Genomic DNA, 72,089 nt, shown 5'->3' with positions numbered 1-72,089 from the left:
GACGAATTCGCAACGGGGTTGGTGCAGCCATCACTCCTAGTAGCCTTTGCTAACAAAGCTCGTTCAACTTGCAATAAAGTCGTTACTCAGATAGCCTGAGCTCTGATACCATGTAAGAAAATAGTACGCAGCGGAAGATAACAACAAAACGCAAGTACACGATGGAAAGCTGGAGAGAATACAAAAAATTCTGATATACCAAACTGCTGATACAACTGATGGTTGGCTGTCCACCCGTGCGCTCTACAAACAGAGCTTCGATGGTGATCTAGACAGATGCTGGACGGAGGACTATGAGCGTGAAGAACTGGTGATCTGATGATAGGGGGTGGCCACTTATATAGTGTAAGTGGTTGACGGTCGGCCCTGTAATAGGCAGTCGGCCTAATAGACAGTCGGCCTGGAAGACCAACCGACCCTTCAGAAAACATGCCGTCGGGCAGATGAAGGATCGCACATAGGTCATACCGTCGCGCCTGGGGCTACCGACAGCCCCCGGACCCTGCCGCTGGGGGCTTTGCCCCCAGACCCCCACCGGGGGCCTGCGCCCCCCGGACCCCCTGCTATCGGGGGGGCTATCGCCCCCCCGAACCCCCCCTTTGTGCAGACGGGTATCTACTCTTGGCTCCTAAGCCGTCTCATAACCATCTGGACCCCTTCCAGTGTCTAAACTAGGGATCCCTCCCAATATCTGATACCCATCATGGCTTCTCCTCATATGGGGGCCTTACAACATTGGGTACACAGAATATTGGTGGGTTACATGAGAGGTGGACATTTGAGCTAACTCTAACATGGTTATCTTTTTTTTTTTGGGCAAATAAGTATTTGATTATATTATAACCATATGATTTGTACAATGAAGTACCAGCTGAACAAAATAAACTCCTCTAAGGAGGAAGATCTAGCCTGAAGATAAAACTTCCACTGCTCATAGGAAGGAAAAAAATCCCAGATTAGATTAGTGAGACTAGTTATCTTTAACTGTCAGATTTCAACAACTGGGCTACTTAAAACATTTAAGCATTAATATGGAAGTACGTCAACACAAAATTAGGTATTACAAGCACCATAGATCATGGATGATGGTAGTTTGAGAAATTCCACATCGACTAAGTCTTAACCAATGCTTATTTGAAAATCTTGATATCTATATGACTTTTTGGAACTGTTAATATTTCTAGAAATTATTTGAAAATCCTAATATTTATATGGTTTTTGGAAATTTAGTAAGATATAAACTCGGTTAACATTAGGATTGCTTGGGTGCAAAAATGATTTTGCATGTAGGTTGACGTGTCTAGTTTCAATTGGCAGGTTATAACCATCATGGTGGTGGGCATGGCTAGTTTTTCCCATCATGGTTATTCTTTAGGATTGCCCTCAATTTAAAATATTTTGCATGTGGGTTGAAATGTCTTGTTTCAGTTGGCTAGTTATAACCATCATGGTGGTTGTCTTGGCTAGTTTTGACCATCATGGTTGAGATTTAGGATTTCCCTTAGTTTAAAATATTTTGCATGTGGCTTGAGGTGTTTGGTTTCATTTGGCTCGTTATAGCCACCATCATCTTGGTTTTAATCATTGTAGTGGTTGATTGGGCTTAATGCCATGTGTTTGCACTAGATGCATGGGTTAATGTGACCATGGCAGTAGTCCAACAAGTGAAGTGGTTGGCATGATCGTACGTCCTCCATGTCCATGGCTTAAAATATGTGCAAGTAGTGGCATGCACAGGTGACACTTTGTAGAAGTTTCCATGTGGTATGTCGTTTCTATGCATTTGAATGCAACATCTAATGGGATTCAAGCTCCAAAACCTATGTCTTTTGGTCCAAATGCTTTAACCATTACACTATTAGTGTTATAATCATACCACCAGTACAATTTCCTATAATGGTGGTATAGCCTTAATATCCCATTGGTATTCATGTCCACTTGGTATTTTTATTAATGGAGAGCATGTAAGTTTCTTGCAATGGATATGAAACAGAGTCAAAAATATATACATCTTCAAAAAGGTCATTTATAAGACTTCATATTCATATTAATATATATACAACTTCAAAAGGGTCTTTCATATTAATATAAACCCGCATTTTCCCAAAAAAAGTTTCTTGCAATGGTCTAGAGCTTCCATGATGGTGGCTACTTTACCCAATTGTTGGTTTGGCTGATGTAAGAAAGTGTCACTATGGTGGCTTCATAGATATTAACGTCTATGTGTTTTAAGTGCTTAGATGTGTTATTGTGGTGCCTTTCTCTATAAAATACTATCATGATTGTCACACTAGTTTGGGCCTCCCATGATGGTGTGGTTGTTCTGCCCAATCCTTAGTCTGGGTGGGGTAGGAAAGTGTCACTAGGGTGGAATCATAAATGTTAATGTATACACTCTTTTAGGTGCTTAGAAGTTAGAGGTGTGACCATGGTGCCATTGCTCTATCTCATCTTCAATTCGGGTGGGGTACAAAACCATCGTGATTGCACTTCTTTTTTTATTCATATCTGATTTGAAAATAGTTTAGGCAGACCTTAGAAGTACAAGCATATACACTTGAATATGATATAATCATTTATGAATCATATTATTGCATATAGTCTTTTCATGAAATTTTTCTTGGTTGAAGATTAGATGAATCTTACTAGTGAAGCAAGAGGAGGACCAAGATTTAGTATGTGTATATAGGGTTCTTTCTAAGGAAAGGATATGTTCCTAGGAGACTAGTGATTCCTATGCATATGGTCACTAGGACGGGATGCACTTGGGACTTGGAGTTCTACCTATAGGTTTGTGGATTCATGATGAGTATCTCAATAAGATCTAGTGATCTTGATAGTTTTGGGTCTATAGTAAAATTGGGTACGTGGGCCTTGGATCCAAAATTCACTATTGAAAGGATGATACCCTCTCATGCCTCAAAATCACTTGGCATTATCTCAACTGGGGCTTGGCATTTTGCAAGTAAGTTTTTGCAAGTTTTGCAAGTTTTTAATATAGCTCATGGCATGCCATTAAAGATCGTATAGTGTAGTACTCTTACAACCACCTTGATCTCTAGCTATAAGGATTGATTTGACTCAACCATAATGTTTTTTTTTAATGGGAAAATTTTAAGCAGAGCTATGGATTTAGCATTGGGAGAAATTTAAAATAATGTTATACTTGTATTCTTACATGCAGAGGACCCAATACAAACATGTAAGACCGAATACAAACAAACACATCTCCCACACTAGAAATTATTGATGTTCAAATATTTGACCTATGGATGACCATTGTTACTCTGCTTCATTGGTAAAAATTTCTTGGAACAAAACAAAACTTGAGATATGCTACCAGAGGGGTATAAATTCCTTGGAACTTTTGATACATGATAATCTAACCTTTTTAATCCAAGAAATGAGCTTAGAAGGCCCAAAAACCTTGAAAATGGCTGCAAACATGGGTACCTTTAGATGAGACCCCAAAAAGCCATCTAGGAAAAAAGTTTTTGGCAGCCTGTCTTTGTAGCTCGCTGGTGGGCTGTTGTTTCAGGCTAATTATGCTTGGCTCAATGAATGCACAAATGCAACGATCCTTAGCTAATGATTGCTTGCCTTGGTAGCTTAACGATGAGCTATTGATTCAAGGTAGTTATGATGAGATCTTGTCATGTAATAGAACTAGCTCTATGATTTCCAATATTGAGTGTTTCCTATGTTTAAGAAATAAATTTCCTGGTTTTATTATTATTTATACTTGCATGGTGATATGCAAGAATCATAACTAGCCACTAGCTATTAAATTCACACATAAAAATACTTGAAAAACTTGTAAACTCACAAAAAAAAATCTACTCACAAAATATCAAAACCCATCTCAACCCCCACACTCAATTCCCAATGCTCCATGCATGTTGAGGAATCCATATAAAAAATACATGTGTCCCACACACAGTGGCACTCTCCCCCATTTTTGTGGGCCAATGTAGACTTATAAATTTGGATTTGATCATCTAGCCTTTTCATGACATGCACCATGTAACAAGTTGCACCCTATGCCTCCTTGTTTTACCACTATCTATTGCCAAGCACATAATTGGTCACATGTGCTTGTAACTAAGGGAGAATTAGTTCTACTTCTTGTCGGTAACATCTTGAAATAGAACCATGAGATGATCCAAGAAGCAAGATTGGAGTTAGGGATTTGAATCAACAAAAAATTTAAATTACAAAATAGCATTATGATGAGCATGCACCATGTACCTTGCATCATATGCTTTGTTGCTCCACCACCAACTACACAAGCATCGCATCATAGGGGGCACCTTGCAATGGAGCTATGAGAGGATTTGAACAATATTTGCACAAAGGCAGTCATAGCTACAACAAAGATTTCATATTAGCCTAGGATAGAATAGGATCTGCAAAAGCAACATAACAAAATGATGAGAAGAAATTAGATTTTTGGGTTGAAAACAAATTATGGTGAGAAGAAGAAGGATTTAAGGGTTGGAAAGTGATTATTGGACAAGCAAAAGGATTTAGTAGTTGGGAATTGATTGGGTGCATAGGCATTGTTTGGGGGAAGATTTGGAAAGGTTTCAATCCATTTTTAGCACTTTCAAAATTTTTAAATTTTTGGCCAGAGTGGTATCTTCAACATACTTTTTGGGAATGGGGACCACCTTGGGGTGTATAAAGGCATCTTTCTACGATTAGGGGGGGGCTATTTTGGATAGCCTATCTAGCACTTTCCAATTACACCTCTAAGATTTCTCAAGATTGAATCAATTTCCAAATTTGTGGCACACTTCACTCTTTCCTCGTCGTTATTCAATATACTTTTACGATGGTTGATAAAAAATCTTTGCACCTTTGCACTACCACAAATACTTATTTGGAACATTCATTAAAGCTCCATGTTATGAAGTTTCACATTACCCCATGCAAATCCATGCTTGATCAAAGTGCGTCAATTTTTGCAATATATAAAGTAGAATATTGTCTTCATGTTTCATAGAATGAGATCTTTAAAATTGCATCCCACTTTGGATCAGGTTGTCTTAGTCAAGGGCAGCTTCTCGATCACAACTCATAATACCATGTGCCTATTGAAACTCTTCCCCATTTTCAAGATCATCATCTTCTCAATTTCTTTATCACTATCATTTTCAATGGTTATTTTCTTTTTCAAACACTTTTTTTTCCCTTTATCTTTTCCTTTTGGTTTTCCATTGCTTGTATCAAACTCATAAATGTTTTCTTCCTTTTTTTCCTTCAAGTATGTCAATCTTGTCACATTTTTCTTTAGCTTCTGCTCTTTGTTTTTCCTCACGAGTGTTAGTCTCATTGATTTTCCTTCTCCTCCATTTGATTTTGTTTCCAACAATAGTGTCATGAGTGCATGCAAAAACTGCATGGGTATATTGGCTATCTCATCCCCAAATATGCAAATCAAGGTTTTTGAGTCTCCTCGCAAAATGTCCCTCAATACTTGAAAACCTCAATCCTTCTCCATGGAGAAACTTCCCTTTAGCTTGGGAGTCCATGATGCTTGGGATAAGGTTTGTTATAATACCCATTTCAAGTTTGAGTGTGTCTTTTTCCATCTCTTCTAGGAGATCAAATGAAAAAAACCACCTGCAAATGTGTTTTTTTGAATGGATACGAAGTTCTTTCTCCATGTACTCATTATTTCCATGTTCTAAGGCCTTGTTCATAAGTGTAATGATCACTTTTTCAACTTGTGGCCCTTAACAACTTGACATTCATCCAACTTAATGACAAATTACCTTTGCAATATCAAAATCAAACCACTCTAGATGATAACATGCCTAGAGGTCATCAAAGTGACCAAGGAACTTCCTCACCTCTTACTTTCATCTTTTAGAATAGCAACATTGCAGCTTGCACCTTATATCCATCCAGAAACACATTATTAATAAATATAGTGTACTCAAAAGCAGTTGCTCGTCCCTTTGAATAAAATGTTTGTGTATGATCTTCCCTTTCTCTTTTTTCATTCATATTCTTTGTGGCTTTTCTATTTGGCCGAAATCCAAATGACATTTTGATTAACCTTTATTTTATGCACTAAAATTTTTGCATTTCACTTAAAAAATCAATAAATGCACATGTTAACATTTGTGTAAAAACTAGATCAGAAACTTAGTTAGCAAATAATTTGTTTTTCTCTAGAGTTGTACTTTACACCTGCATGTTGTAGTGCAACTTTGAGGAAGATTGTTCCAAGGTAGAAACCTATGATTACAAGTTGAAGGATGTGGGCTGTAAAGGTTTTCTCCATGCGAATGATGAGGCTATGCAAATCATGTGGCAAAAAGAATGACTAAATGTTGAATTAATCATATAGCTCGGGGAGGTCACCATGTATAAACACTATATATCATGTGCATTCAAGGCCTAGTTGTAAAACCCCTTATCTATGAAATTTAATTCATTTTAAAAATGCACCCATTTCCTATTTAATCTTTAGAAATTTTCCCAAAATCCTTCTTATGGCACCCTTCTTGTAAGTGAAAAGGTGACAAAAAATGAAAATTGAATTCAATCCTTCTGTTGAACACATGTGATAGTCACATATGCTATCGAGTGAAACCTCCAAGCCATATAGTGAGTATGGTGTGTCTCACCCCATCATCCACCAAGGCTTGAGTTAACAATTTATAGCATCCTTAAACGATTTAATAACCTCATCATCATTGATGGCAAGGTTTCTCAAAATCTTTGATCGCTTATCTAGCACTTTCCAAACACAGCTCTAAGATTTCTCAAGTTTGAATTATAGCTTCAACTTTTGAATTTGTGGTACACTCCTCGTACACTCACACAAGGATTTACCCCATTTCTCCCATGAGTTGTGCAACCTTTATGAAAGAGGCTCAATTTTTGAAGTATACAATGTAGTTTTTCTTCAAGTTTCATACAATGAAATGTTTGAAATTGTGTCCCACTATTGATATTGGTTGTCTTGTTGGTTAGGGACAGCTTCTTGATGATTCACAACTCATAACACCACATGCCCACATATTCACAAGTCTTTCTCATTGTCAAGATCATCATCATACCTTGTTTCTTTATCACTTTCATTTTATTTTTTGAATGTCCTTTTCTTTGCCCTTTCCTTTTGGTTTTCCTTTGCTTGTATGAATCTCATCATTTTCTTTTGTTTTGTTTTCCTTCACTTTTAACTCACTTTTAAATTGCATCTACTTCATCACATTTTTCCTTCCCTTTCCCTCTTTGGTTATCTTCATCGATGTTAGTCTAAGTGTTTTTTCCCTTCCCTTTGCTCTACTTGTGTTTCTAACAATCATCTCTACCTAGTGTCACGAGTGTATGCACAAAATGAAAAAAATCACTTGAACTTGTCTCTAACCCAAATTTGCAAATCAAGGTTTTTAAGTCTCTTTACATATGTCAAGCAATATTCAAAAACCCCAAGTCTTTCACGAGGCCTTTAAAATGCAACAACTTCCCTTTGGTTTGGGCATCTATGATGCTTGGGATAGAGTTTTCTGAAAGTTTGAGTGTGTCTTTTATCATCCCTTTGGGAGCTCAAATGAAGCACAACCACCAAATGTATTTTTCTATCGGTCTTACTACACCTTCTCATCCTTTGGATGTTCCAAGGGCTTATTCATAAGTATAATGATTACCCTTCTCTCACTTGTTTCCTTTAACAACTTGACAATCATCCAACTCAATGAAAAATATTAGCTCTTCTTTGCAATACCAAAAGCAAACCATTATGAATGATAACATGAAAAAAAATAGCCTAAAGGTCATGAGATCAACCAAGAAATTCCCTCACAACCAGACAATCATCCAACTCAATGAAAAATACTAGCTCTTCTTTGCAATACCAAAAGCAAACCATTATGAATGATAACATGAAAAAAATAGCCTAAAGGTCATGAGATCAACCAAGAAATTCCCTTATGGCCTTTTTCTTTCATCTTTTAGTAGGGCACCATTGGAGTTTGAACCTTATTTACATCCAAAAACTTAGACAATATTAAATAAACTGAACTCTAGTGGTTGCTCATTCCTTGATAAGTTACACATGCATTAGTATAGAGTTAACATAGGATAGGGTAGGAGTGGGGAATATGGCGAACAGCTCGAACAAGAAGAATTACTTGTTCAGCAAACCATTGTAATAACACTTTCCCATCCTTCTCTGATACGACACCATGCAAATGGTGCCACAATGCATTTATACCCGAGAGTTGTTTGTGTTATCTTTTCATTTTTTTCCCTTTCCACCTTCTTTGTGGATTTTCCATTTTCTTTTTTAAAAACCTTCAATGTATTCTTTATTGGCATTAATAATGACCAAAAACCAGCTAAGGCTTTTCTTGGCCTTTATTTTATGGACTTTATGCATTTTAGTTTAAATATAGAAAAATAATTATGCATTTTAACATGTTAAAAGTTATTGAGTAAACTTTGTTTTCTAATCAAGTTAGCAAATTTGTTTTGCTCTAGAACTTATCTACGTTACATCCTTCTCTCGTTTTTCCCTCCCTTAGACATACCAACTCAATTGTGAGTATACGTTTTTATTATGTCCACCTCTACACGTGATTGCAATTTATACGTTATTGAGTTAAACAGCATAAAAAACCTTTGTTCTCGAACACAAAATTCTATCAACGAAAGTCTACCACCAAAAGACCACGAAGAAAGGCTCTCAAGAAGCTTTGTACAAAGAATGGCAAATGCTTTTGCCATGTATGTGGCAGCCAGATTGCATGAAGTATAAACAGAAAACGTTCATTTTGTATATATGGGAGGTATCGAGAAAACGATCCTGAAACATAGAAATCTTCCACTCTCTCTCTCTCTCTATATATATATATATAAAATATGGCAGGTATTGCGGTAACGATCACTTGTGTTGATGCCAGGACCTTTCCCTTCTCCTAATGCAAAGCAGAAATCACTAGCTCGATCGGCAATGCGTGAAATGGACTATCCAATAATTAATTCGGAAGAATGAACACGCTGCACACTCATGACTCATAGTAAGTCTTCCGAGCTTGGAATGAAGCCTGAAGCGCCTGGCGCAAGCGGCTGTCGTGTCGTGCAGCACTCACAAAGCACGAAGTTCCAGCGCTCAAAGGATGTAGGTGAGCGATTAACCTTGTGGCCGGTGGCGAAACGCATTGATGCATAATCTCTCTGCGTAGGACTCGCACACAGCAGACCACGTTAATTGTTGAGTGAAAGACTTGTACAATGGCGGAAGCATTCGATTTCGTTCGATTGATCAGTATGCGCCAAGAGTGTTGAAAGCTCTCATCCTTGCAATGTGCATTAAAGTTCTTACACTGTGTACTTGTCAGCTCCATTTCTTGTTTCTGAGGTGCCACTGCCGTTATCTTTTGCTCCCATACACTTTTGACCATAGGACGCAGAAGCAAAGTAAGCGGTACATGCAAACAAACACGACCATCACCCCCACGTTCACCCACTTGTTTGTGTTGCTCAGCCCTTGATCTCGCAGCACATCGCCACCGGTAAGAAGGCACGCGTCGACGCTCATCGATTCCAGACACTTGTTTTGTAAGCTCGAGAACTCGTTGATCAGCATGGCCTCAAATGGGTATTTAAACAGTGATAGATAGTGCAGAAATGACCAGTATTTCGGGATGTTTTCCTTGGAGATGAAGTATCCCGAGAAGAGGAAGAAAGCACCCATGCAACCGGCAATGAGAGAGTTTCCCATGATGAAATTTGGAACGAGGGCGCTGAAGCATGCCACAAACGAATTGGCCATAAGGACGATGAGATAAACTACCAGGAAGAAGAAGAGGACGGTATCCCAGGAGCCACTGAGGCCGACAAGCCAGTACACGGGAATGGTGTAGAGAGCAGCCACAACGAGCAGGAAAGGAAGGAAAACAAGGGTGTTTGCAATAACATAAGACGAGACTCTGTAGGCTCCTCTGGATGTCTCCTTGAGCAAGATGTGGCGCTCCTGCAAGAAGATGGGAAGGCCTTCGGTGGTGGACGAGAGGAGGAATGTGAGGGTGAAAGCGAAGAAGCCAATGCGTTTCTGAACTCCCTGCAAGGTGTAGCTAACTTTGAGGAAGATCGTTCCCAGGCAAAAACCAGTGATCAGGGCTTGCAGGATGCGAGCTGCAAAGAGTTGCTTCGTGCGGATGATGTTCTTGGAGAATCGGGGCGCCAAGATCATCACCTCCTGAATGATCGAGTTCGCAAACTGAGGCCGCTTTTGATCTTTGATGTGCTCTTGTCTGATAAGATCCAGCTGAATATTGCAATTCTTCGAACCAGTGGCAGACTCCGCATCTCGTTGTGGCATTGGCCAAAGAAAGAATTTCTGTAAAGTGTCTGCTTGATAGATGTTCGCATTGCTGCCACCCTTCTCCTCGTCTAAGGGATCGATAGCATCGATGGCATACTCGAGGACGTTCACTTGCGCTGGGATGACATGCCCAAGCCCTTCCAGGCGGCATTGGAGCTCTTCGAGGGAGCCGTGATGCACCACAGACCCGTCGGCAAGGAGCAAAACCGAGTTGATGAGCTGAAGGATACGAAAGCTGGGCTGATGGATGCTGAGAACGATGGTTCTCGAGTGGATCTCCGCCATGCTGCGCAGCATACAGATCACGTGCAAAGCAGCTGCGCTGTCGAGACCTGATGTTGGTTCGTCGAGCAACAAAATGGCTGGATCGTGAATGACATCGACCCCAATCGAGACTCGCCTTTGCTCTCCCCCAGACAAGCCTCTCACTTCCTCGTTACCGATCCGAGAATGAGCTACATGCTCCAATCCTAGCTCGCTGATCAATGCCTTCACGAGGCCTTGCTTCTCTTCCTTCGACATGGTGGAAGGAAGGCGCAACCGAGCACTGTAATGCAAAGTCTCTGCAACAGTAAGCAGTGGAAACAGCGCATCATCTTGTGTGACGTATCCTGATATTCGCCGGAAAGAGCTTCTGTTCATGGGCGCATCGTTCACGAGGATGCTGTTGGCTGGACTGCTGGGACGGATCCGACCCGCCAGGAGCTCCAGAAGAGTAGACTTCCCGGCGCCGCTCGGTCCCGCAATGGCCAAGATTTCGCCCGCATGAGCCTCACAATTGATATTCTTGAGAACATAGTCTTTCGCATAAGGATGGGATACTTTCTTCTTTTGACAGAACGTCCATGGAAGTACGCTCTTGGATTGATCGATCTTATAGCACAAGCTGACGGCCTTGATTTGGTACGCTTTGCAGCGGCGAGGTGAGCGAGATGCACCGTTTGAGATATGGCTGGACTTGAGGTAGTCGAGCGGCCCAACATCTACGTTATCGTCTTGGGAGTCAGAGCTATGCAAGGCAGAGCCGCTAGAGCTAGAGGAATCAAGGCGATCAGAGAAGATGGAGTCGAGGTGGAGGTGAATATCGCGGTCAAGATCCATATCTGAAGGCGGAGAGGCAAGGGTAGGCGGCAGGGATGAGGTCAAGCTGAGGGAGAAGCCATGGGAGGTGGAAGAGGGAGGCCTTTTAGAGTAGAAAGAGAGAGGAAGCGATGAAGATGAAGGCGACGACGTAAATTATATGAAAGGATAGAAAAGAAGAAGAAGACCGCCAGTACCACCACCCGAGCCATGCACCAAGGAAAATTAAGGGTAATTTAGGGTTGGCGCCGTCGGCGGCGCAGTTGCAGAAGAACCCTAACAATTCTCACATAATCCTTGCCTCCCCTTTGATTTTGGCCCTACCCCCCAACTCCCTCCCTCGCCAACCCCACCCCTAATTCCCGCCGTCATCTATCCCCTCCTCAAATGTGGCTTCCCTCCCCTTACCCTTGCCTCCTTCACACTAAACACTGTCCCCTCAAACCACCACCTTCCTTAGAATACACCCTCTTCTTCCTTATACCCAGCTTGTTTACCATCGAAAGGCCAAAGCTTTGCCCAACCCACTTTGTTTGATTTCCATCGATGAAAAAGGCAATCCCTGTAGCCATGTTCTTTGCATGCTCTAATCTTCTTCCTTTGAGTATCTTTCCCAAAAAAAAAACCTCCACTTTTAACACCCCCCTTCCTTGCCTCCCCAATATCCATCTTATCATGTGGTGACAATAGGTCCCCCTAGTTGAAAAGATTTCAAACAATACCCAATGCTTCACACCAAGAAGACACTAGGAGTACCTCCATTTTTTCCATTCAAAGTTTGTGAGACCGCAAGCCTACATTTTTCTGCCCTGAAGATTCATTTCTATGTTAGTAAACTAAATATCATGCACCCCCCACCCAGAAAGCCAAGATGGCATGAATGCTTATATAAATTTCCGTATGATTAAATTGCAAGCACAACTTTTTTAAGATTGAGAAAGGCAATGAGATTCATAATGTATGTGTCCATGCATGCGCGTGTGGGTGTATGTATATGTGTGTGCATGCATGTGTTCACATGTTTGCATGTGTGCATGTGTGGGGGGGGGCAGGGGGGGGGGGATCACATGGTGAAATGAATCAACAAAATTTGTACCACCCCAAAGTGATGCCTATGAACAAACTATATAAACTCCAAGATTCTACCTTTTATACAAAGTTAAGTTTAGGAAGCTCATAACACGGAAACACACGAGGTAGCACACTCAATGTTTGTACAAATGGGCGGCTTATAAGATTGGTAGTTGTATAAGATTTGTGCCGTAAAAAGCTATTGTAATCACTTTTTTATATCATGCATTTGAACAACTTCCTACAAAATGGGGATATTTTAAAATGGGTGCACTGAATTATGCTCTATGGCTTTAATTTCTTTCTAAACAATGTACAATACCTTAAATTTTGCTTAGAAATACGGCACCAAAATATTTCGTTAAGGTTATAAGAGTATAGAAACATAGTTGATTCTCAACCAAAATCAAAACACTAGGGATAATGTTTCATTCGATAGTGCTAGGGTTGATAATATTTTCAACACAATGTGACATTGGTCATAAGTGAATACAACCCATCCTATTCAAAGATTAGTAATAAATTTAGGCCAAATCATGGTTACGTGTCCAATTTTCTATGAGATTTAGGGAATATAATGCATCTAGGAAACTTTCTTTTACCATAACCGAAATATGTTGCATTTAGGTAACTTGCTTCAGAGATTCAAAGGGCAAAGAAAACCTACTATAACTGCCACATGGGACTTTACAAATCCCTTGTGGAAAATGTACAAGATTTTGTGAGGGACCCTCGAACTCATATATGGGACTTCAAATCCCTTATGAGACATGGATAAAATCTAACATAAGAGTGCCAAACTCCTATGTGGGACTTCAAATCCCCAAAGGGACCCCAAACTCCTAATATGGGACTTCAAATATCTTGTTTAGTGAAATTCAATATTCCATGTTAAATTATATTGATCCTCTCTCACAGTGGACTTCTAAGCTAATATGCGAGACTTTAAATATCATGTCTAGAACATCAACGATTCCTTGTGGGATATTGTTTTACTCCTATATGGGAGTAGTAGATAACATTTTAAATAAATCCTCCTATGTGGCTAGCCATAATAGTTTTTTTCTTGAATGAGATTATTAGAGATTTATGAAGGGACAAATTGATGTGTGTGTGTGCCTATGGGATTGGAGTCCTATGCAAGAAGTGTGTGAATATAGGTGTGCTAGAAGGTTCTAGTTAGGTGTGTCAGGTTGGTGTGATGAGTGAGTGATCATAGGAAGTGATTGATTGAGATAATCAGGGAGATGATTGTGGATCTGAAATCTACCTACATGGAGGCAGTTGCCTATATATGTAACCACTCTATGAATAAACAACTACATTTGTGTCTCATTGCTTCTACATGGATTTACACTTGGTATTAGAGCCTCCATGAGCATCTTTGAGTCCTCTTGGATTCCACTAAGATTCTCCTAGATTCTTCATCTTCCCCAAATGAAGATTTTCTCTCCTTCCTTCCTTCCTCAATTTCCTTAGCTTGTTCTCCACCTACAGGCCACCATTTCCCTACCCCTTTCTACTCTAGCTTCCCCTCACTAGGGCACACGTCCCACTTGAAGGAATTGTGAAGTTAGTGCTCCTATAGCCCGTGCCGACAATATATACAGTCCACACAATTTCTTCAAATGTGGTCTGCTGGAGATACATTTTGGTAATTCCTCTTAGAGGAAGTTAGGTGACACCTAGAGCTATCCACAGCTCAAATCTGAATGAAAAAACCAGTCGACTTTGGAGCTTCTGGCTATGGTGACCTGACGCGAAATTTTACCCAAGCTTGGTCCTGGGTCTTCTCTAGCCCTATATCTTTCATTGTGCAACAAAAGTCCTCAAAGAGCTGCTCTCATCTGGTTGAATTTCATCCTCCAACTTTACATGTACTCTACAAGCATTTCTAGTGTATTTTTGGGAGTTTTTTATGCTACACTAAATGCTTGAGGAGCAAGACACTCAATTCAGAGATTATTCTTCCAAAAATCAGTTCAAAGTATGTCATTTCAGTTAAGAGAATGTTAATTTAGTTGGTGCTAATCTCTTGACAACATGCCAACCTCAAGTTCTCAAAGCTCTTCCAAAATCAAGAAGACTACAAAGACAAAGTACAAGGTGAAAAAGACTCTAGTTAAGAGGTTGTGGGAGAAGCCAACTGGTTATGATTATGCCAAACAACTAGGTTTTTCAGAATTCTTATCTTGCAATTTGCATCTATATGGTGAAGGTGATTTTTTTGTTCAAAAAGATTGACCTTTTGTAAAGGGATTAGAAACTGCCATTAATTTGGTAAGACCTTCCTAAATGGCTTCCAAACTAAAAATACATAAGTTTGAAGGAGAGGGGTTCCACACTTGGCAAACAAAACTGAAGTTTATTCTCGTGAAAAAGGGAATATGGAAGGTAGCAAATGGCAAAGAAACTAAACCTACAACTAGAGAAGGAGAAGCTTCATGCAGGCTTCCAAAAGATGAAAAAGCTCTTGCTATAATTGCTCTTGGTCTGAGTGATTCCTTTATTCATCACATTGATAGATGTGAGACTGCTCATGCTACATGGACTCATCCTAGGCATGTGTTTGGAGCACAGAGAAGATTCTCTAAGTATAGCTTGCTTATCAAGTTTTTTGACTTAAGATTGGATAAGAGGGAGACCATCTCTTCGCATCTAGATTCAATGAAGAGCATTTTCACATAGTTATCTGGCATCAAGTTTAATCTTGATGAAGATATTGTCATTGCCATCTTACTTAGAAGTCTCAATGAAAAATATGGCACTATTGTAACCACACTCACCAATATTCCAGAGATAAGTCTGGTAGAAATTGAAGCATCACTCTTGGAGGAGGAGAAAAAAATCAAACAAAGAAGGGGCATATTTGGCCAGAAGCAACTAAAGCAACTTCAAGGGAAAGAGCAAAATGAAATGTAACTTTTGTGGCAAACCTAAACACTTTGAAAAGGAATGTTATGCCAAAAAGAGATGTTCAACCAATCTTGTTGAGGAAGTAGAAACTAAAGAAGAAGAAGAACCAGAGAATGTCAAAACTCAAGCTCTCACTGCTTACAACACCCAAGTCAAATCTGACAAGGGTAAGGATCCATATGTTTTCTAAGTTGTGTGTATGAGGTCAACAATGGTTCTCTACCATGGATAGTCCATCCTTAAATGATTGTTAGTCTTATGAGATTTTTCCTTGTTGGACTCATTGGGCTTTACATACATAGTCTGTGTCCATCTGGTGTTGGCTTTGTCTCATCAAAGGAACCTGTTTGTGACAATAGTCTTCTAGCCATATAGCCTCACATGCATCTGTTTGAGTTCCCTATGTTTTTCTTCTATTGAAGAGAAAGAAATAGTTGGCTGTGTGTTTACAACCATGTTATAGCACCATGACCAATGAAAAATTCATATCCTTGGGTGGATCTCCTAGTTTCATGATCTTTTGCATAGTCTCACTGTTTACAATATCCATGCAACCTTGGATGACTTCCTTTGTATTCTATTCTAGTGATAATATTTTGAATTTTCTATAAATTGTGTAGTGAGCTTACTGAATAAAAAATATATGGCCTTGTGATGGTCAAATTATATAAGAGATCCGATGAGTTGTCAATAGTACTTATCATTGACTATATGCTTTTTTGGATCTTTGGTAAGCTTCAAACTCTACTCCATGGGAGTGGTTGTAATCAATGCAATCTACCATGTGAAACTTCTTTAGACACTATCCTAATATTTCTACTTGCTCATCAATATGAAGACCATAAATACATAAGTCCAAGATCTTCCATGTCAAACTCTACAAATAATTCTTGTTTCATCTTTTGATGAAGGTCATCTACGTACAAAAGTGCAATAGTAATGTCTTCCCCTTGAATTTGGTAGTGGAGATTATGACCTGCATTGGACTTGATGTATTCTAGATTAGCAAAATAAGTGTCAATTCTACTTTACCAACTTTTGGGTGCTTTCTTTAATCCATATAGACATTTCTTGAGATGGAGAACCTTATTCTCTCTTCCATGTTCAACATAGCTACTGGCTATTACATGTACACTTCCTCATCTAAGCCTTCCATTCAGAAAAGCATTCATGACATCTAGTTGGTACACATTCCATTTGTTGCTCGTGTGGATGGTGATATGGGAACTTTTAGGGAATCCCTTTTTTTTCACTCTAAGAGCATAAGTCTAGCTCATCATACTCATGTAAAACCTTTTAAAAATAGTGTGGATTTGTATCATTCAATGCTACCATTTGGATTGTACTTGACTTTGTAAATGCACTTGTTTGCAATGGCCTTCTTTCTTGGTGTAAGTTTGCATAAATCCCAGGTGTAGATTTGAACAAAATTGCCATTCTAGCTTGTGAAACGTGCATTGGCCCTTTTCTAGCCATGATGGTAATCATAAGAGCATAATTGGTGCTTCAAGCATGAAGTGCTTTGCCTTTTAGAGTATATGCCAACCTTGCTGGTAGTCTTATTTCTTTTGTAGACCATCTGAGTAGTTGCTCTTGAGGGGGACTCTCTAGAAATTCTTGCTCTTCTTCATCAACCATTCTTTATAGGCATGACTAAGTAGTTGGTGTCACTATATTTGCATGCATATGGATTGTGGCTCGAGATGATCATCTAGGAAAGTCTAGCAAAAATACACTCACATGGGCACTCCTTCCACCCCATTTGGAGGGCCAATCTCTCTCCAGTTCTACCCATGAGCATCCTACATCCAAGATCATGATAAGCATGGCATGCATGGCATCTTGAATATTCTGCTTGATAAAATGATACACATCCTTGTCTTTCTTGTCTCATTCTTTTTATGCTCAAGTTATGGCACGATCTGCTTTGCGGGGATGTCTGGACCATGTTGAGTTGTCCAAACATGGCATCTTGAACATTCTGCTTGATCAAATGATATGCATCTTTGTCTTTCTTGTTTCATTCTTCTTGTGCTCAAGTAATGGTAGGATCTTCTCTGCGAGGACATCAAATAGCCAAGTGTAGCCATCTACATAGTCCCACTTGTCTTGAAGTACGAGTATGGTCTCCATTTGGTAATTTTATGTACTGTAGTTTGATCAAATAGCCATTTTATTTTAAAAGAATATATAGCTTGAAATAGTATTGATTGCAAGACATCCCGACATCAAAAAATTACATCCCTTAAGATCCTATCATTATGAAATTGCAAGGGGGTATACAAAATAAAAAGCACTATAAGCACCTATGTTTAATACTTCCCCAAAAAAAATTCATTTACCTTCCTTTTAAACAACTCTATCCTTTTTCCTCCATATCCCCTATTTGTCCTTATTCTTTAATTTTCCCCCTCATTGAAAATACTCTTATAAATATTTATATGGAACACTAAAAAGAAACTTATAAGTTACACTTACACTTTACTTTACATCATAAAAAATGCATCCTCAATTGAACATCAGATATGCCGGGCATTACCCTTTCTCTTATATTTTTAAGGGAGTCTAAACACTGCGTGTTCCTAATATTAGATCAACATGGAGCATTCTCGACTATTTTTCTATTCAGTCAACACCTACCTTCTACACCTAAATCTTTTAGCTATATCCTACCATAAAGGAGAAGTCATGAATCATACCTTGGGTCCAAAATGCCTTTATGAGAGGGTAAAAAACCAAGAATTTAAAGTGAACCCTATAGAAAACTATTTTATGTAGATCTTGATCATTTTCTTCAGAGGTTGGTTTTAGCCGTGCTTTGGTCTTGAGCATGTTTATACCCACTCTATGAAGGAGGGTGTAGTGACATGAAAATTGACGCATGAATTGTGTGGTCAAAACGTGTAAAAAAGTGTATGGCTCACATAGCATGAAAGTGTGGATATACTACTTGTATCTTGTATCTTCTTGCTTGTTAAATAAGAAAAATGTAGGACTTGCTGTTTCTCCATGGACTTAGCCCACACTTGTGAACCATGTAAATCGTTGTCTCTCTTTCTCTTCCATTTTTTGCACTTTTTGTATGGCATATTTTGTGCATTCTTGTTCTGGCATTGTTGTTCCATTATCACAATGCTTCGAGAGTGCTTCTAACAACTGGTATTAGAGTGTTTGTATGAGCAATGGAGGAGCAACGTCTATTGACTCATTTGGCACGAGGTTCCTAGTTTTAGTGGGAGCAATGATAGAAGAATGCAAGTTCAAAATTTGAGAAGTTAATGGCAAGAACTACTAGCATTGGAAGATGCATATTGAGGATTATCCTTGTCTTGCCATTATGTGGGATAGCAAAGGAGCCTGCAAATATGTCAGTTATGAATGGGAGGTTCTTGACAAAAAGGCACTACGAATGATACGAGTGTGTTTAGCACCATCAATGGCTTTCAACATCCTTGATCAAAAGACAACAAAGGACTTGATGATAATGTTGGATACATTGTATGAACAACCATCAGCTTCTAACAAGGTATTTCTTATCAAGTTTTTATACAATTTGAAGATGTCAGAAGGTGGGTCAATGGCTGATCATTTGAATTAGTATAGTATAAGACAAATAAATCTTGTAGGAGTAAAATTTAATGATGAAGTTTGAGATCTCCTAATTTTGTGCTCATAGCAAGAAAGTTCGCGGGAACTGTAACTCTCTAACCGTAGGGAGTTTGCTCTTGCTGTAAAAAGCAAAAATACTTCATTTTATGTGCTCAACCCACATCTCTTGCTAGATCGCCGATTCAGAACTTCTCCAAGCTCACTTCACAGACACACGCCACACGAGGAGGGTGGACATTTATGTCACTTCTCGACGCGTTTAAGGAATTGGTGCCTGGTCCTCCGCACCTTATGGCTACCAATGCACGAGATGTCTTCCTTGATCTTCATGTCGACCTTCAACGACTGATTGTCCAGTGCATTGTTGAAGGAGATGACGGGTGGAATGATACACCATGGATGATTCATGGTAAAGAACTACTGATACGCTGGGAGAATTTTGATTTTAATTCTACTCATTGTGCGGTGATCGAACTACTTGTTGCTTCAGAGATAATTAAAACGGTGTCCTTCATCGAAGGGTGGGATGCTCCCCAAGATTGGGGGGAGATTTGGCGCATCTGCTTGTTGATTCCTGTGGATAAGCTCGTCCTGAATGGTTTATTCTCAATCTCACTACAAAGGTTTCTAGGCCTCGGCTATGGTTAGTAATGTTTCGACCAAGGAATCCATTTGTACCTAATCAACCTTTTGTGCCTCATTTCAAGCTTCAAGTTGTAAATCTTTTTGGACTTAAGATAAACTATCAACAAAGGATTGCAAGTTTATTTGGTGCTGAAAGTTTGGCTCAAGTGTTGAATTCTCCCCACCCTCTCCTCCTACCTATCTTGGACTACCGAGAAACTTGGGATGTCCGAATTTTAGTCTTGGTGTGATGACATCTTGGATTCTTCAATTTAATGGAGCTTACAAACCTTCAACCAAGGCTGCTGGCGTGGGTGTGAAGCTCACTTCACCGGGTGGTGAGGAGTATTGTTACAGCAAGTCTTCACTTGCAAGTACTTGCAATCAAGCTGAGTACTCGGCGCTCATTTTTGGGCTACAAAAGGCACAAGAACATCATGCCAAGCAACTAGGGGTGCAAGGAGATTCTCAACTAGTGTGTGAACAAGTTAGTGGAAGGTGGAAGGTGTGAAGCAAAGGCTTGGTTTCACGACATCAACAAGCATTGGAACTTTGCAACCAATTTGAAGAGGTAAAAATTCAGCATATCCCTCGAGCTGAAATCTAGTTGCTGATTTCTTGGCACGTGAAGCTTGTACTTCAATCACTCATGACGCGAGTGGAAGCACCACCCCAACAAAGCCGCAAGCCATAAAGGAGGGTGATCATTTGTAAGGAATGCAAAGGTTGTGGTCATCATGAGACTAAGTGTTGGGCATACTTAATACGAGTTCACCGACTTCAAAAGATCATCAGAAAGGTCCTCAAGGACATTGCTCAAAAGAAGGATGCCAGACCGCACACCCCTTGAAGAAATAGCATGGCGACTACAAGAATTGGAAGAAGCTGAAGGTGATGTGCAAGCTCTCCAACTGTTCACATTTCTCATGGCATTCTTGTTTGCCTTGATGAACAACCTCATGCAACGCCATGCCTCTAACCCTTGCTTGTAAAGATCGATGTGATATCATGAGGGTTGGTCCTTTTAAGATTGTCTAAGTGCTATTCTATGCTAAAGATTCTTCCCGTGTAGTATTTCACACTACACCAGTCACACCCTACCCTGCCTATGTGTGCTTTGTGGATGTATCTTCACCTGATTTTCAGTTCAAGCTTCCTCTCACTATTGTTTGTCCATAGATAAGCCTCTCTTTTCCATCTTCCAAGCATGGCTGACATTCCCGTGCTTTGTGGACGGGTGGAAGAAAATCCAAATGAGTATCTTGTGGCCTTCAAGCTCCGTTGTGTTTCTCTCAACTTTCTTACTGAAGACAGATGGCTGTTGGTTCTTCCCACATTTCTAGAGGGATTGGCTCAAGTGTGGTATGAGAAGCACGCCGAAGACGTTCGCCAAAGCTGGCCAAGGTTGATAGCAGCGATGATTGAGTATTTCGGCAAAGAAGAGGAGCCGGAGAATGTGTACCTGCAGGTGGCAAACTTGAAGCTGTCAGAAGGTGAGACAGCACGTCGATATGTGGATCGAGCAGCCGTGCTCTTGGACTGTTTAATTGCAACGCAAGAGGACAATGCCGGATTTCGAGCTGGAATGACTCAGCATGTGCTGGGCTACCTTGTAGCAGGAGCAAGTGATGAATTATGCCTCAAGCTTAAATGGGAGAATCTAGAAACTATGGTGCTAGCACATGAGATTGCTCAAAAGTTTGATAAAGGTCAGTCTGACCCCGCTTCAAAGAAGACGATCGTCCCTCCGCAACCCCCTCAATTCCTGCAACAACAACCTGGGGGGTCTAAATTAGGGGCATACCCCCACCCCTCATCAAGGATGTATCCACCGCCTCCACCTCAAATGTATGGTCCTCCCTTAGATGCTTACCCTCAACAAGGTGTATATCCTCACCCTCCGCCTTGAAGATTTCCCCAGCCTCACCCACGAGCCCCCCTCCTCTCTACTCCTATGGCCCCTCCAGCTAAAGAGGCCCCCCCTGCAACAGAACCTGGAGCCAATGACCTAGCCAAGCCCTGAATGATCTTTGGCTTGAGATGGTGGGCATCAGAAATCAAGCCAACCACCCTCCAAGAGACCGTGCTAATGTTGTATGCGACGAGTGCCACCAGAAGGGTCATTATCACACAGAATGCCCCAATATTCAAGGGTGAATCTTCTAAGTGAGTCGGGCACTAAGGAGAAATTGAATTTGAAATGTACAAGGCGTTCCTCCACTCGAATCAAGGTAGCAGATGGTCGACGACTCGCCACCATGGGAGTCATTGAGGATTTGCCCATCACTGTCAATGGGTTGACCACCACTGTCAATTTCTATGTAGTGGACATTGAAGATACAGGCAGAAGTTACCCAGCCATACTCGGGAGACCATGGTTGAGAAAGAGTGATGCAGTCAACTATTGGAAGACAGGACACATGTCTTTTGGTGCTTCTAAGGAGAAGATCCCGGTGCAACCTGGTGCCATGGAATCAGAAGAAGAAGAGGAGCATGATAGTGATACTCTCTCATCCTTAGTGTCTGAGTCCATGGAAGAATCAGGCAGGGGGGAGGAATTCTCAGAGGAGGAAGTTTACATGATGGGGGTGTCTCCGACCGTGCCACTTGCAGAAAAGATAACAACTAGTCCTCAACAGCTCGAATCAATGCTCTCTCCAGACCTCACTCCAAGTGAGAAAGATGAGTTTCTCGAAATGTTCAAAGATTTCCCTGACCTCTTTGCAACTAGCTACCACCACCTTCGCGATGTGACTACCATAGAGCACAAGATAGAGCTGAAGCCTGATGCGAAGCCTATGGCTCAGAAGTATTGGAGATAAGGGCCCCTGTAGACCGATGCTTTGCACTCAGAGTTGCAGAAGCTTGTAGAGGCTGGGTTTATTGTTCTGGTTCACAATACTGAATGGGTTTCACCAGTGGCAGTCACCCCAAAGAAAAACAACAAGTGGCGGGTCTGCATCGACTATAAGAAACTCAATGCCGCCACCAAGAGGGATCATCATCCTCTGCCCTTTCAAGACCTCATTCTTGAGAAGGTAAGTGGTCATGAGATGTATACTTTCTATGATGGTTACTCTGGGTTTTATCAAATCAGAATTGCTGAGGAAGATGTGCTTAAAACCACATTTGCCACACCCTGGGGGACATTTGCATTCAAAGTAATGCCATTTGGCCTCACCAATGCTCCTGCTACCTTTCAAAGATTTATGCAGATGGTGTTTGCTCCTTATTTAGGGGATTTCTTGGAGGTGTTTTTAGATGATTTCTGTATATTCTCGTCACGTAAGGAGCATGCCATGAAGGTTAGATTGGCCTTCCAAAGGGTCAATGATGCAAATGGCAGTCTCAACCCTGAGAAATGCACCATTGGAGCCACTCAAGGGAGGTTATTGATTAATCTAGCAGGATACTATCACCGCTTCATTGATTAATATGCTGCTTTGACACGACCCATGACTATGCTATTAAAAGATGGGGTTGATTTCTCTTGGGATAAGGATTGTGATCATGGGTTTGCACAAATCAAGAATGCTCTGGCTTTAGAACCCATTCTACGCAATCCAGACTGGTCAAAGACCTTCTATATCAATCCTAGGTTTGGTGAGCACACTCTGGCAGGTATTCTTCTCTAGCAAGGGGAGGATCGGTTCATGTATCCCATTCGATTTGCTTCTCGACAATTGCTCGACACTGAGCGATGCTATTCAGAGGCTGACAAGCATGCTTGTCTTTGGTGTTTTGCATTGAGAAATTTAAGCATTATGTGGCTGGAAATTCCTTCTTTATACTCACTGGCACTGGTCTTGCAAAGCAGGTTCTTCAATCACCAAATCCCATGGGCCGGTTGGCCAAATGGTGGGCAGTTCTACAAGAATATGATTTTTCTTTCAAAATAATAAAAGGGGGTTGTTCCAACTTGAAGAATGCTTTGATTGATTTAGAGGAGTGCCTTGATGTAACCCTGGTAGTAGCCATAGAAGTTGGGGATCCATGGTATGGTGGTATCTACAAGTTTTTGACTGCTTTCTCCTTTCCTTCAGAAAGTACTAGCTATGAGAGAAAGAAGATCCGCAGAGATAGTAGGCACTACACCCTCCTTGATGGGGTGTTGTACCGTCAAGGCATGGATGGGGTACTAAGACAGGCCATTGATGCAGATGATGTGCCTAAGGTATTGAAGCATTATCATGATGGATTTTGTGGAGGCCACTAAGCTAGTGATTATAAATCTAAGAAGATTTTACATGCTGGATACTATTGGCCGACCTTGTTCAAGGATGTCACTTTGTATTGCAAAACCTGTGAACCATGTCAATTCTTTGGTAGGAAGGATTTGCGTCCTGGGCAACATCACCTAGTGATGTCCATCCATCCGTTTCAGAAGTGGGGAATAGATTTTGTCGGACCCTTGCCCATGACTGCCCGCAAAAAGAAGTATCTTTTGGTAGCCACTCAGTATGTCACTAAGTGGGCTGAAGCTATCGCCCTCCCTACTGCAAATGGCAAGGCAGTTTCAAATTTCATATTTGAACGTATCTGCACAAGGTTTGGGACACCCATGGAGATAGTATCTGACCATGGGAGTCCATTCTTAAATGAAGCAGTGGAGTTACTCATGGATCGCATGGGTATTGATCATCACACTTCTAGCATCTATTATCCAGCATCCATGGGTCAAACAGAGCGGACCAATGGCCTTCTTTGTAAAACCATGGGAAAAATGGCCGCAGGGCACAGGAGCCAATGGGATCAGAAGGTCACTGAAGCCGTATGGGCTTACAACATCACTCATGAAACATCTACAGGTCACACTCCTTTTGAGTTGGTGTATGGTACTGAGGCAGTTTTACCACTAGAGATAGAGATTCTGGCCTTGAGATTGGCACAGGAACAGAGGATGACAGAAGATGAACATGTAGAGGCCAGATTGGTACAACTTGAGAAGTTAGATGAAACCCGATGCCTTGCACTACACCAAACAGAGATCCAAAAGAATCGACAAAAGGCCCGATCGGATGCTAAGATTCGCAAGGGATGGGAAAGACACTTTCCTGAGGGGGATGTTGTGCTATGCTTTGATAACAAATTGGACCACCAAATGGATAAGAAGTTTCTGCCACTGTGGACTGGTCCATACAAAGTCATCAAGGAACGTAGCAATGGGTCTGTACAAGTTCAGGAGCTCCATGAACCATATGGCAAGAAGGTGATCAACAAGTGTTACCTCAAGCCTTTCTTTGTGCATGATGGACCCAGGCATGGAAATGCTGTGCATTCCCTGCCTGGGGGGGGGAACTGTTATGGATAAAATTGTCTAAGGAAAAAGGCATTAATATGTATGTGTGTTTGTATATGTGGCAATAGTATAATAAAATATGGTGTGTATAGGGCCCAAGGTTGAGGTGGCAGGGCATGACCATGTGCCACCCTTCCATGTAAGAGGACCCATAAGGTGTGTTGTACATAATCCATGATAGTAATATTATAAAATGTAAGGTGGCATGGCTCCTCCATGTGCCACCCCTCCACCTAGGTTACATTTAGTGAGATATGACCCAAAGTCCATGGGAGAAGCAATATAAAATAGGTGGAGATGGATATTATATTGAGTTATTCCCTCCATATGGGATAGGCCCATGTGGGGCAGGTATAGAAGGTCCAAGAGAGCAAGTTAAATAATGGGAAAAGTAGGATGAGGTGGCAAGATTCCTTGTGCCAACCCTCCACTTGTCCTCCTAGAGGTTTGAACATATTATACAATTGGAAAGAGACCAAGGGAGTATCATAGACTTGAGATATGGGGCTTGATTTATGTGGAAAATTGAGGCAAAGTGTTGTCGCACACAATTGAGAGTGCGTAACTGCCTAGCCCACATGGGAGACTTTTCCACACACACCATGCATGTGGGAGGATACATTGATTGGGAGAGACCCCCTCTTTTTGCTATAAAAGGAGGGGGCTACTCCTTGATGAGACACGCTCATTCTTGTAAAGCCACCTAGCTAGTATTTTGATATTTCCCTCTCATCCCTTCTTTCAAATAAAGTATGGTTCTCTTCCCTTGATGTCTCCATCTCTTCCCTCCACTTCTAATTCCTTTTCCCCTCCTATGACAACGGTTCACCCTCACGATCTCCTTTTCTCTATGGCCCTCGACCGTCGCCATGCTTAGCCTCTAGCCTCTAGTCTCAATTTCTTTTCCAGCTAACAGTAGTAGGGAGTGTGTTATGTCAACCTGGCAAACACAACAAAGACTACCCCCAATATACTTTGCAAGTAGACAGCTAAATGATGCAGAGGTGAATTACACCATAACAGAAAGAGAAGCCTTGGCAATGATCTATAGCGTGAAGAAATTTTGACACTATCTATTGGCTATTGACTTTATCTTCTACACAGATCATCAACCCTTATTATATCTTGTGAATCGACCATGTACCACAGGCCGGATCACTTGATGTCTTCTACTACTACAAGAATTCAATTTCAAAATCGTGGTGAGAAAGGGAGCTCAACATTTCATTGCCGATCACATGTCACGATTGAGGACATGAGAAGAGCTAAAAGGAATAGAAGATGACCTACCAGATGCCGCATTATTTCAAATAGGCACTGTGCCTGATTAGTGTGCAAACATCATTGGGTATTTAATGGTAGGAATACCACCTCCTATAATGAAAGCAGTGGATGCTAGGAAACTAATTCTAAAAGCTACACCCTATCAACTCATTGCAAGACAACTGTACAAGATGGGCAAGAACCAGGTTTCAAGAAGATGTGTGATGCCACATGAGATCATCCCAATCCTCAGTGAAGCACATGAAGGCATTGCAAGTGGACATTTCCAAGGGGAAGCAATAGCAAGAAAAGTTCCTTCTCGTAGGATATTGGTGGCTAACACTTTGGCCAGATGCCTATGAATATGTCAAAATCTGTGATGTATGCCAACGAACTTCTAAACCACAACACAAAGACTTCAATCCCTTAACAACAATCGTTGTACAAAAACCCTTTGAGAAAGGGGGGATTGATTTTTTGGGTCCCATCCATCCAGTTGCAAAAGGAACATAGGCACGCTACATCATTGTGGCCACAAATTACTTTACTAAGTGGGCTGAAGCTATAAAGCCGTCAGAGAGGCAAATGCCAAAAGCACAGCAAGGTTCTTGTACAAGAATGTGATCACCCAATTTGGATGTCCCATTGAAATTGTGTCAGATAGAGGCACACATTAGTTCATCCATGAACTCTTGTCTGGCTTTATGGTGATCCATAGAAAGAGCACATCTTACTACCCCCAAGGGAATGGACAAGCTGAATCCACCGACAAAATTCTATGTATTGTCCTCACCAAGGTAATAGAACCAAAGCCTTCTGATTGGGCAGAGAAACTAAATGTAGCCTTATGGGCATATAGAACCACACTCAAGGTCAGTACAGGAAATACACCTTTTCAGTTGGTGTACGGCCTTGAAGCTATGATCCCACTTGAATTTGTAATACCTACTCTATGCATAGTAGTACAAGAACATATGGGAGATCATGAATTACTGAAAGAAAGACTCTACCAATTAGAGAAGCATATAGAGACCAAATAAGTTGCCTACCATGCCATGACAATAGAAAAACAAAGAAGGAAGGCATGGTTTGATAGAAACCTCAAAGACAAAGACATCAAGGAAGGTGACCTGGTTCTGCTGTACAATACCAAAGTCCATAAGGACAAGCTCAAATTTCTAGGTCAAGGACCCTATAGAGTCAAAAAAATGAATCCCATCGAAGTTGTGCTGCTACAAACACTAGATGGAGTCCGACCAACAAAGAGCTAGCAACAGATGGAACAATACAACTTGTATGGCCACGAGTCTCAACGTTCGCCATGTCACCGAATGCTTTCAACTTCTTGCAGTCAAAGGGACTAAGTAGTCTTTTTAAGAAGCTAAAATCCTTCTCACCAACACCTTCTGTGACAGAATACATTTGTCAATTCATAACATCATATAAAAGCAGAGAGTTGGAGAAAGATAAGTATGAAATAGTAACATATAAAGAAAAGACCTTACAAATCTACCTTAGTAGATCCACTATGCAGGAGTCTTTCTCATTTCCAAATGCACAAGAAGAATATCCAAAGAAACATTTGGATGCAAGATTCTCTAAAATTCATGATTTATTCCCATCTAACACAAAGTCACAAAGCAGGGGAATACGCCATGATATGATCCTGGACCCCATATGCAAAGAGGTAGCTAAGTTTTTGGCTGACATTTTCAATCATTCAGGAGTGAAACAAAAATATATGTCAATAAAAACTCTTACACTCCTTGGTAGAGCAAAACTACAAGATTAGGCTCAACACATATCCTTGATGCTAACCAATTATGTATCCACTACCCATAATGGCAAAAGCTACATTGGCCATAATAATTGGGTTTGCAATAGAGCAAGAGGATGACTCTACACCCCTCTCAACACAAGATACAAAGGACTTTGAAGCATTGATATTATCACCAGAATGGGAATTAGACCCTCCACCTACTCTCAATGAGGATAGCATGGAAGGGCAACAATCTGAACAGACTCCAGAGAATGACAATGTCGAACTCTGCCAAAGAATACTGCAACTCAGTTCAATCTTGCTCTCGCAACGGAAGGACTCGAGCATGGAAATCCAAGAGGATACCATTCCACATAATGACTTTGCAACAGAGCCAAATAGCATACCTCTCTAGGAATCACAAGTCACCAATGTTGACGACTCCACGACTCTAGAGTCACAACCCCCAAATGTCTCTAATGGCACCATACAACAGACTGTTGTTCAAGACATAGATCAAAATTCCACATGGGCACATGGGAATCAACTGTATGTCCAATACAAGCAAGGCCATAGCACATTCCAGATCATACAACATCATAGCCAACAGTTACAACAATGGTCTCAATTATTTACTACCATGGTATCAGATGAGTAGGAAAGAGAAATGGAAAGACAGATGCTCCCATCACTCCAATCCAAGTTGCGAAGTGCTGAGACTGAAATTATGAAGCTCAAGGAAAGCATGGCAGAACAAATGCAGCAACAACTCCTTGCACACAATGCTCTAGCAGAAAGTAGAGAGTATGCCCTACAAGCCACGGTTTCTCTCCAAGATAACACCTACAACTATCTAAGGCCTTAAACCAAAAGGAAAAGGTCGAGTTATCCCTCTCTCATATGCAAGCCACTTGTGATGATATCAAAAAGGAATTGGTGCAATTAAATGAAAGATTATTACTTAAAGAGGATCAGCTCCATGCCACATTAGACCCAAACAATGAGTTGCAAAACAGCCTCAAAGAGGGTGAACATCAAATTTAAGCACTAGAGAAGGAAGGCATGGAATCAAGGGAGATACTTGTGCACACCAAAGTAGAACTGGACACTCAAGAACAAGAGATACTTCAACTCCGTGTGCTTAATGATCAAGTTCCAAGGCATCCAAAAGCAGCTCAACAATTCAATAGTCTAAAGCTTGCATACACCTCCACATTGGGTAAGTATAAAGATAAGTGCATGGACTGGCAAAATCAAAAAGCTATAATTTCCAAGTTGGAAATTCAACTACCAAGTCAAGCCGATGATGATGCAAAGGGGTCAGCACAAGATCTTTTGATACAAGGCATCACCACATTATACCAAGAGCTTGTTGCAGTCCTCCAGTGAGAGGATCACCTTGAAGGAAGAATATGCATACTCTGGAAACACTTGCAAATCAAAATGTTACATGCAGTATCATGTCTTGATTGGACCAGACCAGTAATCACAAAGAATCTCTGAGATCTATGCCAGCACATGGATGAAGACAAGAGGAATGTGTTCTGTCTCTCAGTGCATGCAAATCTCATATGGGTAAAGGCTGATGCAATACTACATTATGAATGCTTGATGGGAAGCCCCCCTCTTTAGGTAATAGCCAAACTCCTACATTTACTGCAACAATCACCAACAACTTCCATGGGATACAACTCCTAGAAAATTCCAAAATTAAAGCTGTCAATGCCTACTAGAAGTGACAGGGATCTGCCAGAGAAATATGTGGTCTACCTCAATCTAATCTCGCCTATCTTGCCACTCTCTATTCTGATCTACTCACATCCCTACCTAACTCCAGTACTATCCTCCATACCTTTCTAGAAATCCATGCTAATTCATATTCCTTGCCATGCCTCTTTGCCCATGCCTCTCAACACTATCGCCTAATCCAAGAATCTTTAACTCCTATCATCCAATTACACCTAAGGTTTTTTCAATGCTCGACAATCCATCCCTTGAGGATTATCAAGTTGCTAAATCAATTTGCCCTACTCTCCCTCCACTTTCCTCCAACATCCCTACTTCTAACTATTCAAATTCACTACTTGCTTTGATCTCAAGCTTTTCCCCTATAACATCTTCCTCTCCCCCAAGACTTGTAGAGACCCTTTTCCCCTCTTCCTTCTCTTATGTTTATGCTCATTTTCCTTCTTCTTAAAGGTCCCCCCCAAAAGTGGAGAGACCAACATGTATAAATATCTCTCAATGAAATGAAGCTTCCACTCTTTGAGATTCAAACTATTGTGTTCATGTGATTGATTTCCATTGCGTCCATGCTCTCTTACACTATCGTGTTCTAGCATGCCCTTAGCCCTGCACTCTCTACCTTTGAACTCCCTCCTCCTCCTTCCTCCCTCTTCCTTCCTCCTCCTCATCCTCCTCCCTCATCCTCCTCCTCCATCTCCTCCTTCCTCCCTCCCTTCTCCTCCTTCCTCTTCCTCCCCCCTTCTCCTCCATCTCCTCCTCCTCCCTCCTCCTCCTCCTTCCTCCCTCCCCTCTCCTCCCTCCTCCTCCTCCTCCCTTCTCCTCCATCTCCTCCTCCTCCCTCCTCCTCCTCCTCCCATCTCCTTCTCCTTCCTCCTCCTTCCTCCCTCCCTTCTCCTCCCTCCTCCTCCTCCCTCCTCCTCCTCCTCCCTTCTCCTCCTCCAAGGGCAGAGCCATGTCAGTTGTTGCAAAAATTTCTAATGAAGACTGCCTAGAGCCAAGCTAAGAGAAGAAATGATGCACACGAAGGAGACTAGCTCTCCACTCCTCAACCTTAGACTCCTCCTAAACCCTGCAACCCCCTCTAAACCCTGGAACTCCTATTTAACTCTCTCAACCTTATCCCCACTTCTAACCCTGAAATCCCCTTCTAAACCCTTGAACTCCTGTGGAGGTGAGAGCCTCCATCAATCGTTATAATCAAGCCCTCTTTCTCATTCACGCATGCATGAGATATGCTTTCCATGCTTTAGCCTACACCTCTCACTGGAACACAACTCGAGGACCTATGCTACAATGAACAACGACACGACTGTAGGTGACCAACACCCTCGGAACCCGGACTTGGGGAAAAAAGAGACAACAGTGGCACTTTATGAGAGAAAATACAAGGATGATGATGAAAAGAAGTACATGCTCTTTAGAAACAGATTCCTTAAAAGGTGCAGGTTTGAGCCCATTGATGGGCAACACTTCTATGAAGCATGTAGAATTGCATGCAAGAAATCCAAGAGAGGAAGCTAACCATGAGATGAGTACATGAAAGAGTCATGGCTTATCTGGTTTATTCAAATATGACTCAAAGTATATAGTGGAATCCATCAAGCTCAATAATGAGCCTTATCAAAAGAAGAAGAAGTCAACTCTTTCGAAGGTTCATTAAAGCAAGAGAGTTATGGTTTGGGTGTGGAAAGCCACAACTTGAAAAGGGTAGGAGACCCACTGCAGAGTTCTTAGGAAGGCCAAAGTGATTTTACAGGTACTTAACAGGCGTTGTATATGATGTTCAACCAAGTCCTCAAGATTTAAAAGGACCATTATGAAATACAGGGATTACACAACCAATGTGTTTCATGTTGAGCCAATCTTTTGGATGTATGCATTTCATACAAATATGGTATGAAGTCATTTGAGTCACTTGAACATGAGACAAGCAAGATGCAAAAAGTCATAAGTGATATCAATTATCTAGTGGAGATGATTGAGATATTGTACTAACAAGATATTAAAGGTGGTTTGCCATAAGTTATGAAATGGTGAATGTTTTTTTGGTAAGAAGAACAAGCAGGGAAGCCTCGAAGAAAGGGTCACTATGTAGTAAAGGATGAAGCGACATATGGGGCATTTAAAGTTTTTGCTTCATTTAGAGGAAGAGTTGGTGGATCAAGAGTATTATGTGGACAAGTAAACATCATATGGGCTAGGAAAATTGGTTGACAAGAGTTGGGGCATGCATTGGATGAAATCGTGGGACAGTGATGTGACACCATGACAAAGGATATTGAGCAAAGATGCATGTTTGCATGGAGATGATGTATGTAGATATAAAGTCAAATGCCATGAAAAAAAAAATGTAGCCATAAGTCCTTAATGAGTATTTCACATTCTCCTATGATACTGTTTGTCAAAGGAAAATTCAAACTATGTTATATTGATGGAAATGGGTAGTAAATCTTGTAAGACCCATGTGCATTCAGTGTTAGGGATTGTTGAGCTTATACGAGCTATGATACAAGGTCCTATGGCACATAAACCAAGAATAACATTTGTCATGTTTATCATAGATGCAAAACAAGATGCATTTATTTGTTAGTTTGGCATCTACATACAGGGTCCTAATTGGAAAGGTGTTGCATAGTATGGTATTGTAGCATGAGCATAATTATGTAGGTGGCACTAACATCCAAATCTTCCAACCCAATATGGTTGCATTTATGCATAGGGATGATGGTCCACCATTCAAAGTTCCCCATAAAACTCTTGGACACTTTTTCTAAGAGAAAGAAACATTAAAAATAGTATAATTTCTTCTCTTGACTATCGACATCCAAAGCATCCTTCCTTGCTAGAAGGAGGCTATAAGTGATGGTAGAAGCATATTGGATGAAACGGTGTAATGTGGCATCATATGGAATGGGGTTAGGTGCAGAGATTGTACTACAAAAAGGTATCAATGTGATTATCATTGATGCCCCCCATCGGATTGACTACTTTGGCATTTACTTCAGCTGCATGCCTACATTCTATAATAAAGACGAAGGGAGATGAGATGTGGACTTGAGTAAGAAAATGCAAGACATTCATTGGACTCAAGTGAGAAAGTCATAGAGAAATCAGACTCTACTAGTAAATCTGAGGATGGTAGCACTGCATATAGGGAATCTAACATCGGTAGCTCTATATCAGAGAACTCACATCTACAACTCCTTACAAAGGTGAAAATGGATGAAAGATTGCAAAGGACCATTGAGGTTCCACTGGTCATAAGGGAAGGTAGCACGAAGAAAGAAAGCCAAATTGTTGCATTGGAAGGCAAAGGAAAGGCAGTGGAGGTCCACATCCCAAGCATGAAACCTCAAAAGGACGTATTTTGAAGGGAGAGAGAAGTGGAGTACTTAAGGGTGTAGTACTAATGAGTAAAGTAGATATACTACGGGTAGTGAGGAGCTTGTATCTAAAACTTCATAGACTCATCCACGCTCCAATGTACTACCAAGCAGTGATGAGCTTATGCTTAAGACCTCCCAGACGACTGGTCTAGAGCAACCTATTAATCATGACCCTGACAATCAATCCCTAGAGATGGCTATGCAGGTTGCTACAATAATATTTTGAGAAGTGGAACTTGATAAAATATTTCAGGACTTGTTGGATACATGCTATAGTGCTGAAGAAGCAAAAGAGGAATTTGAACGTGTAAAGCGGGAGGAGCTTGAGATATGTGAACAAGGAAAGAATGCAAACTAGAGTGCCTTTCTTATATGTAAGCCTATTTTGAAATAAAGAAATCATTTTGGCTTTTTCAACTATGTGTGTGAATAATTTTGAATAGCTTGTTTTAATATTTCAATAACAAATATTAAGGCCAGGATGGTGTTTATGTTTAAAAATTTGTTTGTGTTTTAATATATTTTTTAATAACTTATTTTCATAATGACTAAATGGTGTCTTAGTGAAATATTTTGTTTCAATTCTTTTCCCTTGAATGTAAACACCAAAAGGGTGTCATGTACACCACCTTTGATTAAACACCGATTTGAAAAGGGTATGTATTACACAACCTCTCTATGAGAACACTTATCTTCTCATTTGTCCAAGAATCCAAATCACTCTATGCAAGTAGGTGTCTAAAGGTTCAAGTAATATTGCAATACTTGTTTTCAAATCTACAGGAAAAAAACCATGAGGCTACAATATTCAAAAAATTTATACTTTTATTTAGTCTAGTTCTAAAAATAGGACTTTGCTAAATTCTAAAAATTATGAATACAATGTTTAATGGTCAATATTTATCGATAGGGATCATTGATTGGGGAAATATTTTACATTCTATGGAGAGTTGGATGATGTAGGATCCTATATATCTCCCTTGAATATACTTCCTCGATTTGCACATCCATAATCAAGGAGTCCATGGTCAACATACATAAACTACTATGTGGTTCGTTGCTTGGAGAAATGGCCAAGTTCCTCATTGATTGTGTTGAAGCTTGTCATGATGTATCTACCATAGAGTCTTATGTAGTAGCATTGTTGGACACATGTCAAATAATTTTAAGAAAGGAAAATGCTTTGGATCATGCTAGTATCAAAGACATCTTGAGCAAGCTACATGATCATAAGTTTAATGAGGCTGAAGTAATGCAACCCATGGAAGAGATTAAGCCATGTTTTTTCTTGATATTTGACTCTTTTGTTTTGTTAAATTAAGATGTTTTCATTCATTTGTGTTTTAAAGTTGTACATTTGAGTGTCAAGGATTACTGCCAATATAAAGATGAGACCTTACATTCCTATTTTGAAGAATCTTGACTTACAACCTTACAAATTATTATCAGTGACTATTTATAACCTTATAAATAATTATCCTATGGTTCCATGTAACCTTTATCACTTTATCTCATTAGTTAGTGTTGCATCAGTGCTGTCATCTTCATAAAAGGTTACCTTAAATGATGCATCTTTAATTGGTTGTCATGAGGATATGTGTTCACAGAGAAGTTTGACATTTACAACTTTCTACCTCATGGGTGTCAAAATGCAACTAAAACATTACACAGATTCGAGGATGAGGATATCAATTTTTGTGATTCAATACATAAAGATTTCAAAACTCTTTATATTATTGAAGCAAGCAAAGACCAATGTATACAAATCTTTATATTTACAATTGTTAGATGGACACAATCTCAATATCAAAGAACAAAGAAGAGATCCTAGGCCATTTTCTAGAGAGCACAAAGGAGAGTTTTGCTAGACTTAACCTTACTTCTTATCATCCTTATCTATTGCATCATACTTCTTCTCCCGAGCTTCTTGTTGTAGTAAGGAAAGGATCCAACTACATACATAAAAGTGCTAGGATCTAAACTTCTACTTACGTTATTGTGATGACAACATGGAAGGGTAGGGCGGGAGCCTAGATGGTGAGGGTGCGATAAAGATGATGGTGGAGCTTGAAGATAAGGGTGGGAACAAAAGTTTTGGATTACATATAGAGTCCCACTTAAGTACCCAGTGGGCCCGTATCCATTGTGGTAATATTCTGCACACCATCAAGGCCTCTCATACACATCATTACGCTTCATCAAATTCTAATATGTCCAGAGATCCTTGTGGACCACGAGGCTTGTATGAAATACATGCAATCCATGAGTAATCCTTATTGTTATCATTAGACTTTGAGCCATATCCATTTACACTTATACATGCTTGTAATTCCGAGGAGCTCAACGGTCAAAGTTTGGTTGTAAGTTCTGCACTGTTTGTTGTGATGTATGTCTCAATGAAGTTTTCTAGAATGTTGTCATCACAAGTTCTGTAAATGGGGGCCCCACTTATCCAATGCAAGCCATGGTCGTGTTGGTTGCCTCTGTTCTGGAACTCAGTCACAAAGGAGAAATCTAGTAGTGGTCCTAATATAGTATTGTCTTGGTGTAGCAATGTTTTTAAAGCTTTGAATTTGTGTACAGAGTTGTTGTGATGGGGTCTGACTTGATCAGTTCACGAATGTTGCTAGCGACATTGGTTTGTGTCTTTCGCAACCGTATTTTTTTGTAGCTCACGAAGAAATTTCAATAGTGGTTCCCATCGTTTTTTTGATGCAGACAGCCTGAGCTTGAAATGGACACGTTGGTTCATGGCATTTACATAAGGTAGTAGGTTATTGAATTTGAAGACAAGCCAATAGTCATTGCCCCATTAGAAGGCTTTCCCCTCTCAAATTTCAAGGACGAACACTGCGAAGAATTGGCATTTCCAACTCTGTTCTATGGGCACGCCTGTACATAATACAACCAAATTGAACAAACTACCAAGACGTAATGAAATGGGAACTACGAAATAAAGACATAAGGTTTGCATGATCAATCAAAAACTTGTTCTTAAAAACCATGAAAGTGTCGGTATGACAAGTGTTTTCATCAACTTGGGTACTCATGCGAAAAGGCCAACTACAAGGGACAACCTAAAGAACTACAAGGGACAACCCTTTAGGTGTAGACTGCAAAAATAGATACAAGCATTGAGAAACTGTTTCAGTCAAAAATTGGATACCATGACTTTATTTGTTTGAGGACATCGGCAGCCAATAACCCACGCTCGAAAAGAAACATTTTCACGATGGTGAGACAACTTGGCCCGCCCACGAGACCCCTTGGCTCGCCTACATTCTTAGCCAAGGGTTGAACTCACGCACACTCACACACACACACCCACCTTAACCACTAGGCTAGGACCCCATTGGCAAGCGCACCAAACCATTGATGTAGTTATGGTCATACTGCAAGCAACACTTGATTGCAACTATTACTGTTGTACTATCAGTTATAAGCCTTGGGAGAAGTATTGTGCCTTGTTGACATCCGCGAACACATTGATGGCGCTACCATGGAGATCAAGCTGTCCTTCATATGTCAATTTCTTGATTTGTGCAAAAGGTATTCGCATGGAAATGAGGCGTTCCTCAATTTTATTGAGTGCAGACGTGTTTTTTAGGGGAATTGGCATGTGCATCTTTCTTTTTGAAAACCTCGATATCTTGTTTACGTGGATTTGACTGTAGTAGACCAAGCACACACGAAAATTTCCTGGAAGTAGTGACACTATTAGGCTTTGTTCTTGCATTGCAAAAATCGTCGAAGGTCCGCATTGCCATACTTTAACTTTGATCTAAAAGTCAAACATCCACAAGAAGAGCATGCAATACTTGGTTTGTCGTTGATTTTTGCAAGGTATGTGGTCCTTGCTTTGATAGTGACTCTCTTTCATGTCAAAAGGTTGGATCCCTTAAGGTAGAGTTAGGGATACCTTGCTCCATACATGATCCCTAGAGACATCCCAATCCATTATATCCCCCATTTATGATGTTCGGGAGGTACATTGTTGTTTTGACCTTATAAATTTTGTTGCATATTCCTTCAAGAGTGTGTTTGCTAGTGCAATAATGGTCCTTGTAAAGCATTGCAATTGCTTTTACTGGCAAGTCCATATGTTGTTGCAAAATCCAAATCAACCACCCCTCCTCATCTCCCATCCAAATGTTGTATGTACTCTTCTTTTCTTTTTGTATCCAAATAGTAATGCTCAAACAGACTCAATCTAAAAGATCCACTACAGGTGGATCGCTGGAATGTCATTATGCGTAAAAAAGCACTCCAAAGAGCCGTGAGACCCCTCAACAAACTTTAAGGATTGTTGTGGAGCTAGGGGATTTTATAGCCCTTAGATGATATCTAGATACCCTCCATTGGCCAATGAACCAACATATGTCAGGACATCTGAGCTAGTTTTGTCCGGTAGTTGTATAGGACCTTGTAGGGACCAATTGTCCACCGGCTTGGCTTGTATGCTTGGCCTCAAATGACCGAATACTTGAAGGTGTTCCCCATGGCAAGCCTAATAGCCCCTATGATGAGGGTAGAGCATTAGTCTTCCCAATGAGTATCAACCCAAAGCACTAAACACAATAAAAGTTATGTATAAAATATGAATGAGGTTACTCCAGGGAAAGGACAAAGATGTAAATTATGTCTGAAACAATCACAAATCTGATAATATAAATTTCCTTTCCTTCAAACAAGTCTTGCAATTGGGAGTGCCAGGGCTGCCATTCAAAGTAGACTCCTTTAAACATGAGGGAAAAGGCCGAAAATCTGGAGTGTTCTGTATATTATGTAGGATTACTGCGTGTATAACTGGGCATCATAGAGAAAACAAGCTAAGAAGGCTTCAACAGATAAGATGAATGCTACTAACTATCATCTATCAACTGTGGAGGATAAATTGGGGACATTTAAAAGTACCTTTCATTACTCCCCAAAAAATTGATTACAAAGGCACGCTACTGCAATTGTCATCTGAGAGCTTAAATACATAGCACCAGGAAACTGTTCTTACACATTACCTGCCCCTCAACCCAAACAGAGAGAGGATCATGTGCATCCATATTTGTTCGACTTGCAGAAATGATGACTACTGCTAGATGTATAATACAACAATAGGACTCAAGGGCATTTCCCAAGGTATAATTGTACAAATTGCATAGACATGCCCCCGCAATTATTCACAGAAGTGCATTCGAATCAACTAGGTAAGGCACAATATGTGTACTCATCTCTGTCTCATTTATATGGAGGTGTCCGCGGGGTAAAGAGAGCCAGCTCACCTTCCCTGCTTCATCTAGTGCTCTCAGACCAATCCAATCATCTTTGTATAGATCGGTCTGTGTAAAACAAAAGACAGGAAAATCAAGAGGTAAAACCTCCCATTCCACTATAGTGTATATACCTTTATGAAGCTAGAATATATTCACTCTTATGGTTTTGAAATTTTGAAAGAGTAATAAGACTAACGAGAAAGGCAGTAAGAATGGAGAGGAAGGGAGAAAGTAGAGGAAAGCACAAAGAGAAAAGAGATAATTGAAGGTTAATTACCTCATTTGCGGACAAAACAGTCTTCAAGCAATTTGGTGGATAGTAACCAAACCATGCTGTCTCAGGTGGAATGAGCACTTTGTCCTTCTCAAACTGCAGGATCTAAATTAGAATGATTCATTCATATTGCTTCAAAAAATTTCCACGAAGCTTGATAACGAAAGCTCACCATTATAAGCACAAGCTGGTTAAGGCTACTGAATCGCTCTTTGTAAGTAGCATTCTGGCTTTCTTCAAGCTCATTGTTTAACCTTGGAAGGAATCTGCAACCCTTTGCATAAGCTTCAAGATCCTAATCCACAGCATATGGAAAAGACAAGATGTCACCTCCACTGTGTAAGAACATGGAAACAGGTGAATTAGAGGTATGCTATTTTTTGTTCCATTGTTCTGATACAAGCCTCTGAACCCAGTCCCAACATAGTTAACCTTAGCTCAGTCCAACAGGGAAATGGGAAGACGGGAGGCATTTGTATGGCACACACATCTTAAAAGTACATTTGCAGTCATAATCTGTCCCCCTTCAGCTGAAGGACATCTCAAAACCGGCACTCTAATCCAAATTTTGGATCATATGTCATCACTATATTAAACTCTCTCATGCAAGGCCACTTACCCTGCTGAAAGTCGAGACACACCAGATTATCCAAGTAGAGCTTTCCTCAAATTGGAGCAACAGAATTGTGATCTAGATTTGCTAATGACACTATTCATAATGAAAATTAGCTATGGAGAAGTGTTCATAGATACATACCGTAGGGATTTTAACATAGCCTGCTGGTCCAAGATGTTCCTGTGCAGGAAGTGCATAAATCAAAGGCCATTAAATACTTTGCAACTATTTCGAGTGTTAGCTTCCTTCAAGGTGAAGCCCCCACCAAGAAAACAAAACAAGATCCGAAATCCATTAAAATCACACATCCCAAATCAAACCTGCACATAAGAAGAATATACTCCCAACTCTATCAATAGATCAGCAAGCTCACAGAAAATTCCACTCTGCATACACACCAACAGATGTTAGAGACTCATGGTTTTTAATGGAAATTTGAGGCGATGTCGTTTTTTGTTTGTGCAAACATTTTTTTTACCAACAATACTAATATCTTCATTGATGAAAGCATTCCAGTCCATTTCTTAGCTGTGATGCAAGATCCAAGCCGCTAATCTTGCAGATGCTGGGGCAAAAATGGAAAGAGATGTCATGAGAAGGGGGAGGTCAGAGATATCGAGACAAAGAGAGAGAGAGAGAGAGAGAGGGGGGGGGGGGGGGGGGGGGGCTGCAAGAGGGCGCCCTGTATATGCAACAAGTGTGCACGGTTTTATAAATCATCTAGCAGATGGTGTTGTTTATCTCTTACTTGCTGAAGAGGGGGGAAAAAAGAGCATTTTTACTTCAGACTCAACCACCCCATTGTCATGTCTCCCATTCAACTGTGTGACCTTGTGCACAGCAGTAATATGGTATCTCCCTTGTTAAGAGATTAGTGTTTGTGAGAACATCCACTGTGATCCCATCAGCGGAAGTGACTGTCTTTGTTCCTCCGTTAATTGTGATAACAAGGAGACAAAAAGGACCACAGCAAGAGACGACCCAACAGAGGTAGAGAATATGCCCCCATTTCACATACTATCGCATCTTGTACCAAAGCAACCTCCAACCTCCGAATATGCCCCCATTTCACATACTATCGCATCTTGTACCAAAGCAACCTCCAACCGAGGTTGGAGGGCTCTTGAAGATGCTTGTAGGGTTTCTTGGCACTTTATTTGTAAGTAGTATCAGTATTTTCTTTTGCACTTCATTGTCTTTCACCTGTGGCGTAACCAGTCAACCAAGTATAACTTTGAGACATAAGAAATCCATCCTTTCTCCAAAACCATGCTCTGGTGTATGAAACCCAGCCATAGTTCACAAGTTTTCTTTTACAAGCTTTTGGGTGTCAAGCCAGTATGCCATGTGCCATCCATGACTCATTTATGCTCTGTGCATGCCAAAGTAAGGTCCCACCAGGAGTCCTAGGATGGGAGACACAGGGGAACAAGGGGAGAGGGAATGAATTGGGGCGCGGGGGGGGGGGGGGGGGGGGGGGGGGGAGAGAGAGAGAGAGATGTGTACATGAATCTATCATTTATTTGGGAGGAAAGAAGAGAAAAAAGAAAGAAAGAAACAAAAGATTATTCACGTTTGCAAAAGACCAAAGGGATGAGACCAAAACGTAGATACATTGCGCGATCCAAGGTCCCCATGACTGGGAACGTGCCTAGTGCATACATCTATCTATAGATGAATGTAGGAACATGTCAAATTTATTATCGAAAAACACAAGAAACAAAGCAGTTCCAACGTGAGAAGCCCATGACTGGAGCTGAGAAGATAGCCCTATGGAGGTTAAAAATGTAGCTGACAAGATAGTCCTAAGGAGGTTAAAAACGTGATATGCCCTTGGTATAAGTAAATGAGGGCTTGATAGGCAGTACAACACAACTCCTAAAGAAGCCTATGAATTTGCTGTAGTGTTCTTGGAACATGAACTATTCCAACTTTTTGGACTCCTTTCCCAAAGGTGCCACATGGCAGGAGCAACCTGGAGCCAAATATGGAAACCAATTTTTGCACTGAGCTAGGTAGTGGATGGGAGAGCTCATGCTCCAAATTTGCAATGGAAATGTACAAAAACGTCTGAAGGGAAATGAAACATCTACGAACCAAGCTGAACACAGAACTAGACAGAACTAAACAGAACTGAATTCAGAGAAAGGGAACTTGTTCTCCACCAAGGTGGTAGATCTCCACCAATCTTGACCAAACGTGAAGACCGTAGCTGGAATAGGGAGCAGGATGCTTACCTTCACATAGCCCAAGAGGGAGCTCATTACCACTGGTAACAAAAGTTCCCCTGCGAGATGAAGATTTGTGGGGAAATTGGGAAGATGCTGGTTGAGATCTAGAGGGAGTGCTTTAGTATAGTACACGTTTCATCCTTTGTAAGACTAGAATATATCTAATTGTACAAATTCAGAATTTTGTTGTTCTAAAGTCCAAAATTGTAAAATGAAAAGAAAAGAGAAAAAGAAAGAGACGAACAAGGTGAATGCATAAGGCCTGCCCGAGATCCAAAAAGCGGAAAAAAGATGAATTGGATGTGCAGTGGAGATGGTGCACAGGAAAGGGGATGAAGACTGCGAGATAGAAAGTAGAGAGACAAACAGAGAAGAGAGGGGCGGGGGGGGGGGAGAGAGTTGAGAAAAAGATGGAGGAGTTCAAGGGAAGGAAAGAACTTGGACCAGTCACAATAATTCAAGAATTTCACAAAAGAAAATTTGGAATTTCACTTCTTAGAGAAGCAAACCTCCAATAAGACAACCTACCCCATAGGGGCAGGCCAAAAATGAGCTTACATAATTTTTTTGGAAAACAAAAGGTAGACATACCTAGCAAGCAAAGCAAAGCTTGTGTCATCATCAGTGCCCAAGTATAAGCAGCTATATTGGGGTCTCTAACGACCCACCGAGTCTCTTGGGTAAACGCAGTACTTACTAAAATATGTCAAAAAAACAATGGAAAAAAAAAAGGGAAAGATAACAAGAAATAAAGCAGAAAGGAAGAGAGTCATTAAGCAAAATTAAAGTAACAAATCAAGAAACAAAAGAGACAAAAAAAGAAGGAATAAAATCTCTCTCTCTCTCTCTTAGCTGTCCACTATAAAAATCTAAGCTGTATATGGGACAATCCCACATGGCAACATACACAGTCATTAATTGACAGTCTCTATTACGGAAGCACTCTACAACCATCTATAGAAAAAGATCTGGCTATACAGGATATCATTAGCTACTAGCAGTTTGTGCCGTTTGTACTCTCTTTCACAACATCCTCACAAGCACTGGTGCCCATGCCAAGGCACCATAAAGAACCAATATTTTCTCATGTCACAACTTTAGAGGTATCACTTCAAGTGGTCTGGAGATTAAGAAGCGCCATCATGCCTACCACGACGCTTTTCTCAACGTATCCTTGTGTCTCCCAAGACCAAGCTCCAAAATTTTCCCTTCAACCAAACAAAACGATGACTTGTGTGTGGTCTGTTCCAATGATCATCATGCCTACCACGACTCTTTTCTTAACGTATCCTTGTGTCTCCCAAGACCAAGCTCCAAAATTTTCCCTTCAATCAAACAAAACACAATGACTTGTGTGTGGTGTGTTCCAATGATCATGATCTTTGTTCGTGATGCAGCAAGAAAACGAGAGCTCAAAGGAGGGAATTCTGAAACTGGTAAAAAAAGGGCTATGTCCTTGATAGAACTCCTACAAGTGAAGTGAACATATAGAGCATACTCTAGATAACATCAGATTTCGTAACTTTTATAGATTTTATATTCACACCAACTTTAGAGTACCAATACTCATTATAGTCACAATAAATTGCACCACAAACATTCTCGACTAATGCAGACATAATGAGCTCCTTTGTGAGCCCATCCTCATTTTTCTAGCATGCATCCACACATCACCCAACAAAGTGAAAATGCTTCATACAAACATTAATGAGATGCAAATCATATTTAAAGACAATAAAGGAAAGCTGAAATTTACCCCACACATAGGAACTGATGCCGTGCCAGCATGAGGTCCCCCAAGTGATACAAAATTATTTACCTGTTCCAACATAAACAATCTGTTTCACTTCAAATATAAAGCACATGCTGAAAGGGTTCCAAACTGCACGATCTGAATGCTTTGCCCTAATTCACATTGCAATTCATATTCATTTGAAGAACCGTCAAGCCAGATGCTGATCCCTAGAGCCACTACACAGCTTTTAGCAAGTTTATGCCATAAATGTCAGACACAAGTAAACTGGCTGTGCTTGTCCTGCTGTGTTCTTCTCTAACCGTAACTGTGAGAATAACGCTGAAACATTGTCTTCCTCAAGGTGCACTATATGGTAAGTATGACACAAGATGTTAAAGTCAAGACTATAAACAAGGTTTCAGTGTTTCTTTTGAAATCCCATCATTCAGGACCCAAGCTGAACCCAAATACAATCTACTATGAACTTGGACATTGAAGGCGTTTCGATTGATGGATGGCTAGAAAATTAGAAAGCAGGGGAGGGAAGACACAACCAAAATGATGGCAAGCACTAGTGAGCAGAAATAATAAACTGCAATTGAGTAGACTTCCATCAATATGAGTCCTTCAAAGCACGATGAAGGACAATATACATAGTTACTGCCACCAGCATATACAAGGAAATCTTAGAAAGGTGGAGGCATTGAGGTGAAAGAGAGCGAAAGTAGACACTCTGGTCTCTGTAGGAGTCCACTTCCAAATCAAACCATCAGATTAAACAGGCATTCAATGTCTGTCGTAGACAATCCCATTCACGTCCCACCTAAGGAAATATGTGAACTAGGTGACAAGCTAGTGGTCCAAAAAGAGGGGAACAAGGCAGTTTGGACTCTAGAAGTTCAGATTTCATTTACAACAGATCCAACTTCAGGCACTCAATGTCTGTATTCCTGACTCGCGTCACAGGACAGGAAAGGTCTGATAAGACAACGGAAATTTACTAGAAGTTCATAGAATAAGAAAAAATAATGATACGAGAAAATCAGGAAAAATACAGCATCCTACATCTAGATGAATCCAGGAACATTCCCAAACTCATCCTCTAAAAACACAACATAGTGCAGTTTCAATCTCATGATAGTCACTCTAAAAACACAACATAGTGCAGTTTCAATCTCGTGATAGTCACTCATAAGGTTGAAAACCATAATCTCCATCACGCATAGCAGGGACTAGCTACTATAACATCCCAACTGACGTCATCAGCTCCCAACAGTGGGTGTAGACCATAGTATAAAAACATGCTCTCACACATACAAATCCACACTCGTACACATACTTGAGCATCCATTTATACAAATTCTTCGTACTGAGTTTCTCTCGGCACTCCAGAGGTGAAGGGCAGACTCAGCCATGACAAAGGCTAGCACGAAAGAAAAATACAGCAGCCTACATGGAGCCCCTGGACGTAAAAGGATTCCTGATGGAACAGACAGCAAGTTTGTAATTATCTACTTCATTTGCAAAGCCAATAACGCCTAATAAAACGCTCGAGTACAAGCTATCCCATGAACAAAAATTGCAAGAATAAAGCATGGTAAGAAAGATAAGAAATTACCGGAGGTGCCCCATCACACCATTCAATAACCCCACGACCTATTACGTTTCCCTGCATCAACCAGGGTAAGAAATATGCGTAAGTTTTCCTTTTATTTGTGGCTTCACTTGGAATCTCTTTAAGCAATGCTTATAGTGTGTCCACTCGATCCTAGCCATCAACCATTATACATGTACTCGTTAAAATTTTTAAGGATGCTGACAGCTCTGCCCTGTGTCAACAGAATCTTAAATTGAGTGACGTGTACTCGGTTTAAGTAGAAATCAAGTATGTTCCCACTGACCTGAGAGAGACCAACTAGATTATACCCATCTTGAAGATGCGGAAGTGCCTTAATCTGCAATTACAAACGTCTGTGTCAATGGAGTCAACCCTGGCACAACGTTCTCTGTGTGGAGATATTTCTTCATCATGTCAGCCCCCATTTTGAGCGTTTTGCGTCATTATAGACTGCACTACACTTCGAACGTTTTGCATTTAACATGGATTACTCAAACTTTCAATTGTCCAGAAGCGGCTCACCGTTTCGCACACGGACTCAACCTGTCCAAGCACACAGAAATCACGAATTACGCGATACTCCAGTGCAATCCTCGAAAGACGCCACGTTTTCCAACGCCACTCACTTGCGTATTAATCGATGTAAACCAGGAGTCCTTGGAGCCACCTCCGATCTCTCTGGGGTTCACAAGACCGTCGATGGTCAAAAGGGACATCAAAGATTCTCGAAACAACTCAAGGACAGGGTTGTAAGACCAACGATTCAATACAAATTGGATTTACATGCAGGTGCCTTGCTGTCCTGAGTGATTGCTCAATAGTTCCGTAAACCAGGTCATCCCTTCGTTCTTGCATTGATCACCAACTCCTGAAATCATAGTCATTATATTTCAGTTTATTTAATCCCACGAAGCCAACAAGCAAACAGGTCTAGGCTTTCCACACCATGATCAGGCTTCCAAGGTCGAATTACGGAAGCGCAAAACCAACGATTGCAACAGAAGACAGGGTGGAGAGAAGGAGTGGACTAGGAAACAAAAGCGAAGGAATCAAAACGAGGGAAGCAGTGAGGGCATACCATGAAGGACGATGAAGGGGAGGGAGGAGGAAGGAGGAAAGAGAGAGAGGGCGATGGCGATGGAGATGAAGAAGGGACGATGAGCCATGGCGATGGATGAGAGCTTTGAGCTCGATTCCACAAGACGGCATCGCAAGTCTTCTACTGAGCATGATTATCTCGTGTCATTACCAGTAACCAACATGCTTTGTCCTATTAATCTCTTCCCCACGAGAACCTCGCCTCTTTAAAAGCATTAAGAAGACAACCTCGTAATGCTTTGTTTTGTCGCAACAAGAAAATGGATGTCTCAATACAAACTTTAAGTTTATGGCATCTAAATCGTGGAAAGTAATGTGCAAGTATGTTGATAGCACATTGTGTCCATATTCTATGCTTGTAAGTACGAGGAACAAAGAAATACATCAAACTGAACTTAAGAAATGGACTTTGTATCACATAAACTGTATACATAAATTTCAAAAGATGAAATTTTTTACAATGGATGCAAACTCGTATGTTTTGTTTTGAATGCACACTATACTAGTGTGGGCAAACGTATGTACAATGCAATGAAATGAGAGAACTAAAAATGTTCATAGTGGAGGCAAATGAAGCAGGTTGGACCGCATTTAGCATGGCACGGGCATCTATAATGGAAAAGCATGTGGCAACTATGTCTCAACTACGGACTCTCTATGAACGTAGTTACAAAACCTGAACTATTAACTGTGAATTCTCCTGTGGGCCTTTTCTCAAGCAATTATGGACCACGTCGCAACGACACTACGGTTGTGGAACTCCAAGAATGGACAATGAAGTCCAAGTACCTAAACAACAACTTGGGTATCGTCGTGTAAGACAATGCAACCTTTCAAACAAGGCACTTGTGAGATGTTTTGAACACAGTCACAACTATTGCAATATGGTCGCACAGGGTCTCGGCTCACTCAAGTACTGCCGCAAGCATCACAATGATACTCAACAAGAGGGTTGTTGAGGTTGATGAAATGCAAAACACCTACCACCTATAACAAAATAATTCATGGTCATTGCAAGTGTATTTTATGGGGCGTTAGAAGGTTGTGCCAAGCAAGGGTGCTATACCTTCTTCCCATAGCCTAATTAAGAAACATGGCGTGTGAATGCAACGCACAATGTGGTTTGGAGATTTCCTTTAGGAACTGCGTCTAAGATGGTGAAATCGAACATTCCTAATGCATGCCATGCGTGCATGTATGAATTGTGTTTGGCAACGTACATGACAATGCCTTCATCGATAAACTAAACGAGCAAGTGTGTGTCTTCTATCTGTAACAAAAGATAGCTAATGCAAACCAATGATGAGTCTAAGAAAACAAAGAGAAACCAAGAACTGCTAATGAACTATGTTAATTCTTCAAGTGCTTCATTCTTACCGTTGCATGGTCCTCGAGATTTGGACCATCTGCAACAATGATTTGGTCAATTGGCGGCCCATCAAGATCCACTTTGACAATGACAAAGGTCACTGTGTTGATAATTGATACGAATGATGCCCTCATATTCTCCATCTGATTAGATGCCCAAGGCATATAATGGCATATGACATTATCTGAGACAAAAGAAATGGTGCCATCGAATGGTTCACCTTTCACAAGGGTGGTTGATGCGCCGACATGTAGAGAAAAGGATGATGTGCCTCCCTCACCAAGAACTCACTTTGTAATGGTTGGGCCATCTATTCTGTGGAACTCATCAACTTGGAAGACATTTTTCAATTGCAGAATGTATGCATGTGGAATGTGCAATGTGATTGTCTCAGAACATGCTTGGTCGGTTAGGTCAACATGCATGTAGATAGGGTATGGAACATCCTCAGCTTTGAAAGGACCATATTTTGCTAGTACCTTCCCCTCAAAAGTGAAAGGTTGAGGGACAAACTGAGACATTGCAGTTATTGATAGTAAAAGTAGAACATTTGGATTCAAGGGGTTTATGTTTGTGGGTGCGATCACTCTAGCTCTACCACATGTGTATGATGTCCAAAATCTAAATTGCCATTGTGAATGCCTTTTTTGTCTCTTACTCCAAGAGTTGAACTCACTGAAAAGCATCATTATTAATTTTTGTGAGCAACATTCAACTAGCTTTACTAACACATTATCTCTCTCATGTTTCGTTCAAATTCTTGTGTGTTATAATTTCCAAAGAAAGCCAAGTCCGATGTATTTTCTTTGGGAGGACCTAAATTACTTCTTAAACGAACATGCTCTCTCTTCTTTGTAATGTTCTTTCTTACGAGTAGAGTGTGGGTTTATGGCAATAAGTGCATGTGTTGTTTTGTATTTTTTGTAGAAAGCAAAGTCCAATGTTTTTTATTTTTTAGGGTCTAAATTGAGAACATAAAAACTTTTAAAACGAACATGTCTATCTTAAGAATACAGTGTGGGTCTATGAGAATGAGTGCATGTGTTCTTATTTCCATACACAATGATCAAATGCAAATATATACCAAAGGATATATGGTTTGATGAAGGGGTATATGATTTGTAATTTCCATCGGAAGCCAAATATAACACAACATCTTTACATAAAACAAGAGGCAACTAAATTGGAACAGTTCAAACAAGTACTCACTCTCTCTTTTAAAAACCTCTCTTCCATAAGTAAAGTCATATTATGTATAAAAGTCTATAAGTCTAGAAGACATAATTGAAACAAACTTTGCATGATCACATGAAGACAAAAGTATTGCGTGAATTATCCTAAGCATTTATGACTTCAGAAGCACTCTCCTCCTCTAGAATCGGCAACCTAATATCTATTGTTATATGGCACTTCACTTTAATATTGCATCCTTTTTCATGTATTGTTTGGCAAACTAGACAACCAACATTGGCCATGATGAGTCTACAGTTTACGATGCGGCTGTAAAATAAGTACAAAAATCCACATGGCTTTACCATCTATAGTGCTTGGATGCCGCATAAAACACAGTCTTCAAGGTTTTCTTTGATTCTTTCAGATGCCACCTTCCCTTGCTGGTGCTAATACCAAAGGTAAGCTCGCTGTCAATGATGGAGGAGGACGGGATGTTTTAATCAAGCAAACAATCGACTTGTTGTGCAAGTGTTCATACCGCATCCCTGGGGCGCCAACTCCCTTTGGTAAGAAAACCCATCAAAATCTTGAGTATGAGATGCATTTAACAATATTACAAGAGTAGAAATTATTTAAATTAACATAGTTGTACTCTACATTAAAAGAGCTTTAAATATGTCTTTACACCTTGAAATTTGGGTAGCACATGAAAACGTTATATTAATTTGAAAGGAGATATCTTTTTATATCTTAGTGTATTTTTTGTTTTACCCCCCCTCATCCAAAAGATCCTCCCCCTTGGGCCTTATATATTATGAAAAATATGTACAAATCTTAAAATCTTGCATATTTTTCAAGGTATATACCTTATATTTTGAGGGTGGGGGCATATGAAAATTTCATATTTTTTCCTTGCATATTTGAAATTTTTAAAGGAAATCCATGCATATTATATATGGACATTGTCCCCCCTTTGCATATTTGAAATTTTTAAAGGAAATCCATGCATATTATATATGGACATTGTCCCCCCATACCCTAGATTTTGGACGAGGGTAGTAATATATTACAAATTGAGTTGCAAACACAGACACAAGAAAACATGCAAAAAAGAGGGAGAGAATGCCGGTTTGGGTTCCCAAGGCCACTAATGCAACAAATAAAAATTTTGGTACCACTACCTGATAAAATAGCGCATTGACTAAAAAAAGAAATTTCAAGTTACTGACATAGGCATTGCAAGAACAAACAACCATGGCATTGGACTTCGATGCATTCCTTCAAAAAAGTCTATGACGCATTCCTTCAAGGTATTGACATAGGCATTGCAAGAACAAACAACCATGGCATTGGACTTCGACGCATTCCTTCAAAAAAGTCTACGAGCTTGCACTAAGAAGCAACATTTCACAGCCTAAAATGTTTATGAAAAGACTACCAAAGGACATGTATACAAACAACTTCAACCCAGCTTTGACGGAACTCTAGGGAGCAAACACCGGCATCCAATTCACTCTGAACCCTCATGGTGCAACCTCTTACTGCACATCAACATGCATCACCAAGATTGAAAAGAAAACCAGTGACACAATTAAACATGCACTCACACTGAGTTTTTAACAAGGTGCTCCCACAAATGAGGGTGTCCGCAAAGTTGGCAATGCAATTTTGAACACATAAGACATCATCACACAACAAGTTGTGTACTTATTCCTCTCGCTCCCCCTCACAAGTACAACAAGCGAATTCATATACATAAACACAAGCTCATATGAGGATAGAATATTGCTTTTAAAGTGCCATGCGCAGCTGGAGCACCTCCATCCAGAAAGCGTTGACATCTTCTTTGATGATATAATCAAAAAGTACACAAACAGACAACAAAGACTACAAAATACCTGCTTGGCTTCTTTTGCAAGCAAGTACATGATCCAAAGTGGGAGCACCAAGAAGAGAAAGCGCGGAAGAATAATACGATTTAACAATTACATAGAACAAAAGATCCAAATTGAAAAAACTCATACACCCAAGCAACCACTTCTGCTTGTTCATATTCGAAAATGCAAGAGACAAAAAAACTTTTGTTGTGATGGCAATTGGGGAGGCACTATGCCGATATTATTCGCATAAATACACAATACGTCGACCTTCAAAAAGCCATGCTATTGGCATACATTGGTAAGGCAACAAGGACAGTTGGTGGAAATATGATACATGTAATCCTTCACTTACCTTTGGTGACAAGTACAGACTCAAGTCTTTCAACAGATAAACTACAAATTTTATCTTCGTAGTACCAAAAAGTCAAGCTAGTAATGATCAATGAAATCTCATTGGTTGGATCAAACACTTTCCTTGCAACAGACATGCGCATGCGAGAAATAAAACATAACCATGATGAACCCTTTGGTGTTATTGATGTCCTGCTTTGCAGTGACTTATGCGAAGCAAGCCCTATGAAAGACTCTTGGATCTTCACTACACAATTACACACAACATCGATGCTGGGTTCTTTTTGGAGATCACACATCCACCACTATGAACTGAAACAACCAATGTGCCAAGAAAACCCAAGATTTTTGGAACTCCTTAACAGGAGTCGTATAGGAACACAAACTGATACAAACATTGACAATCTAAACATTTTCCACTTGAACGACCCACCAAACAAAGACATCGAGTTGAATGATGAAGGGAGGTATACGACTAAGTGAAGAGTCGTCCAACGCCAAGTAGGGGAAGCAAAATGATTACCTATGGGAGAAAGGTGGTGAACATAGAGGCTTGCACAAGAGGAGAGGCAGCATGTAGAGGAGAGGCATCAAAAAAATGAGCAATGAGGCCAATGTAATGATAAAAGGTAGAAGGTGCAGTTTCAATGTGCTTGTGTTGCTTTATACATCAGGTGGGAGAGGTTCTTATAGCCGTTAAGAATGACTAGCAAGGGAAAAAAGATTGTGGGGCGGTGGTAGGGGTATGTTAAGGAGGTTATGTTAGGGGATAGTGTAGGAAGGGGGTAGGGGTTGGGCATGGTTGAGGTTTAGTTAAGGGGGTTTTTAAATTCTAGAAAGTCCAGTATAAGTCCAAAAAAACTTTGCCAAAATCCTCTACGGCAAGATTTAAATAAGCTCTATAGCTAGAGTGGGGAGGGGGAGTGTTATTAAGCATATATAATGGGACCAATATAGGGGAGTTTTTAACCAAAAATCTTTTCTACAAAGTATGTGAATCCGTTAACTAACAAAAAAATGTGCTACACACAAATCTGCTACAAAGGGGTGGTTGTAGGAGCTGTAAAAGGGAAGGTCCTAACAAAATTCATTTTTTGCACCAAAGGTAGATACCATAGTTTTGGCCATTAATAATGGATGTTTTGAATTAAAAAGTGATAAGCATAGGTATTTTTAGCATTTACACAACCACGCTTAAAGGAGTCCCAAAGTAGAGAAATATTAAACGATTATAAACAAGTGGGGTTTGGGGGCAAGAAGAAAACTTAGGGCAATTAGTGTGGGCATCATGAGGGTGCATGTATAGGACATGGGAAGTATGTTGTGTGCGTGTGGCCCACCCCCAACCCAGAGGTAAGACCACATGGTGGGGAGTAAGACCACCATGTGAAACTTACTCCACACCTAATAATAAATGCCAAAAAAATGGATCTCTATGGTAAGTGTAAAAGTGATATAAAATTACAGTGCCATCAGTAGATGCATGAACCAATTTTCGGTTGAGGAACTTGGAGTTGAACCCACTTGCAACTTGGACTTGATTCATGACTTGTTTTCTTGTGTTGCTTGCTTGGCTATCTGCCTCTACACTTCAAATTTCATAATAGTAGAAGTATGAGCATTTAATTAGAAACTAGATAAACCAGGTCTTGTGAATTCAAGCAATCACTTTGATAGGATCTATTGGCTCTCCATCCGCTCAACCTCAGATTTTCAATTTGTTAGCCCCATCAAACCTTGCTATGGCTTCAACCTTCAACTTAAATGTGAGCTTCTAATTCACCTTTGCAATTTCTTAGACATCGAACTCTACAATTGCTCGATGTAATTGGCTTCAACTTCCACTCAGACGCAAGCTTCTAATCATTGACTACAATCGTGTTGGACAAGTTGTCTTTGAGCTCTGCTTTCATTTTCCACCATGTCACATTACTGTACTCCATGTTGCTCTCATGTTTCTCAGATTCCCTTCAGGTGGTATAGAGGCAGGTTGGTTAGATTCTGCTCCAAGAAAACCTTGTAGTGATGCCATTCATTATAGATTGTCTAGAGCTTGCAAACTTCAAATAGGCTTTTAGGCAAAAGGAATGAAGTGGTGCTACGCAGAGTACCACCAGTTATGGTACAAGGGATCTGATGGAGTTGCCACAAAGAAAAGGACCCACGATATACAAATGGACCTTACAAGATAAAAGTGCAAGGTAAATGCAAGTATTGACAAGCACAATACTAGGTGAGTGACAAGAGGATAGAATGTGTGGATTTCAATGAAACATTTCTTTTTTTCTATACAATGAGACATTTTCTTTTACTGCCAAGTAGATAATCATAGAGATCATATCAGCATTGATTGCTTATTAGAGTGCAAACTCCATCAAATGGATGTTGGCAATTCTTAATGGTGTAGTGTAGAGGAAGTCAACATGCTCATCCATAGTGAGAATATAAATATAGCATCTTGTATGTGCCTAAGAAGTCACTTTATGACATCAAGCAAGCACCCAATAGCTTGATATCCACGAAGTATGATGACCAAGTCACAAGAGCAGAAAGAGGTTCTGACAAAGGTATTGTCAAAAGTGATATTGATATTAACTTCAATCTATTTTAACATAAAAAGGCCTGGCGGTGGCGGTTGTTGTTATATCATGCAATCATTCATGGATGAGATCAAATATGATTTTGAGATACACATTTGATATGTTAGATAGCGATCATGGATTGTTGCTTTGGCATAGAAGTCTAGCAAAGACCTAATGGCATTCTCTTATCATAGAGTAGTTGTGTAATGTAATTTTTGAAAAGGTTAAGGTTCAATGTGCAAAATAACAAGCCCATGGAAACTCCTATGGAGGATGACTCAAAGCTAAGTAAGTTTGACACTTTACCAAAAGTGGATGTGGAGTTGTAGTCAAGGGACCTATCAAGAGAATCTTGTGGTATATTGAAGATACTACATGGTGCGGGTGAAATAGGGGGCAAACTCTTGCTACAGAGATATTGATGATCAAAGATTTAAAATGCGTTAATGAATATAGGTAGTGGCTATTATGTATTGGCTATTAGGCACTTTGAAGTGGCTATCAAAAGTGCATTTAATTACAAGGGTTGTTGGAAAATCTAGGACTACGACTACCTCATAAAAACTTGTGTGCTCCCCCAAAGCATATTGAAACACATTGTTATTGTGCTTGGGATTAGATTGATAAGGAAACACTTGATCTATTGTTTGCAAGGTTGGAGGACCAATTTGTTGTCACATAGGCTCTAAAAAAGGATTAGTTTTGGTGCTTCGTATTTGCAATTATGCTAGCTCTGTTCCATTGAGCAGGAGTTTTAGAATAGTTAATGCTTATTGGCTGTGTAGAGGCTGTGTATATGTGTATATCCTAATTAATTGTGCTTTTAAGCACTAATTATGGATGACTAGATTTTTCAAGAAAACCCTAATAGGGTTTGTTTACTTACATGAACATGTGTGTTCTTGCCCTTTACATTTATCACAATATTTGCAACGTAGTAACTTAAATGACAATTAATAGAAGTTGGAAAATTTTATTACAATATTGGCAATGAATTAACTTAAACAAGGTTTGACAATATGAAGTCAACATGCAAGAATATCTATTTAGATTGGGGGAATGCCCAAATTCATCACATAGAACAAGCAAAGGACTCTTTTGCCTTACGAGTCACCAAGAAGATTACAGATCATCAAGCTTTGAAGTACAACTCATGATTTGAAAGAAGCCAAAAGTTAATGGAATGCTACCTCTATCTCATCCCTTCATATAGCATCATCACGAAAAATCTATCTTCAAATCAAATATCTGCAAGTTGATCTCTTAATGCTTCTCCTTTCTCAATGTGAGCCTCTCCAAAGTTCTCATCATTGTTAGAGCCTTCATTTTCTTCAAGAGATTCCTCCTGTGAAGGATCCAATATATGATCGCCACTAAGCCTAGTGCACACAAGATCAACAGAAGAACTAAGGAGGCTCAAAGCACACTACATAAGACACAAGAGGGAGATAGAAAATGTTTATCTCAATTCAACAATACATGAAAGGCTTCTTATATAGAGAGAGCCTTTAGAATGGTCAACACTTATGGGATCCTCCGATCCACATCTCTCCTTGTGGATATCCTTGATCCACATCTCCACGTCATGTAGTCCACATCCTAGGGTAGCTTCTTTAATTATTTCCTATATCATACCTTAGCCTTTAATCTATGCTCATGGCACCATATCTCAACACCTCCCCCTGGTGCCATGATCCTTTGGCTACTGCAAGGTGGTCAAATATGAGTTTACATTCCATCAGCTCCCCTTAGTGTATATCTTGCTACATAAGGTGGTCAAGTGTCGGTATTACAAGATCAAATCCTCCCCTGGGTGCTTTCATAGCTACTCTCAGGTGGTCAAGCTTGATTTACGAACGTGTGGGCTAAAGGTGATAAGGTTGTTGCTTCTCAATGCTTGATGTTGATGGCGTTCTCTTCTTTGCTTGATGTAGCATGATGCATGATGCTTTGTTCTTCCATATGCCTTAATGGTTTATGTGTGGATGACATGTTCTATGCTATGGTCATCACGCTTTTGGCATGCTTTGTGCATACATGCTTTTCTTTTCCATTTGTTGCAAAGGTCTTACCATGAGCTCAATTTTGCTTCAATGGTAGTGTCTAATTGCCAACAATGATTGTGACTTGACAAACGTGTAGAGCTCAAAAAGGCGAGCACTTTTCCTTTTTGGAGCATGTGCAAATTCTTCCTAGATTGGAAGTTATGGCTTGTCAAAGTTTTATGAAGAAAAGGGGTCTTTGATGATGTGGCATATGGATTCACATGTTGCATGCAAGCCTATGCTTACAAAGGGAATGTGCTTGGGTGGCATTACTGACTGTGCATGCTTATGTGGCATTTAGCTAACCTTAATCTTAACCATGGTAGGTTGAGTTGACTAGACTTGGGTCCTATGTGCCACATGGCTACTTCTTGGCTAACCCTTAGTTACTTGAACCAACCCTTGGTTACCTCCAATCTACAAGGGGTCAGGCAAGAAAACTTTGGCTTGAACCTTTCAAAAATAAAGGATGAAGGCGGCGTGAAGAGGATCAGTCTTTCTCTCTCTCTCTCTCTCTCTCTCTCTCTATCTTTTTCTTGTTCTCTCATTGTCGCTTCACACACATACACAGCCGGCCAATGCAGCAACCCACCCTTGCTTCTCCCCCTCTCTTTATACCGCCTTCGCTAGAAGCCAAGCTCAAAAGCTTCTCGGGGGTAAAAACATGACCCAAATCAATGGTACAATGCAGCAGGACCGTCAAAAAATCCCAAGTGCAACCAAGAAAACCTCCAAATTCAAACCACCCCATCGCTTTCCTCAAAATAGCCAATCGTCGTTTGCCAAACAAAAGGAGGCTGGTTCGTCCTGCTCAACGTGTCTCCTGGATCAAATTCTTTCAAGTTTCTGTCTCTCCGTAGGCTATCTTCCTCCTCTGCATTACGTCCCTCTACTTTTACGAAACTGAGAAGAAGACCAAATCAAACTCTCTCCCTCAACCCCACCGTAGGCCAAAAAACCGCTACGAGATATCCTCCAAAAAAATGTATAGATCACTCTCCTTGGGTAATCGGGTGATTCGCCATCCCTTTGTATCTTCTCACTCGTTGTTGAGCATATTGGAGAGGCCAGCTGCTATAAACAATCGAGAAGTGGCACTTTGGACTGCAGAGATACTGGAGGAGCCGTTTTGTTTGCAGGTTGTTAATGGAGGGTGTGCTAGCTATATGATGGAGCGGGGGCTAGAGTGCTATTGTTGCAGAAGAAGCAAAAGTTACAGCCGAGTAGTTACGCTACCTCCATGCGGTCCACAGACTGCCCTCTCCATCTCTAGTCCTTCATTGCAGCCAAGCAGTTACTGCACAGCTCGAAAGTTGTAGCCAAGAGTTAGCGGCGGCTAGCTGAGCCTTAGTCGCAGGCCTCTCTCTTTTAATGGAATCTCAAAATCTCATGGACATAATCTCACAAACTCTCCCTAACATCAAGATAAGAGTGTGCCAGTCACTCTAAACTACTTAGGCTTGTGGGCAACCTATGCTCTGATACCATGTGAAGGATCCAATATATGATCAGTACATACAAGATTAGCAAAAGAACTAAGGAGTCTCAAAGCACACTACATAAGACATGAGAGGGAGATAGAAAATGTTTATTTCAATTCAACAATACATGAAAGGCTTCTTATATAGAGAGAGCCTTTAGAATAGTCAACACTTGTGGGATCCTCTGATCCACATCTCTCCTTGTGGATATCCTTGATCACCTCCATCATATAATTTAAATCCATGTATTTCTAGTCAAGAAGGATATTACGTAGGATGCAACAAGCATGAATCATCTGGGGTATAAACTCGACACTCTGATTGATTGGTATTGTAAGAATCTTGAAGGTATTTTTCGACATCCCAAATGTCTTCTCTTCATGCAACCTTCCTTGAAGATGGCTTCTATTGTATCTACGGTCTTCATTATGGATAGATTATGCCCTTCATAAGGGACTATCAGTGCCCATGGTAAAAGGGGATACCCTGCATCTCCAACTATGTTCGGACGAGCTTGATATCCTATATTAATCAGCACACTCTAACCTGTAAGGATCTCCCCATTCTCAATTTTTTTAAACAGTCCTGAGTTTCTTAAAACCCTACTATCATGTGTGCTTCTAGAATACCAAGAGAAAGCATCCAAAATCTTGTGGGATGAGTCACAAACAACTTGGAGCACAGTTGAATGTATCTTTTAACTATTATAATAATTGTGTGCCATAGGACCGGGAGGTGCAATAATGCTTATGTGTATGGCATCAATTGCACCCACACAATTAGGAAGGCCAGACTTAGCTTCAGATCCTTTGATACCCCTTTGCAATTGTAGTCCTTCTAGCCATTTTATAGCATATTTTAACGATGATTGATGGCACTGACAGATTCTTTCACACATTTATGGGCACTCGAGATTCCAATCCAAACTTCTCACTAATTTCTACCAAATCCACTCCTTTTGTGAGTCTATACAAAGCTACTGCAACTTTACAAGAAACCAGTATTGGATCTCTAAAACAAGTTGCTTGTTTCATCAAATCACCTTCAATTTTTTGGCATATCCATAAAAAGGTTTCCCTTGACATTCACAATGACAACTTCCACCTATGTGTGTCATAAACTTCCATGAGGAAGTGATCAAACCAAATCAAGCTAGGTGGTTTAACCCAACATCCTCCAACTCGAGGCAACTATCATATAATGCAGCTTGAATAATCACTTTATCACTTTCTTCTTCATCATTGAAGAGGTACTGGCAAGATGCCATATATGTTTTGTTCCTACTAAACCCCATTGTCTTTTCTCCACAAACAGCAATCTGTTATGTTGCAAGAGCTGCTCCATGAAGCATTGCCATGACCAACTTGCATCATTTATTTTGCTCCATCCATTTCCTTGGCAAGGAAGGTGTGAGATAAGCCACCAATAGCTTTAATTTAAGTAACCTACAATCAAGTTCTATGCCTTGGCAACTAGAGAGCTCATCTTCAAAGCTACCATCAGAAAATTCTATTGCATTATAGATTCACAAGCATTTGCTTTTGCAGTACAAATTCACATTTCCCCCCTATTATTGCATTGCAAATTCACTTTTGCCTCCTCTGCATTATAGGTTCACAAACACAAATTGATAAGCATTTGCCTCTGCATCTCCTCATCCTCTTGCATTATAGATTCACATCTGTCCGCTCCTTTTGTATAACAGATTCATAGATATTTTCCTCCCTCTTGCATTACAGATTCACACCTTCCCCCTGCTTTTTCATTACAAATTCATCAAACATTTGCCTCTACATGTAGATTATGACACACTACAGCTCTTCAATTGAAAAACCATCCCAAAAAGCAACCACGAATTGATCCACCATAGCTATGCCTTGGCAACTAGATTTCTTTTCAGCCTCTAATTTGGTGACAAAAACCAGTCATGTGTCATTGCATCCTGTGCTCACTTTGGCACTCCACTACAAATTTTTTATTTAGTCGTTTCCAAAACAATTTTGACATTTTTTCTCAATCGTCTAGGTTTGGAAGTAGGAATAGAGGGTTCCCCTCTCTTCTTCAAAAAGGGAAAAAGTCCACATGTCTAGAGATAGAACTTTGTTCAAATTTGTGAGCTCGCTAGGCAAAGGGTAAACATCATCTGCAGATGAAGGAGGAGGTGGCTGAGTGAGAAGCAGATGAGGAGGAGGTGGTTGAGCGAGTCCATTGTGCACTTTTCGGATTCTCACCTGATGCTGCAACAAAAATGGCCACAAAGATATAGCCTGTTAACTGATAGCAAGTTGGAGAATAGCTCTGCTTCCCCACCAACAAGAATTTTAGAAATGAGAGGCTGAGGATTTTTCGCACATATAAACTGCTACCAGCAAAGGTGACAAGCAAAGAGAATGGGAGGTGTGCAAATCATAGAATTGACCAAAAAGCAAACATTCACCTCAGAACCAAACACGAAAACTTTTGAGAAATGAAAATCATATAATTCTCGTTTTGCTCAAATCTCAAACATTTAACATACAAATCGTAAATTTAAAGAAGTATAATTGGCTGACCAAAACCATGAACTCTACTACCGAGTTGCTTTGTTTCAAAGACTCCATAGCAATACAAGGGCAAACACACAAAACTATTCAGTCTCAGGCACAACACACAAACAAAATGTAGAGCTAATCGAGGAAATACTTGCTTTTAAAAATGCATTAGCCTACAGAATGTTGCAAGCCATGGCTGCCAGAAGAGCGATCCCATGCTTGCCTTTGCTTCTGTTTTGTTGCACACCCTCTCATCACAGCATTGCAATTCAAGATTGTTACATGCTGTTAAATGCATTTTTTATTCCTTGCAGAGAATTCACAGTCTCCTTCCTAGTTGCTCTTGCATTAGGGAAGAATTGGGGTCTCCAAAGGGCCCCCAATCAGTGTTTCCTAATTTCAAGGGGTTAGTGAGGGATTTGAGGTGTACCAATGGGAATGCTCCTTTTTGTGGGGCAATGCCATGTTAAGGTGGCATGTGCATAATAAATGCCAAAGGGAATAGGTGGTTTCAATTGGAAAAACTATGGTTTGTGCTAAAAGAAGACCATGGATTTTGAGGAGAAAACCACCAAGTTGGGGGAGGAAGAAGCATGTGCTTACACGTGTCCTTGAGCACCAAAAATTTGAAATTTGCCCTTACAAAGGTCCAAAAAAGATATTTAATGCATGGCAAGTGGCCTTGCAAGCGGGACGAGGGAGGAAATCCCACAAGAGTGACATGTGGCACTTCACTTCCCAAAGTGAGGACCAGAAAAGTGAGCAGCCCCGTGCAGCTACCACATGGCACAACCCACTGCCACCTACCCAAGCTGCCTACCAAAAATTTAATACGTGACTAGTGTGCCTGTAGGGAATGGAACCCACAACCTCTTATACATCATTCAAGAGCCTTGACCACTAGGCCACCAAGCCAATGGTGACACTTCTCCCTACCACGTGAGATATAAAATAGCCATGCTTGTTCATTTGGTGGATCCTCGAGCATAAATGCAAGGCAAAACCATGTACAGTCTTCTAAAACCACCTTGTCATCCTTTATGACCCCTACACGTAGGATTGTATTAGGGAGACTAATCTTTTCCTAATCTCTTCCTTATGAGGCCCTTTCAAGACCCCAAATCTCCCCTAATGGTTACTTCAGGGGCTGCCAATTATTTAGTTTCTTTAAATGGAGCTTGAGGTCAAGAATCAAGAAATTCAATTGGCAGCGAGAGCATTGCTGGTGAAGTTGGAGGTAGTGAAGGTGAAACACAGGTAATATAACTGATGCAGTGGGAATACACGAGAAAAAATACAAGCCCTAAAATTCATATATATGGTAATGGGAATCAATACTAGGCAAATATGTTAACTTTAATTAAACAGGCTTCAGTTAAGTTAAATTTTTAGATTAATATAACAGCAAATGGGAATAGGCCCTTAAATCTCTTAATGGCTTGTTAAAAAAGCTTGTAGATTTAGCCCTCCCAAAAGACGTACTTTAAGGAGTTCTGTGATTCAAAAGAGAAAGAATTTAGAATATATAAATTTAATGGGTCTAGTTAAGGGTGAGCAGTGGGAATGCCACTTTAAGCAAGATTCTTATTAAGAAATGTTCATGGTCAAGATCAACTTAGAACCATACAATACGGTGACAAAATATGAAGAGGGAAGAGGAGAAGAGTGGAGATGAGGAGAGAGGGCACAGTTAGAAAGCACACCACAAATCACTAACAGTACACTAGATTTAGTTGAAAATGTAGAATATATACAAATCCATTTAGGGTTAGGGTTAGGACATCTAACCCTTTCCTTTATAACACTCTATTTATGTTAGTGCTTTTTTGATTCCTCATCGAAGATTACATCTTTGGAGATAATGACCTTTTGATTGATGATATCATACAACTTGTATGCTTTGCTTTCTCACTATAGCCAACCATGATGCATTTGCGTGACTTCACATCCAATTTTCTGCAATGATCATCATGTATGTGGGCATATGATATGCAACCAAATATGCGTAGATGCCCAATGTGTGGCTTGTGTCCAATGAATGCTTCATAAGGTATCATACCCTGAATCGGTTTGGTCGAAAGCCGATTAAGCATGTAGTTTGCAGTGACTATTGCTTCTGCCCAATACTGATTCGGAAGATGCTTCTTACTAAGCATTGCTCTAGCACTGTCTTCTAAAGTACCATTATTCCTTTCAGCTCTTGCATTCTACCAAGGAGTATCTGCACAAGTGACAAAAGTTCACGAACACTGAAGACATGTATTCACCTCCTCTCTCTGATCTCATGAATTTGATATTTCTACCTGTCTGGTTTTCTACTATGGCTTTGAATTCTTGAAATCTGGAAAACACTTCAAATTTCTATTTTAAATAGTAGACCCAACAATATCTATTGTAGTCGTCGATGAAACTCAAGTAGTAAAGTGAACCATTGATGCTACGGGTCTGGGCATAACCCCATACATTTGTATGTATCAAATCAAGAATACCTTGTGCTCGAGAGGTGCTTCTACCAAAGTTGGTTCGCTTTTGGTTGTTGAAGCAGCATGCTTCGCAAACTTTTCAACAAACTGTAGCTTAGGAATCCCAATTGCCATATGTTGATTCCTGAGATCTAGCAAGCTCTTAAAATTGACATGACCATATCTCTTGTGCCATTTTGGGGATAATGGCATTTGTTGCCGTTGAGCTGACATGGCATGCAAATTTGGTATTGTAGCTAGCATTCTGTACAAGCGTCCTTCCTTGACTCAAGTTTCCTACTAACTGAAATCTTCTGGATTTGTCTCTAACATTGCATTCATCTCTGATAGTGCATTCATCTCCGTCGAAGATGACTCGATAGTTGTGTTCCGTCATTTAACCTAGTGACAAGAGGTTCTTGGCATTGTTGAGCTTCGAAACATAGAGTACATCTTTCACCAATCCTTTCATACTAGTGAAATTGTTCATAAGGATAATGCCTGTCCCTTGAACTAGATTCGGTGTATTATTTGTTGTGTAGATGACATTCTTTTGTTCTTCTAATGGTTTCATCTCTATAAACCATTCCGAATGATTTGTCATATAAGATGATGCACCACTGTCGATATACCAAGGATCCTGATCTGCTTGATTGACTTGATAGCTCAAATCCTCTTTTGAATTGCAATCAATGTCTATTCAGTCTTTTACATTTCCTCATTTGCAAGAAACATATTCCCATGTTCATTTGCATAATGACTGTGACTAGAATGTCCACTACGATGATTTCCTCTTCCTCGAAAATTCCCTCGATTGCTACTGGATTGACCGCCTTGGTCGTACTGCTTCTTGCGACAATCTCTTTCATAGTATCCAAACTTATGATAATAGTTGCACTGAATGTTTGACACGTTGGTGGATGCATTTCCTCATCCTTGGAATCTTCCTAGGTTGGAATGATTTCCGCTTTGCTGATGCTGATGTTGCTATGGATGATGCTAATGCTAATAATGACCACTTCGCTGGAATGATCTGCCTCTACCTCTACCTGTACTTCTGTTTGAAGCTGTGAATGCATGATCATTAGAATGACCTTTGCATGCATGAATGAAAGCTTGCGTCCTGAGCTCTTCTCACTAAGTAAGATTGACTGAAGTTCTTCTAGTGTTGGAATTTGCCGTTAAATGACAATACTCTAGACTAGATTCTCGTGTCCCTCTCCTAGTCCATTCAAGATGACTTGAACCATTTCTACAGGATTCATGGTGTCTCTCCTACTGCTGCAAGTTGATTGTTGTAGTCTTTGATCATGAGTACGTAAGCATGACCGGTTTTGCTGCTCTTGCGAAAACTTTGGTTGATTTGATTTCTCAATGTGAGAATCCTAGAAGTGTTCTTGGACTCGTGGAGACCTGCGAACATATCCCATGCTTCTTTCGATGTCTTAACTATGTTGAGCTATCCTAGCATGACATCTTACACATTCTGCTTGATCAGATGATATGCATACTTGTCTTTCTTATCCCATTCTGTCTATGCTTGGGCAATGGCAAGATCTGCTACAAGTGCAAAAACTATTGGCATAGCTGGAGATCCCGCTGTGACAACAAGTGGAGTAAAGCTACTGTTGGCTGGATCGTCCAATGGTCTAGGTGTAGATCCATCGACATACTCCCATTTGTCATGAAGTACAAGAATGGTCTCCATTCAATATTTTCATGTGTCGTAATTGGAGTTGTCTAGCTTAGCAGATGCCTCCAAATTGAGGTTGCTAGTTGTAGACATGGTGCAAGAAATGTACTCAAAGTGTCTTGAAAATCACTGTCTGAATCAACTGCAAAACATGAACTGTAGCAAGTGAAATATGAATTGTCGGTGAAGATAGAAGTGCAATATATATAATCAATAATGCTGGGAATAGCCAAGATGCTTTACAAGTCTGGAATAAGGTGCACAATGCCGTGAAATAGCCAAGTAGGCTTTACAATGATGGCATGTATGTGTGAAATCAAAACATGTGCTATTTCAATTGGTCAATGCCACTGAAGACTGCTCAGTGAACTTATGAATGTCAAGTTTCATAACGTGATGATGTGAAACCGTATGTGAGCGTAGGGACCGACTCTGAGTAGGAACTAGTTGGGAATTTTGGGCATGGCTTAGATTGACAACTTGGAGCATGTTGTGAGCCTTGCAAGCAAAGCAAGACAGGCAGACGACCGTGGGAACACAGGTTTGTCGGAACGTGCTCTGGGTTACACCTGACATTGCCACGTGACAGCAGGGTGATGGTGCTCACTCCCATATCCCAGATTCCAGACCCACACACAATCATCGACCATCTTTGTATGATTTGGCTGGTCTGCGGAACTAACAAAGCAGGATTGTCCTTTCCTTTCTGCCAGACTGTAGCGAGAATGCTTTCCAGCCAGCAGCAGCATTGAGCTTGAATTTGCAACCACAGAATTGTCAAAGGAGCAGCAGCTAGCACAAGATTGAAGAGCTAGCTCATCCAATTCGCTGCGCATTTTAGCTGGGTAGAGCTAACTCATTCAATTGTAGATTTTGCAGTGTGATAGATATTTGCTGCAGTGTCTCAATTGTGGCCACATAACGAATTTCTAGCCGAGCAAGTTCAAGATAGCTTTCAAAGTACACGATTGAAGAGCTGGCTGATTCACGACGTCGCCGATTGCAGCGAAAAGCTAACTGATTCAAGTCCAGGTTTGCAGTGTCCCAATTGTGGCCTGATAAGGAATTGCTAGCCGCGCAAGTTCAAGAACCATTGCAATTTGAAGTGCTGATCTCAGTTTGCGACCTGCCGGTGGGAATTCCGATTCCACTGCAAACATCTACTCATCGGGATTGTAGAGCTAACTCATTCAATTGTAGATTTTTGTAGAGGATTGCAGGATTCCCGATTTGCGACCTGAGCAATTTCAGGGAAGCGCTAGCTGCGCGAAGTTGTGCGCACAGATCAAGAGATTCTCCTCCGTTTCAGCGGTGGGAAATTGCAGCAACTACTCTGGAATCGGCCGATGAATTGAGCTAAACAGGCGTCGATCTGCAGCTAATTCCCATTCATAATGGTTCGTTATCTTCGTAGCTTTCTCTGATCATCTCTTTGCTATTTCAAGTTCAATTAGGAAGCTAACTTGGAGTATTACAGGAGACTCAAGAGCAGAATCATGTCCATCTTCAAGATGAGGCGGTTCTCTGTGACACCATTACTAGCCCGCTTGGTTCTTTGGATCAAAATCACCAGCCGGCAATCCCGAACGCGCAGGACGAGGATGATATCGAAGGATCTAACGAGTATACAAAAGATGGATCGGTAGATATGTATGGAAATCCAGCCATTCGAGCCAAAACGGGGCGCTGGCAAGCTGCAAAATTCGTCATCGGTAATTTTGATTCCTTTCCCAAATTGCCACTTGCTGCTTGCTGAGCGTCCTGCATAGCCGCTCGTCTCGAAATTGATTTTTCACCTCCTTTCATTTGCACCTTCCTGCAATGCAGGAAATGAGGGCCTCAACAATCTTGCCTTCTATGGAGCTACTACCAATCTGGTGATCTACTTTACGGATGTACTCCATCAGGGAAACGCCACGGCTGCCAACAACGTCAGCACCTGGAGCGGAACTATATCTTTGTTCCCCTTAATCGGTGCCTTTCTGGGCGACGCGTATTGGGGTAGATATTGGACGAGCGTAATCTTTTCTGGTGTCATGTTCATGGTCAGTCATCTCATGCATATAAGATGAGGAAGGTGGTCTATTTCCATTGTCGACTGCAGTCTTTTTTGCGCAGAATTGACGAGGAACTAGCATAACGCGCTCTCTCTGTTTTTCATTGGCTAGGGGATGGGTCTTTTAACGATATCAGCCTGGTTGCCCGCCTTGCGACCCCCACCGTGCTCTGCAACTGATCGTACTGCTTGCAGACAAGCTTCTGCCCTGCAGGCTGGTTTCTTTGACTTCGCTTTGTACGTGATGAGTTTTGGAACCAGCACGTATCAGCCGTGCCTGACGGCATTGGGAGCGGATCAGTTCGACGACGGAGAGCCGGGAGAAAAGAAGCAACAGAGCTCTTTCTTCAATTGGTTTTACCTTTCAATCAACGTTGGGGCAATGGTTTCAGGAACCGTGCTGGTGTATGTAGAGCAGAGTTTAAGTTGGGCGTTGGGATTTGGAATTTCCGCAGCAGCAGGGGCTGCATCCGTGCTCGTACTTGTAGCGGGAACTCGAAGCTACAGGCATAGGAGATCCGGAGGCAACCCAATTCTTAGAGTGTTACAGGTGATAGTGGCAACTGTAAGGAAATGGAAGATGAAGGTGCCTGTAGATGGCAATGGTCTATACGAGATTTTAGATAAAGGATCTGCAATCAAGGGCAGCCGCAAACTTGTCCACACAGACACGTTCAGGTACACAGCGGCACTCTCTGCTCCATTTCAGTTGTTGTTGGTGTTTAAGGATGTAACGCGTACAAATTATGATCATTAGTTGGTGTTCAAGAATGTTTTGCAAACGAGTGCAAATTATGATCAGTAGTTAGTTGTTTGATTGGAGACGAGTGTCTGCCCAAAACTAAGTTTTCCTAATGTAGATTAGGAGAACCTTTAAATTCCCTCTCAGGTTATCCTTCATATTAGCATTCATTTAAGAACAACCTCACCCTTACATTAGGACAACCTTCAAATCCCCTCTCACTTCATCCTCTCATGATAGCATTCATTTAAGGCCCTTGCATAATCCCCATAAACAGAGAAAGGCAAAACAAACGCTTAAGCATTTTGCCTTTGGCATGCCAAAAAAGGAAACCAAATCATCAAATCGTCCTAGTTAGGGGTTTGACAGCTTGATTCCTAGCCTCCAATCATTTGTAGGACCCTGTATAGAAACTCAATCTAGTTTAGATGACATAGAGAGCCTTGAAGGAGTGATGCAAGACCCCATGGGCCCAAGGGCATCGGAAGCCCCCTTCACAAGTGTAGCCTCTCTTGTCCTTGCATCGAAGTCTGAGCTTTTTTATCTCTTTCATGTGAAGATCCTTAAATATGAGGAGCATATTGTGCATCTTGAAAGTACTCGAACATTATCTTTGCGTGCATCCTTTTTGCCACCACACTAGGAAATTGCTCCCAAGTATATGAAAGAGTCTCCAATGCACTTTGCAGCTCTGGAAACTTTGATGGTTGAGGAGGAGACATCACAAAGGTCTTTGAGTCTCTCCTTGACACAACAATATGAATACCGCCAACTTCAGGATTTGAAATCTGTGTAAAAATATCCACAAAGGTCTCTTTTGGCTCTATCATTATGCCTACCACAAGGCTTGAAGTCATATCTTTTTTGAAGAAAGTAGCATCCCATGGATCTTCAACACCATTGAACTTCCTTTTTGACATGAGTAGAAAGAGTCTCTTTTCCTTTTGATGAAGAAACCAAGCTCTTTTGCCCATGTGATATCGAGTCCACCTACCAAAGCCATTGGGGCTATATTCCTTTCCTTTGAAATTCAAAGTGACATCAGAAACCCATTCTCTGATCTCAGAGTCATTTAGGATAGCCACCACATTAGTTGATTGCTTCATAATCCTACAAGAAAAGATAATGAAGAATTTAGATACATACAAGTAAAGTACAATATACAACCCTTGATACAATAAATGTGGGAAATAGCCCAAAATATTGAAAAGTGATTTGGAGGAGACTTTTTTAAAGAAGTGTAGAATGTTGCCTTTCTGGCAGCGCTAACAAAAACAAGTGAGTACAAGTACTCGTGAGCACTGCCTTCAATTGGTTCTGTCAAAAAGGAAGTTCAACACCATTGAACTTCCTTTTTGACATGAGTAGAAAGAGTCTCTTTTCCTTTTGATGAAGAAACCAAGCTCTTTTGCCCATGTGATATCGAGTCCACCTACCAAAGCCATTGGGGCTATATTCCTTTCCTTTGAAATTCAAAGTGACATCAGAAACCCATTCTCTGATCTCAAAGTCATTTAGGATAGCCACCACATTAGTTGATTGCTTCATAATCCTACAAGAAAAGATAATGAAGAATTTAGATACATACAAGTAAAGTACAATATACAACCCTTGATACAATAAATGTGGGAAATAGCCCAAAATATTGAAAAGTGATTTGGAGGAGACTTTTTTAAAGAAGTGTAGAATGTTGCCTTTCTGGCAGCGCTAACAAAAACAAGTGAGTACAAGTACTCGTGAGCACTGCCTTCAATTGGTTCTGTCAAAGGAAAACAATTGTCAAGATGAATGAATGATTAATTTGCAATACCTCTGATGGAAGCCCGTGTATAGGAAAGTTTGAATGATTTACAAACTCCGTGAAAGAGAGAGGGCTGATTGGTTGGCCAAGATCTAGGATTTGTCGACCCCAGATCTGCTGCAACTCCAGGCCATTACTAGATCTATAAAATAAATCCAGCTCAAGCCATCAAAATGCTATCATTTTGGCAACATTATCATATGCACAACCCTACACTCAAGGCATGTGCTGCCATCTCCTACCCCAGATCCAGCTGGGTCTATTTCCCCCTATATTCTCCTCATATGGGGGAACCGAGTCTCACAGGTGGGGCAATGATCTCAAACAGTTTTTACATGCATTGCTTAACTGAAAAAAGCAGCACTAGACAACATCGTGAAATCGCTACCCCAAGGCAGCAGCTTTTCACATGTGGCTGGATATGGCTGCTTCCAAAACCTCTTTTGTAGGAGTCCCAAGCCCATGTGTACCTCCTTGTGCTGTGTGCCATATGCAACCTTGAAGCTGGAATAGGGGTAGGGACTGACTATTGGCTCCTATCTGTGCTTTTGCTGCTGCTTGGAGATACTCCACAAGGGATGAGGCCCATGAGACTCCTGAGTCCTCTGAATCAAGGAAATAGAGTAAAAGCTTGGAGAGAGAAATGTCTAGAAAGGAATCTATTAAAGAAAGTTTGTGTACGTGAGTGGGCAAAAGCAGATTCTAGCTACAGATCTGGATTTTTTGAAAGGGACGTACTCAAACAGCATGGAGCATCTTATGAGGCAGATGTTTTTTTAAGATCACATTCATTAAACTGTTGTTTGAAGGGGGTTTGAAGCAACGTATGTTGAATCAGTGTTTCAACATTAGAGATCTATGAAACATAACTGAGGTACAGGTGGGAACAATGGATAATGCCTTACTGTTTTTAGGGAAGACGATGCCAGGAGGAGACTAGCGTAACTGAAAATTTATTACAGGCCTTTTGTTTTTATTTGCAGATCCAGAAGTACTGGAACACAGTGGGATACAGGATTGTAAAAATGAGTGCATTGCCACCAGCAATACAGTAGAAGATAAAATACAGCTGATATGCATTAGAAGACGAGTAACATAAGTCAGATTAGCTGACATCACTATAGCTGAGTCCAAATTGGTCATGAGTTCACTTTAAAAAGTAAGCGTGGTTTAGTCTGTTGTCAGAGAGTAAGAAATCAGGATAGTCATTGTATAATTGAAGGAAGCGAGAATCACTTTGCTAGATTGTAGTCATTCTTGTTAGCAGTATGGATCAGTTCGATAGCATTAACCAAGATTTGACCTACAAATCGTCCCACATGAGATCGTTCTTAATCTTAAAAACTTGCAAGACTTAGTCTCCCATTTAGTCTTTGGGAACTCGAGCAATTGTAGGTCATTGTATAATCTTCTATGTCACCGATACATGCAGGCAACCATTGTGCACTTTTAAGCAGCTTTTTATAGTCCATTTTCTGGTTGCATATGGAATTATCTTGTAGTCTATATTTTTCTTAGTACTTCTCTTTATATTATAGGAAAGGAGTACTGATATATGATGAAGTGTAATGTGCATGCATTCTTTTTCTTAGTATCCACTTCGTCAATCAACAGTTTGGTCTCTAATGCAGGTTCTGCTCTTTTTTTGCTTTAAACAGATTCCTAGACAAAGCTGCCATTGCAATCGAGAGTGAACACTCCAATATAGGCGTTGCAAACCCATGGTGCCTGTGCACAGTGACACAAGTGGAGGAAGTGAAATTCATACTGCGAGTGTTCCCGGTCTGGGTCACCAGCATTGTATTCAGCACAGTATATGTGCAGATGTCAACACTTTTTATAGAGCAAGGAGCACTGATGAACACACAATTGGGTGGTTTCACGATCCCACCAGCGTCCATCTCCACGTTTGACACGCTGAGCGTGATCTTCTGGGTGCCAGTGTACGACCGGCTGATAGTGCCATTGATGAGGAGGTGGACAGGGAGGGAGAGGGGACTGACGAGCTTGCAGAGGATAGGGGTGGGGTTGGTGATATCAATAGGATCGATGGCAGCAGCAGCAGGGGTGGAGGTGATGAGGCTAAGGGTGGCGAAGGAGGAAGGGGTGGTGGAGAGCGGGGATGCAGTTGAGGGAATGAGTGTGTTTTGGCAAGTACCTCAGTATGTGATAGTCGGGGCATCGGAGATATTCACGTACATAGGGCAGATGGAATTCTTCTACGAGGAAGCACCCGATGCTATCAAGAGCTTGGCATCGGCATACTTTGGTTTGGGCTCAGCTCTAGGGAACTATGTAAGCACACTCCTCGTCATACTAGTGAATCGGGCCACTCTTGCCCACCCATGGATCCCGCAGGACAATCTTAACCATGGTCACATCGACTATTTCTTCTGGATGCTATCAATACTCAGTGCTGGAAACTTCATGCTATATCTGTGGTTTGCACGCCGCTATCACTCTACGTCTCACGTTGCCTAGCTTCACACCTCCATCCAAATGCACTATTAGCCATTGGATCTATTGGAGGATCGGGAGAAGAGAGAAGTGCACAATCGATGGCTAACTGTACATTATGTAGTATTGCAATGAAGTTGAAAAATCTGCACGTTTATCCCTTAGGATTAGGGTTAGGATTTGTCCCTATGTCCTATCTCAATAAATGCAATTTACGCCAACACCTCCTCTTAAATTGCACTAGATAAGTCAATGGTACATGTACAAGGTCTTTTTGGATTTTCTTGTGCCTATGATGCAGCCAAAACTAAAAAGAAAAAACTTAGAATATCAGAGTAGTATATGAATGTGTGAGCATAACTGAACTACGTAGCTGTAGTCTCTACAATGAGCCAACTTAGATCCTACAGATTAATGTTCATTTCTCCCTTCAAGCTGTAAATCATCCTTTGTCTTTGGGAACAAAACCCAAAAGATATGCTGGAGGGAGAGCCAAAGCTGAACATATCACAAGTCACTGTGGACTGTAAAGCTGATGTGAAAAAGAAGGATGTGAAGCAGATCGAGAAGTGACAACAAATACTCCAGAAAGTTGTGATAAATAAGGGAGTCACCGAACCAAAATAGGTGGCATCAGTACATAGACGTGCTAAAATAGAATAAAATAATAGATAATTAAAAATTGTATAATCGGTGTGGCAAAGTGTTGCCACTGATGGGGTGGGGGAAAAGATTACCAAGAAACTTTGATTTAGTAGAGTTTGCGATGCAATTGCTTATTCCTCCTGGGGGGGGAAGGGAACCATGGTCTCAAGCAACTGCTGTGAAAGCAATCACAAAGCCAGCGCTGTTAATAGTGAACTCACCATGCAAGGTAGTACTACCACCTTGAATTAATCGAAATTCGGGTCGACCTCTGCAGTGTCTCTCACCTTGATAGTTCCATTCCCTTCACTATTTTGTATGATATCCATCTCGACAACCTTTTCTTTCTTCCTTACAGTCAGACTACAAGCTTAAGCCTCCACTATTCCATTCCCTTCACTGTTTCATCTTCTATCCCTCTCAGTTATTCTCTCTCCCTTGCACTCTTCCTACAAACTTAAGCCTCCACTATTCCATTTCCTTCAATGTCTTATCTTCTATCCCTCTCGACCATGGAACCCTTGCACTCTTCCTACAACTTCTATCTCCTCTCTACTCTGTAGTAATGTCCCATAAACCTATAGAGGCATGATAGTGGAATCCTATGACATATTCCATGGGAAAGGCTTTATAGCTTAATGACCTAAATGTCCTTAGTCAAGTAATATGAGTTGAAGATAATCTGCAATAGGATTAGCTGAGCATCTATCGACATCAAATGTAGATGAATCAGTCATAAGCTCACCAAGGACTATAAGAAGCCTATAGCCATAATAAAGGGAGAATACATGAGTTGTCCAAGAAGCATGTGAGCTGCCGAATGTTGATATGAAATAAGAAAATGTTGTTTGAACCAACTGAGTCTTGGATAATACTATAAAATTGCA

The 72,089-nt window shown here is 40.7% G+C and overlaps 3 protein-coding genes across 3 annotated transcripts; 1 reads left to right on the top strand and 2 right to left on the bottom strand.

Annotated features, from left to right (window-relative positions):
• Positions 1–9,388: 9,388 nt before the first annotated feature.
• On the bottom strand, positions 9,389–11,443 carry LOC147894668 (ABC transporter G family member 4-like). The gene has a single exon (XM_087385353.1). It carries the CDS (start codon positions 11,441–11,443, stop codon positions 9,389–9,391), a length of 2,055 nt encoding a protein of 684 aa, XP_087241479.1.
• A 26,368-nt stretch (positions 11,444–37,811) lies between these two features.
• LOC147894667 (alpha/beta-Hydrolases superfamily protein) lies at positions 37,812–46,073 on the bottom strand. The gene is made up of 12 exons (XM_087384412.1): positions 45,915–46,073; positions 45,620–45,704; positions 45,463–45,514; positions 45,359–45,379; positions 45,120–45,173; positions 44,837–44,887; positions 43,240–43,302; positions 39,573–39,638; positions 39,394–39,432; positions 38,809–38,931; positions 38,640–38,732; positions 37,812–38,428 (listed from the first exon to the last, which is right to left on the bottom strand). Exons 1-12 carry the CDS (start codon positions 46,000–46,002, stop codon positions 38,270–38,272), a joined length of 894 nt encoding a protein of 297 aa, XP_087240538.1. The 5' UTR covers positions 46,003–46,073; the 3' UTR covers positions 37,812–38,269.
• Positions 46,074–64,404: 18,331 nt separating this feature from the next.
• Positions 64,405–70,603, top strand: LOC147894666 (protein NRT1/ PTR FAMILY 8.3-like). The gene is made up of 6 exons (XM_087384953.1): positions 64,405–64,633; positions 64,712–64,898; positions 64,979–65,213; positions 65,329–65,546; positions 65,670–66,235; positions 69,759–70,603. The coding sequence occupies exons 2-6, from the start codon at positions 64,896–64,898 to the stop codon at positions 70,579–70,581; spliced, it is 1,845 nt and encodes a 614-aa protein (XP_087241079.1). The 5' UTR covers positions 64,405–64,633; positions 64,712–64,895; the 3' UTR covers positions 70,582–70,603.
• Positions 70,604–72,089: the final 1,486 nt, after the last annotated feature.

The sequence above is a fragment of the Dipteris shenzhenensis genome, chromosome 14 (genome assembly GCF_047967505.1).
Source record: "Dipteris shenzhenensis isolate YYH24624 ecotype China chromosome 14, Dip_SZ_1.0, whole genome shotgun sequence".
Taxonomy (NCBI): Eukaryota; Viridiplantae; Streptophyta; class Polypodiopsida; order Gleicheniales; family Dipteridaceae; genus Dipteris; species Dipteris shenzhenensis.
Note: the sequence above shows the minus strand (reverse complement) of the source record. Positions and strands in the feature narration are given on the sequence as shown.

Excerpts from the sequence above, each read along its gene's own strand:
- LOC147894668 (XM_087385353.1), bottom strand. The coding sequence starts at position 11,443 with ATGGATCTTGACCGCGATATTCACCTCCACCTCGACTCCATCTTCTCT.
- LOC147894667 (XM_087384412.1), bottom strand. The coding sequence starts at position 46,002 with ATGGCTCATCGTCCCTTCTTCATCTCCATCGCCATCGCCCTCTCTCTC. Across the intron at positions 44,888-45,119 it reads ATCTAGTTGGTCTCTCTCAG|GGAAACGTAATAGGTCGTGG; the intron begins GTCAGTGGGAAC and ends TGGTTGATGCAG. Across the intron at positions 38,733-38,808 it reads ACCAGCTTGTGCTTATAATG|TTTGAGAAGGACAAAGTGCT; the intron begins GTGAGCTTTCGT and ends TAGATCCTGCAG.
- LOC147894666 (XM_087384953.1), top strand. Across the intron at positions 65,214-65,328 it reads AGCTGCAAAATTCGTCATCG|GAAATGAGGGCCTCAACAAT; the intron begins GTAATTTTGATT and ends CCTGCAATGCAG. Across the intron at positions 65,547-65,669 it reads TTTCTGGTGTCATGTTCATG|GGGATGGGTCTTTTAACGAT; the intron begins GTCAGTCATCTC and ends TTCATTGGCTAG.